Source organism: Micromys minutus (assembly GCF_963924665.1).
Source record: "Micromys minutus genome assembly, chromosome: 26".
NCBI lineage: Eukaryota > Metazoa > Chordata > Mammalia > Rodentia > Muridae > Micromys > Micromys minutus.
In genome coordinates, this window is record NC_137961.1 from 15,837,940 (window position 1) to 15,905,018 (window position 67,079).

The 67,079-nt window shown below is 45.1% G+C and overlaps 1 protein-coding gene across 4 annotated transcripts; it reads right to left on the bottom strand.

The window, feature by feature from the left end:
* Positions 1-11,884: 11,884 nt before the first annotated feature.
* NDUFAF6 (NADH:ubiquinone oxidoreductase complex assembly factor 6) lies at positions 11,885-29,591 on the bottom strand. Of its 4 annotated transcripts, none has more exons than XM_080938571.1 (9): positions 29,382-29,591; positions 27,081-27,180; positions 23,961-24,083; positions 22,164-22,220; positions 20,456-20,558; positions 19,428-19,561; positions 17,675-17,776; positions 14,467-14,523; positions 11,885-12,019 (listed from the first exon to the last, which is right to left on the bottom strand). In XM_080938571.1, exons 1-9 carry the CDS (start codon positions 29,576-29,578, stop codon positions 12,011-12,013), a joined length of 882 nt encoding a protein of 293 aa, XP_080794697.1. In that variant the 5' UTR covers positions 29,579-29,591; the 3' UTR covers positions 11,885-12,010. The 4 variants fall into 4 exon arrangements, with proteins under 4 accessions (XP_080794697.1, XP_080794696.1, XP_080794698.1 ...); XM_080938570.1 differs by having other exon boundaries at positions 11,885-12,032; XM_080938572.1 differs by having other exon boundaries at positions 11,885-12,032; positions 27,077-27,180; positions 29,382-29,512.
* Between the last annotated feature and the right edge of the window lie 37,488 nt (positions 29,592-67,079).

Consider the following 67,079-nt stretch of genomic DNA (forward strand, 5'->3'; position numbering starts at 1 on the left):
GCTAATGTCATGAAGCTCATATTATTCCCTTGGGAGACACAGAGACTAAATAGCAACCATGATAAATGAATCATGAGACACATGATATTTAAACAAAATAAAATGGGTAAAATATTGTGTATGTATATATTCTCAGTGGTCTATTCTGTTGTTGAGGCTAGAGTTGAGACTTCACTGAGACAGCACACTGAAGACTATGGCTGCCACTTTATATTTATTTGTGATGACTTATTCAGTGCTGGGCTTGCATACAGTTGGGGGTATAAGAATTATGTTTGGATAAACCTCAAAATAGTCCCAGGCTTTAACTTGCAAATACATATAAACGGTTTTAAATTTTTCGATTTCAAGTGGTGTGTGTGTGTGTGTGTTCTGCTGTCCTTGGAGGTCAGAAGAAGGTGTCAGATCCCTTGGCGCTGGCATTACGCCCAGTTGTGGGCCACCCGACATGAGTGCTGGGAACCAAACTGGGGTCCTTCGTAAGAACTTTATGTTCTCTTAATGGCTGTGCTGTCTCTTAAGCCCCCTCCAAGCAAGTTTAAGTATTAGTGATGTTTCATGATTGAATTGATTTTTTTTTTTTTTTGGCCTGTCTGTAGCTTCATGTTCTTAAAACATCCGTATCCCATGAAGTGTATCCAAGGCAGCCAAGGCAGATGATTGACTGGTTCTGTGTCTCCAGGAGGAGGTTTCCTTTAGTTTCAGAGGTGTATTTTGTGGGCCCAGATGTGACTCTGGACCGCTGGCATAGATTCATATGTTGGATACTCTACATTTTTTTTAAACCTTTGATTAAAATATAATCACAACATTTCTCCCTTCCCCTTTCTCCCTCCAAACCCTCCTGTATACCCCTCCTTGCTCTTTCAAATCCAGGGCCTCTTTCTTCATTAGTTGTTGTTACATGCATGTATGTTGTGATGGTTTGTATATGCTTGGCCCAGGGAGTGGCACTATTAGGAGATGTAACCTTTTGGAGTAGGTGTGTCACTGTGGGTGTGGGTTTTAAGACCCTCATTCTAGCTACCTAGAAGTGAGTTTTCTAGCTGCCTTTAGGACAAAAAATGGAACTTGGCTCCTATAACTCCACATCTGCCTAGATGCTGACTTGTTCCTGCCTTAATGATAATGGACTGAGCCTCTGAACCTATAAGCCAGCCCTAATAAAATGTTGTCTTTATCAAAGTTGCCTTGGGGCTGGAGAGATAGATGGCTCAGTGGTTAAGAGCACTGACTGCTTGCTCTTCTAGAGATCCTGAGTTCAAATCCCAGCAATCACATGGTGGCTCACAACCATCTGTAATGGAATCCAATGCCTTCTTCTGGTGTGTCTGGATACAGCAACAGTGTAAATAAATGTTTAAAAAAAAAAATAGGCAAGAGTTGCCTTGGTCATGGTGTTTGTTCACAGCAGCAAAACCCTGAGACATATGCTTAAGCATATACTTTCAGATTCTTAAATATAACCTGTTCAGTCTATATAACGTTACTTGTACATGTTTTCAAGGCTGATCATTTGGTGTTGGATAACCAACTGGTGTGCTCTTTCCTGGGGAAAACTATTTCTCTGACTATCAGCATTCCTTAGGTACCTGTAGTTTTTTGTATAGAGTTAAGGCCTCATAAACTCTTCTCTGTTCATTTTGGCATAACTGTTGGTTTATCCATGTTTAGTTCATGTTTAGGCAGCCCCGTTATTGAAACTTTATGGGTGTAGCTTCTGGCATTACTAGGAGAAACAATCTCACAGCAAAATGGTCCTCCAGCTCTTAAAATCTTCCTGCCCCATCTTCTGCAATGTTCTCTGAGCCTTATTCGTAGGAGTGTTTTGTAGATGTATCCAGTAGGATTGGGCTTCACCAGAGGCAGAAGGCATTGCTGAAGATACCATTGTTGTTAAAAGATGATGTCCCGGGTTTCGGCACCAATGTTAGGAGAATGATGAAGAGAGTTGGTGGGGGTAGGGGGAAAGATATGGCCCATGGGGGTGCGATGAAGCCTGGGGGCAAGGGAGATGCCTCTGAGGGGCCCATGTTGGGAATCCCTTCCCCCTGAGGGACCAGCCACATGACAGTATAGTACAGAATAGAGTTTATTCAGGTCATGGGGGAGTTAGGAGGGTAGTAGAGGCAGAGAGAGAGAGAGAGAGAGAGAGAGAGAGAGAGAGAGAGAGAGAGAGAGAGAGAGAGAAGAGAGGAATAGAGAAGTAGAGGAATAGAGGCCGGCCATGAGCACATGGGGGGGGGGAGGAAAGGGAGAGAGGAGGGGTAAGAGTGGGAGAGCAAGAGAGCAAAAGAGAGAGGAGAAGACAAGCAGCCCCTTTTATAGTATCAGGTAACTGGGGTGGGGCATACCTGGCTATTGTCAAGTAACTGAGGGGTGGGGTATACCTGGCTGTTGCTAGGTAACTGAGGGGTGGGGTTTACAGAATCCCAACAATCATACATTTCAGAAACAGGGCCCAGAGATCCCTGAGCTGGAAGCAACCTGAATTCCTTTTCTGATAACTAGCATTCATGGTACCAAAGGGCACCAAGCAAGCTTCCAAAGGAGGCAGGCAACCAACAGCCACACCCAGCTGTGATGTCTATGAACCACATCAATGACCAACATGGCACAGTAATCCTTCTGGTGCAGTAGTGGCATCCATATCTTGGTGGTAACCAACAGCTCACTAATTAGACTTAAGATCTGCTCAACAAGAGGAAAACCATGCCTGGTACTGGTGAACGGTCCAAAAACATTAGAAATAAAATTTTCTACTTCTCCGAGAAACAAACTGGACTCCTCAGAGGAAGCCACTGACGATGGGCCATTGATCAGTGATGACCATGACTTAGGAAGGATTACTTCCTTCTGCTCCTGGGACTCCTGACACCCGACCAAAGGAGATAACAAGGCTAAAACTGAGCTGGTTTCTGAAACTCTTTAAGGCCTCACCAAATATAGTGATACCAACATAGCAGCTAATCAAAATTGCAGTTAGTCATTGCTTTGCCCACTGCCAATCACATTAGAGGTGATCTCACCCTTCTGGAAAGTTCTCCTAGCACTGCATAAAGGGGACCATTTTGGTGAATGGTTGACCCCTGCATGCCAGTAATTTCTGTAGAATAAATGCTTTTTGCCTTTGCATACTATTTGAGTCTGGGGTCTTCCTTCAGCAATTCTTGGACCCTAATACTGGAAAATCTAGCTACCTACTCATTGGTAATGAAGTCCTGGTTGTTGAAGGAGAATCTACAGCCACTAATTTACTAAACAATCATAATCTCTAACAACAGTCTAAACACTCGTCCTGATACCTATATATCGGTGTAGTCTTCACCCCTAATTCAGGATCCTCCAGTTCTTAATGATTGACAGCTCACAAGTTACTAAACATAGTTGTGCCTCATTTTCACACTCATAAGATAGGATAATGGTAGTGCCCAATTCTAGGATAGTCATGAAGATTACCCATAGAATACTGAGAACAGAGGCTGGCACCTAGTAAGTGGGATAAGTAAATTTCTATTGTAAGTTATTTATATTACTGCTTTCATCAATTTCAGAAAAACACAGATCACTAGACTTTATCTAGTGTAATCTTTCTGGCATTAAAGTTTTAATAATTATGTTTCCCATCTTAGATGCTTTAATGATTTTAGGTTATTAAAACTAGTTTTTGGAGGCAATGGCTCGGAGGTTAAGAGTGTTTGCTGTTCTTGCAGAGGCCCCGAGTTCAGTTCCTAGCATGTGTGTGTTGGGTGGCTCACACTCAGTGGACTTCATAGTGAATGGATTTTGAGAGCTAGAAGATAGAATAAGAATTGTTTCACTGTGTTCCTTCCATGTGTCTACCTGCTGTGGCATGCTTTCTAGAATAGCATGCTCCCAAGCAGAATACCAGTGTGGTATTTAGTTTAGGTCTTTTGAGACTATATATAGTGCTCACTTGTGATTTGTTGTGTAGACCAGGCTGGCCCCAATCTTGTGGCTATTTTTCTGCCTCTGCTTCGCAAGAACTGGGATTCTACACTCTTGCCATATGGCTGGCTCTTGTTGGTGTTTTTTAAAGTAATTGCTTTGGGCTGGAGAAGTGGCTCAGCAATTAAGCTGAGCCTTTGCTTCTTGATCATGAAGGTCCGTCATGGGTTCAATTCCAGGTCATCTCCTGTGACTCCAGCTCCAAGAGATCACATGCCCTCTTCTGGCCTCCCTGGGCGTCCATGTGTATGTGTGAGTACCGAGTACACTTACAGACACACAAATAAAACATAACTATATCGGGTTTTTTTAAAGTAACTAACTGCTTTGGTTTATAGCTCGCTTACCCTATATACTGATGGCTCATCCCTTTACCACACTGTTCTGCCTTATAAATATTGACCAAGTCTTTTCTAATGCAGTCTTGAGTGAAGCATTTCAAATACTTAAGTGCTTCCTCACACCCCGGTGGCTTTCACTCTAGTCTTCTTATTTTTATTTGTTTGTTTGTTTTGTTTTGTTTTGTTTTTGAGTGGTTAGTTGGTCCTGGAGATTGAACCCGAGGCTTCATATAAGCCAGGCAACTGCTTCACTTCTGAGCAAGCTCCACAGCATTTAGCTATTAAAATTCAGGCAGAGCGTATCTCTGTCTCTCAGACAGGAAGTGAAAAGGAATTCAGTTACAAATTAGTATTTGTTCCATTTCTATTTTATTAACCACTCGAATTTGGAGTGTTGCCCATGGAAATGCCTTTGAATGGGACCCAAGTCATGTCACCAGCCCTTGTCACTGGACATCACCACAGTGTTTACAGAGCTGGAGAGAGATCTTGGGCTTAGGAAGTGGTCAGCATGCCACAGTCAAAAAACACATTCCCCCTTTTAAAACTTGGTCTAGAAAACAGGTAAATAATGGCTGCTAAGACAATAAAGCAATAAACATTCGGATGGAAGCAAACAGAAAACCAGCCCAATAGTGTCTGGGCTCTTTCTCCATAGCCTTGCCACGGTGGAGTATGAAAATGGCTGTGCTTTCTAACCCGCACACCCACCCAGGCTGCCTGCCCACAGTCAGAATCGAAGGAACGGGGGCTTTGTCCAAGGTCACACAGCCCCTGGATTTTATGCACGAATCTTAGTATCTTAGCTTAAGGCTCACAGAAGGTGAAATCCACGTGGTAAGAAAATTCATCTTAGCTAGATATGGTGGGACATACCTGAAACATTCACAATTTGGAGGTGAACCGGAGAACTGCAGTGAAAGGCCAGCCTTGCAGTATTCAACCAGACTACAGGAGACTCTATCAGAACCAACCAACCACAGAACCCCACAAACCCTCAGCTTTCCGGTACTTACTGCTCACTACACATTTATCTGGGAACTCTTGCAGACCCCCGTCCTTGTTTTCTGCGGTTGCTTTTGGAAACAGGGCTCTGTTATGTGACTTTACTGTTCTGGAACTCATTCTGTAGACCAGGCTGGCCTCAAACTCACAGAGACCTGCCTTGGCCTCTGGAGTACACAGCCACTCTTGTTTTTTATAGAGATTGGTCATTTTCTCTTGTGGTATTCCTGTGATGTTTTTCCTACTGCAAAAGAAAAAAAAAATCCCATTGAATGTATTTCCACTGAATAAAGCCCTATGGTTATTTCTTATCCAATTTTGAGACTTATATTTCATCAGCAGATACTTAGGCTCATAACTCTAAAAGGTAAAGACTTCTTCGATTTGTTGAAACACGGTCTATTTTAATACCAGTCTGGCTTTAAAAACTTGAGGTTCTCCTGCCCCAGTTTCCTGAATGCTGGTAATATGAGTGTGTGCCACCACACTTGACTCAAAGACTTTTTAAAAATACCACGACTCAGTTTTAAATAACCAGGGGCAGTGAGAAGATGGCTCAGCAGGAAAGAGCTTGCCACCGAGGGGACAGACGCCAGGTAGCAGGGTTGGGAGAACCAGAACACTAGTGGAGAAGTGAACTTCCCCCAAACCGGAAGTAAGCCAGCACTGTTGAGTTTCATCCTGAATGTAGAAGTCTAGACTGTAGACAGATGCAGCATACAACCTGAATTCCCCAAGAACCCTGGGCAACGCTCTCAGAAAGCAGCTCAGCCACAGTGGACGTCTGCCGTAGGACGGGGCCAGCGTGGGGCGGGGCCAGCGTGGGGCGGGGCCAAGCAGGCACAACAGGGTCTTTGTAAATTAAATAATAGAGAAAAGGTTACTACTTTGCTGTTTAATTCAACCCAGGTCTCTGGGTTTCCTTGTTTATCTTATATGACCCAGACTTAGGGTTGGAGAAGGCCACAAACCCAGAAACCTACTCATGGGCCAAGCAGAGCTGCACACACCTGCTGTCCGAGGACTCAGAGGTTGGAGGATTACAAATTTGAGGCCAACCTGGTCTGCACAGTGAGACCTTATTCTTTCTTTGTCCCCAAACGTTTTGTGTGCTAGGAGCATTGTTTTGGGTGTGGTCGTGGTGATGGGATTGCGACCTGTAAATGGTGGCGTTTACTAGAAAGTTTATTAGGTCGAGCAGCTCCAGCCCCACTGATGGATTGATGGAATTTCTCAAGTCGGCCTCCTTTCTCATCACAGATGAGTTCTCTGACTTGCGTTGCTGCTATCTGATGTCATCTCTGAGCTGTAACAAAGACATGGAGCCTTTGGCAGATACTGAAGTCATATACTTCGTACTCTGCAGTCACTAGAACTGTAAACCTTTTTTTCCTTATTAAGTACCCCATCTCAGTTATTGTGTTACAGCACCATGACCAAGAAAGAGGACCAATTAGAGGTGGGAAGATCTACTTCTAATCCAGATGTTTAATCTAAACCTAATCTGAAAGCCTATATAAAAACATGCAAGAAAGCTTTTGCTCCTTGCCTGCATGTTCTCTCCTAGTTAGCACATCCATTCTTCACTGGCATTACAGCCTACTTCTTCAGGACTCCAGTGTATACAGAAGGCCACCTGAGACATCCAACCTCATGGACTGAACAACTAGAACCAGCCATTATTGGATTAGCTGGACCACACAGGGAAACCTTGTCAAAACATAAACAAACAAATAAAATGAACCCCCAAAAACCAAAATCGTTTTTTATACCTTATTATTATCGTGTGTGTGTTTGTGTGTGTGTGTGTGTGTGTGTATGATGAGGTGGACTAGAATCATGGCACACACATGAAGGTCAGAGGATGGCTTTGGGAGTCAGTTCTCTCTCCTCACCTTAGGTTTGGGGGACAGGATTCTGGTCATCAGACTTGCATGGCAGGTACCTTCACAAGTGCTAAACACCTCACCCCCCCCCCAGACTATTTTCTTATATGACCTTTTCCACACTGAATTACTAGGCTACAGTGCAGACTAAAACATGTTAAAATGCAATAGAAAGCCAGTCTGTGGAAGCACATTCCTTTAATCCCAGCACTGGGTTAGCAGAGGCAGGTGGATCTCTGTGAGTTCAAAGCCAGCCTGGTCTACAGGGCAAGTTCTAGGACAGCCAGGACTACACAGAGAAAACCTAACTTGAAAACCAAAAAATACAGTTGAAAAAATTTAAAACTTTTGCCTATATTAGCATTTCTCCCTCCACCCATTTTTTAACGTTTTGTAATTATGTATCTATCTGTGACTAGGAATGCCGGAACCCTTGGGGCTAGAGTTACGGTGGTTCTGAGCTACCCTGCAGTCCTGGGAACCCAACTCTGGTCCTCTGCACAAGCAGTTCCTGTTCTTTATCCCTAGCCGCCCCCCTCCATCTTTTTTCCTCATCCTTGTTTGTTTTGCTATTTTTTTTTCCTAAGATGGGGTCTCACTATGTAGCTATCCTGAAATTCGCTATGTAGGTGAGGCTGGTTTCAAACTCAGAGATCAGCCAACCTCTGACTTCAGAGTGCTGGAATTAAAGATGTGTCCTACCACCCCTGGCTCTCCTCCACAGTTGTTCATTGGTTGGTTAGTTAGATTTGAGACATGGTGTCCTGCCTCTTGGTAGTGCTGGGATCACAGACATGTGACGCAGTGCCTAGCTGGATACCGTTTTTAATGTTACATGTATGCTGAGAAAAAAATTGTGAGGACTTAATACGTTTAATGGTGGTTATCTCTTACTTATGAAATGTTGGATTTAAAAAATAATTATCCTCAGGCTGGAGAGATGGCTCTGTGGTTAAGAGCACTGACTGCTCTTCCAGAGGTCCTGAGTTCAATTCCTAGCAACCACATGGTGGCTCACAACCATCTATAATGGGATCTGATGCCCTCTTCTGGTGTGTCTGAAGACAGCTACAGTGTACTCACATAAATATATCTTTAAATAAATTAATAACTATTCTCTACTGTGTTTATTTGGCCCCAATATTTGTGTAATGAGTACAAGTAAGCAGGCTGTGTAAAAACAACATATATTCAGTGTTTCAAAATAACATAGGAAAGCAGGATTCAGACGGGTTTATTTCCAGCTACACACAGCTTACAAGTGAGGGTTGGCAGTAGCATCCTTCTGCTAAGTAAGGAGAATGCAATGCATTTGGAAATTAGCATTGCATAGACTACTGTCCCAAAAACAAACACGGAATTTACGGAAACAGCTTCCTGAATCCTCAATGTGGAATTCCTAAGGAATCATGCCCTACCCAGAAAAGGGACTTCAAGGCTTATAAACCTCTCGAATGTTGGCCTGTGCTGAGACACACAGGGCATTATTATATAACTGAGCAGCTGGGAGAGGGATCCGGATTAAAAATAAAATAGAAAACAGAGCGAAGCCAGGCAGATGTGCTTAATGAGAAAAAGGTAACTCAAAGGCAAACAGTATTTGTGCGGGAGGGAAAAAATGTCAGCTTACAGGCTCATCAAATAACACGGCCGTTCTAGCTCTGAATCAAAAGGCATCGTTGTTTATCCAAGGAACGTTTACACCAAAAACACTGGAAACAATGTTCATGAGTACACATACAAAATACGTCTTAGAATTTAGCCAAACCCCTTACCGTGTCCTGACTGACTTGTCTTTCCTCTTAGCCTGCATCCTGATTGTATCCAACAATCTCGATTCTTGAATGTGTGTGTGTGGTACGTGTGGTCACAGGACAACTTGTAGGAGTCAGCCTGTCTTCCATCAGGGGTCCTAGGGTTGAACTCTAGTGGCTCTGCTTGAACTGTGAGTACATTTATCCAATGAGCATCTTGTTGACCCTGAATCAAAAGTGGTCTCTGCGATGTCATGTTCACCTGCTGAACTCACACTGTAATCACCTCTGCCCAACCCCCACCATCCTACTGCTGAAAGGGACCGTCATAAAATTCTTTACTTCATTTTATGTGTGTGATTCCCTTGCCTGCATGTGTGCATGTGCACCACGGTGCCTAGTTCCTTCAGAGGTAGGCACAGTTGTGAGCCACATGCTGGGAGCTGAACACAGGTCCCCTGTAAGGCGGCCCCAGGATTCTAACTTCTAAGAAATAATGCTTAGTATACAGGAATTTTCACCTAAGGAAAAACAGGTAAATGGTCGGTCTGTCCTCCTTCTGACCCATTTCAGTCAGTCCTAGTTCTGTGTGTCTTCTTGCTCAGTCTTGTTATGGAAACAAACAGGAAGCCAAAGGTTTGTTTTACTTTCAGTAACTGTCAGAGCAGTGTTTTCAAGTCTGAGGATCTTCCTGGTCAAGTCATCAATTGGGCTAGTGTCTTTAAAGAAATTAAATTTGTACCAACGAAACCAGCTCAAATCTAAGGTTTGCTGAAATGGGTAAAACAAACCCCAATTCTCTGATCTTAATTCAAAATGATTCACCAGGCCAGAGGATATGAACATTTGTATTCACAAACTTTCTTTTAGAAGTTGGCCCACCTTTATTTACTTTTATTTTTTATTATATATATTTATTTTGTTTGTTATATATAAGTACACTGTAGCTGTCTTCAGACACAGCAGAAGAGGTCATCAGATCTCATTACAGATGGTTGCTGGGATCTGAACTCAGGACCTCTGGAAGAGCAGTCAGTGCTCCTAACCACCGAGCCGTCTCTCCAGCCCTAATTTTGGATTTTTGAGACATGGTCTCATCTAGGCCAGCTGGCCTTAAACTCACTAGAGGATGAACCTGGTCCTCCTACCGCCACCTCCCAAGTACCAGGATTACAGGTGTTCTTTGTCTTTCCTTCCTCTGGACTAAGGGAGCTCACCACGTAGAAAATTAACAATACTTAAAGGGAACCCTCATTTTAGCCTTGAGGTAATTCAGCTCATCAAATCTGTAACTTCAAATAAGGTCCAGTGTCTGCTGAGCCGCTACGGACCCGGTGACCCAGCTGAGTGTCTCAGCTCTTTTTAAGACCCTTAGGCAGGAGTCGAAATCTTCAGCAGTTGATTTGCTGCAATTTTATCTCAAACACTGGCCACAGGCTAACAAAGACTTGGGAACTCTTCAACCCACGCTCCTGCAGCACCCCAACAAGTGAGTCCCGTCTCCATGTCTTGCCTCTGAGGACGAGCTAGAAGACTCCCTGGAGACAGCCAAGAGGATGCCCTCGCAGGACCAGAACCAGCCACACTTGCTGACACAGCACACTGGACACTCCCTCACCCACGCAGTGACCCCTGCTGCTGTCAGTCAGGAGGCTCTCCAGGCACTGGGAAGGCTAAGATGAGGCAAGCCGTGTAGCCCTGCCCTCGAAAAGTTCTGTTTGGATGTTATTTAGAAAACTATTATTTTAAACTGTTACTAATTAAAGTAGATACTAACTCATAGCTAAAACAAAGGCTAAAGTCACCTGCCAAGTACCCCGGAAAAGGAGGGAGCAATAAGAGCCCGGAAAAAGCAGGAAAAAGACCTGTGACAAACCTGGTCACAGGCTGTCTCACTCATAGTCCAGACCTGCTAGAGAGCAGCCATGTGGATACTTTTAATCCGGGCAACTAGTATTTTATAATCTAAGATTTAGCCACTTGCCTACTGAAACTTTGGAGGCAGAAGTAAGTGGAGCTCTGATCCGAGGCTAGCCTCGGCTACAGAGCAAGTTCCAGGACAGCCAAGGCTACACAGAGAAACACTCTCTCAGAAAAAAACAAAATAAGTAAATAAATAAAATTGAAAATGCACATTTCCTGCCAGGTGTGGTGGTTTGATCCCGTTCAGGAAGCAGAGGTTCTAGTAGTTCAGGGCCAGCCTAGTCTACCTGGCAAGTTCTAGGTGAGACAAAGCAAAATCCTGTTTCAAAAGAACAAAACACAAACACAATGCACAGCCTCTTGCTGGCTGCTCAATGCAATGCCGTTAGTCTGATTTATACCAGCACAGTTCTGCCGACTCGGGGGCAATGCCGGGGACTGTGGCGTGGCTCAGTGAGCTGGGGTTAGTAAGTAAGTGGAACTACCCAGAAATGAAGTTAAATATGGCTCCAACTGTGATGAGCAGCTGCTTAATCTTAAACTCGGGGTTTTCTCATCACTATGGATAGATTTTTGGTTAGCATTAGGGTTATACAGCCCTGAACAACCACTTCGAATTAAAGTTCATTTTCATGCCCTAAAATTATCCCCCCCCCCCCATGGCCCAGCAGCCCCTTTAGTACCCCAGTCCTACTGAAGCGCCACAGTTGTTCTGTGAGACTCGTGAGTGCCTTTCTCCTCAAGGAAAAAGTTTCCAGGTCTGGCTTAGTGGTTAAGAACTTACAGAAGTTCCTGTATCAACATCAGCTGGCTTACCACCTCCTGTGACTCCAGTTCTTGACAAAAATACACGGGGTGGGGGGGGCCCCCGCACGCACGCGCGCGCGCGCGCACGCACACACACACACACACACACACACACACACACCTTAGCTCTTACTGTTTCTAAAAAAGAACCCCCAGGCCACACTTTTTTTAAAACAAATAAACTAAAAGTAAATCTGTATCAGCAACATAAAATCACTTTAGTATCTTTTTCTCCATGATCGAATATACAAAGATAATGGAAGTAACCAATTCTTCTGCTGTAAAGACGGATGGAATATATCAAAGTCCACTCGCTGGATCTTCTTTAAATAATCTTCTAGAGAAACCTGGAAAAGAAGAACAGTGGTCACTAGATCATAAGATGATCCTATTTCCTAAGAAGAAAAAAGCACAGCTTGGCACAATGGTCACACCTGCAGTCCCCACACTCAGAAAGTTAGAGCAGATGAATCTCCACGAATTTGAGGCCAGCCTGTGCTAAATGGTGAAATGGAGACCCACCTGGGCTACATAGTAAGTAAGATCTTGTTCCAAAGAAAAAGTACAGGTATTAAAGCTATTTTAGTTTCCTGAGGCAACATTACAAAATGAGAAAAACATGTTTTCTTTCCCAGACAGGAGAATATTGGAGTCCCAGCTGGCTTAGAACTCATTATATAGACCAGGCTGGGCTTGAATTCACAGAGATCCTCCTGCCTTTGCTCCACTAAGCCAGGACTGAAGCTGTGTACCACCATATCCGGCCAAGTTGAAATTCCTTTAAAGACTGCAGCTGGAGCCACAGGCAGTTATGAGCTGCCTGACCTGGGTGCTGGGAACTGAACTCGGACACTCTAGAAGAGCTGTGGTGTTCTTACCCACTGCATTACTGTACCCCAAAACGAGAGCTTTCAAAGAGAGAAAACAAAGACAACTCCCCAGAAGCACACGGAACAGAATGTATATGTATGTATGTATATGTATATGTATATAATATATATATAATATATATATATTAAAGCCAGCGCTGTGAGCCCTGGACCTCTGTTGACCGTGTATATCATGTTTGCCCACGGCTTACACACTGGAGAACTGTGCTTCTGCTTCTGAGGCTCTAGAGCCTGAGTTTGATACCAAAGACCACAAAGTAACTGCCTGCTCTTCTTTTGTAATCGTCTTATTACGTATCAGCAGGAGCCCAGGCTGGCCTCATTTACACAATCACCTTCCCTCAGCTTCTGGAGCTGAGGGATTACAGTGTGTGCCACCACAAACAGAAAAACTAATTAAGGAAAGTGAGACATCTCCAAATGCAGTGTGGCATGAAGCCCAAGCTGCCTGTTCAGTTTGAAAGCTGTATGTATTTACGGAGCACCACAGAGCACCCGCAGTGGCAGGGAGGGCATCTGATCCCTTGCTGCCTGATGTGGGGGCTGGAAATTAAACTCAGGTCCTCTGCAAGAGCAGCAAATGCTCTCAACCTCTGAGCATCTCTCCAGCCCCTCAAGTTGACCTTTTAAAAAACTGTGTTTTGAAGTTTAAGAGTCTCTTTGTTCTTGCTAGAAAACAAGATTTTTGGACAAAAAGACTAATCACAGGTCCCTATAAAAGCCACCCTACCTATCACACAGGGAGTAAGAAAAGACGGACTTGCACAGTATTCTTTAATTTTGGGCGTCTGTTGTTTGGCTAACTGGTGTAATTTCCTCCTACCTCTACTGCCCAGGCACTGGCCTTCCTCACAACATGCAGGACCACACCAGCTCATGAAGGCTGGCTGGCTAGTCAGGCAACCAACCAAGCTACTTGCTCGCCCTTAAGAGCCATTCTCTAACACCAAAACTCGCTTAAGTTTGCATCTGCGCTCCATGATCCTGAGGTCCCCAAGCCCTTCTCGGACAACATCCACAGCGCCCTCCTGGGCCGTGTCAAACAAGAATGAATGAAGCCTTCGTCTTTCCCTCATTCTGGATGGATTTCATTGTGTGTTACACAGTGTGGAGTTCTTCACTCGAGTCAGTTCTCTTCTCCGTACACCCCGAGCTCCAGATCAACACGGCACAACAAACACCTTCGCTCCCTGGCACCTCCCTGACCCCACAGCTAAGGAATTTTGTGGAGTCCCTTTCCTACCTCTGCGAACCTTCTGGGGGCTGAACTCAGACTGACAGGATTATGTAAGAAACACCTTTATCTGCTGAGCTATCTCACACGATGGGAATTTGAGCCCTGGAAGCCACCTTTTTAAGAATATTTATTTTATGCATGAGTACAGTGTTGCTGTCTTCAGACACACCAGGAGAGGGCATCAGATCTCATTACAGATGGTTGTGAGCCACCGTGTGGTTACTGGGACTTGAACTCAGCACCTCTGGAAGAGCAGTGAGTGCTCTTAACCACTGAGCTATCTCTCCAGCCTGGAAGGCACTTTATAAACAATGTTTCCAGGTTATTTCAACACAGCCAGCTCAGCAATACCCTGTGAACTGACACTACATGGTCAGGTTACCATGGAGACACTCTGACAAGGTGGCTTCTGTAATTGTCATTTTACTGAATATAACTGAGGAACATGGAGGCTAGAGAGAGGCTCAGACAAGGTAGGCTGGCTGCAGAGATTGTGTCGACCACATCACAGGAAGCACGTGTGCCATCACAGACTAACCAAGTCACCACGAGGTAGGGAAAGAGAACCAAGAGAAGTACTCTGGGCCCGTGAGGGGACATGAGGAACGGCCCCAGTCTGCTCAGTCACCCAGCCTTCTCCACGGACGCACTCACCGTCTGAAGAAAAGCAGGAAATGCTTCCGCAGGAACGCTTCTGTGGAAGGACCTCGCCTTAAAGGGAGGAGGAAAGACACTGGTTGGAACGCTTCAGAAACAGTCTCCCTCTGAGGGTGAGCTCGAAGCAGCAGTGGCAGTATAAAGACTTGACAAAGGCCTCTCACAAAAGCAAGAAAACAGCTCATCTCTCCTGCCCGAGGCTAGCTCCAGAGTGTCTTAGATTTAGCAAACAACTGTCCTATCAAAGCTCCTTTCACTTCTGGCTTAGCTGTGGCACTTCCCAACTCCCTTCCTTACACACTTGACACTAACTGCAGCAAGTCAGGACCCACCACTTCCCAGCCTACGCCGTCTCCTGTTTAGATGCACAGGTGACCCTCTCTAGTGCGTCTGCCTCTGTCCGACTCATTCCCATCTCACTCCATCCCGATGGAATCCTATGATCAGGCGTCAGCTATTCTCCCTGCAATGCAAACGTCTTTGTATTTGTATCTCAGGCCTGACCCCCCCCCCCCCCCCCCCCCCGCTCTCGCTCCGAACCACCTGGTTCACTCCGGCTGGCGCCATCCTGCATTTGCCAGACCGACCGTTTCCCACCTCTGTCTGTAATAGAGACTGCACTGTCTGCTACACTAGGGACAGTACTTCCTGACTACACGCTGGTTTTGCACCGACAGCATCCTCAGATCGCTCCGCAGCCGTCCACGGTTCTCTGCACCATGGTCACCTTTCTCAGCCTCTCTGCAGCACATTTTCTCTCTGCTCTCAGGACGGGGCCTCCCTGTTCTTCCCTTTAGCTTCTTCCTATGAGGTCGCTGACTCCTAGCTGATGAACGGTGGCCTCCCGTCCTCATCCTGAGGTACTTACTCTCCTTGAGCTACAGCATCTAGACTTACAGCTTTAATAGTAACCTCGTACTCGGTGACTCCAACTCACTTCCAAAGTCACTATCCTGCACATTTCTCCAGCAGCCCACGTCCCTAACTGTCACCCACCTCAGATTGCATTATAACCAGGACAACGATGAGCACTAAGCAGACCACACACTGTCTTGCACTTCCTGGCACTAGTGAGCTCTGCGTGTGAACACGTTCTCCTTGCCATCTTGTCACAGTCAATTATCAAATGCCACTGTGGTTGCTGGCACACACACACACACCTTTCCCTTTTTGGAAATAAAGCTCACTTGTAGGAAGTCCTGGGTGTCATTAACAGAAGCACAGCCATGCCCAGCCCTCCCAGCAGCACCTCAGACCCACGGGAATGACAAAGCTTTCCCTGGTCTGTGTTCCAATATTGACACGGTGCAGATGTTTAAACCTCTGGCTAAGCCTTCCTCCTGGTGAGTCTCCAGGTGAGCCCTGACCACCTGATTCTCGCTCTTCTCTAAGTGTCTCTACTGTTTCTTTGGTGTCTGTCATTTCTTAGTTCCTGGGAAGCCCCAGTCAGGTGCTCAGGACTAAGCTGTGTGTGGCCAGATGTGATGAGACAGGGCCAGGCACGGTAGCAGGCACTGTCATCTCAGCATGCCAGCGTAGCCGCCAATGAAAGTTCCTAACACTAAATAGCAAATCCCTGTCTCAGAAAACCAAAGGCAAACCCCACCTCTGCAAGCTCTCCACTGCAGTGCTAATGTCACAGCTCTGCTTGCTGGTGACAGAAACTTACAGTGCACCTACTATGTGGCAGGCGCTACTACTAACTCTTTATATGCTAGCTCATTTATCAAAGAATACCGTGAGCTAGGAGGTGAGATGGTCTTGTCCATGTGGACCCTGAGGCCTGGCGGGTTCTAATCACAGTAAGGGCAGAATTAGATTACCCCAGGCTCTGGCTTCTGGAGCGTGCACACCGCCCTCCGTGTTCTTGTGCTTCTCAGAAGCCTCCAGAGCACCATGATGGTTCTTCAAGCCACTGCCCTAAACCTGGTTTTTAGGAGTGCATTTTATGCAACCAATAAACCAGTAGCTTTCAGTCCTGGCTACTTGCCTTAGAGACTGAATGCTAGTCAGCAGTGTCTTTCCTAGCACAGGGAAGACCCCGAGGCCAACCCCCAACACAACAAATATAAATTTTAAATTATTATTTTCTTTTAAAATTTTGTAGGTTTTTTTTTTTTTTAAGTTCTTTTGAGACAGGGTTTTTCTGGAGCTCTCTCTGTAGACCAGGGCAGCCTCAGAGATCCACCTGTCTTCAGGATTAAAGGCATGCACCTTTACGCCCAACCACAAGTAAATTAATAAAACACTTGGAAATTGTAATTCTCAGTTTAGGTTACTCTATCAGTCTCTAAGGAGAGAGGCTAGAACTGGGAAGAGGTAGCCAAATCTCTGAATCTGAGGCTAGCTACACAGTGAGTTCCAGACTATTCAGGACTATACCATGAAACCCTGTTTCAAAAAAAATTTGTTCTTTCACAGTTTCATACACACACACACACACACACACACACACACACACACACACGCACAACGTACTTAGGTCATAGTCTTCCTTCCCCCATTATCCTCTCTTATCCCCCTTCTCCCACCAAACCCCTGCTGAGGAAAAAACTCTTAAAGAACAAAAATGGACTCAGGTGAACATCAGTTTAGGAGCCATGGGAAACTCAAATGGGAAAATAAATTTCTCGGTGGAAAGGTCAAAGAGAGTTAAGAGTGAGAATCAAAAGACTGTTTGGTTTGGATCAGCTGGGACCCCTTCCCAGCTACTGTGTCACTGGGTGGTTAGGACACATCAGAACGGGAGGAACAAGGCCGGGTGACAGGCCCTCCCTCTGAGGTAACAAGAGCAGAGCATGCAGTCAACAGGACAGAACTAGAAGTCGGGAGCAGCCGCAAACCCAGCCAGCAGCAGCCCAGCCAGAACATAAATAAAGGAGCGACTGAGAATGCAGGAAGGAGAGACAGGCAGGCGTGGAAGGCAGACATGTTCTGTGGATGAGCGGAGGAGCCCACATGAGAAAGCTCAGGGTGTGTGTCCATCAGCTGAGGGAGGAAGGGGTTTGTCTAGAGTAGGAAAAGGTTTCAGCACTCCATGAGATAAACCCTGGGGGTCCAATGAGCAATGGAATAAAGACGGCCAAGGAAGGAATCCACAGCACACTACAGAACTGCTACAGTGTCCGTAAGTCCACAGCAGGCCACAGACACAGCCCTACCTAGTGGTGGGAACTGCCTAAGTGACTGGGCAAAGGCTACTCACATGCGTCAGGTGCAAGTGTGCCTGGCTGGCAATGTCATACACCACATCTCTCACATTTTTATCTTGGTTCCTCCTTAGAAAGTCCTCTTGTGAAACTCCATGCTGTGAAAATATGACGTTAGGAACCTATAAGCACATTCAGAATCAGTATGACTTTAAAAACAGACAGGTAGACAGCATATATAGGATAAAGGCTAATTTTTAAATAGTGTGTGTATTTGTGTGTGAGAGGCAATCTTCCTTGTCAACTTGACTGACTATATAACCAACTAAGAAATATACTTGTAGGTGGGTCTCTGAGGGTACTTCCTGGAAGGATTATCTGAGGGAGCAAAGATGTCTCCCAGATGTTTGAAGGAAACATTGTGCTGTTTTGCCTGTCACCTTTGCTCCTTGCTGGCATACACATCTGCCACTGTTGCTGATGAGTGCTACCATGCTTTGCTGACACTGGCAGCCAGAGCCGCTGACTTCAAATGTGCACTAAGACCTGCAGCTCTCCAGGAATCCCCCAGGCTCTCCAGTACCAGGCTGGGACGGATGAGGCAACCAGCCATGGGAGTGACCAGGTCCTCAGTTTCCCCAGTGCGCAGGCATGTACCGGACATGAGGCAAGCCAATGTCATAATCCCTTTAGGATATATATTTACTCTACTAGTTCAGTTTCTCTAACGACAACTTCTAAGTCCAGTGTGTGTGATGTAAGAGATGCAAAAGAAAGCATAACAGAAAAACATTAAAAGAAAACATGCTGCTCTCGCAGAGGACTATTCTCAGCAGGGAACAGACCAGGCTCCATTCCCAGCACCCACATCTGGTGTCTCAGAAACCCCTGCCCAGGGGACCTGAGACTCTCTCTGGCCTTCACTGACACCCATGTGCATATATACATTCACATCACATCAATAAAATAAATCTTTTTAAAAGTTTAAAAGGGCAGACAGTAAGAAACCTCACTCAAATCCCCACCATCACCTTTATAGTTTTTCAAGACAGGATCTCTGTGTAGACCTGACTGCCCCAGAACTTGCTCTATAGACCATGTTGGCCTCAATCCTGCCTGCTTCTGCCTCCCAAGTGCTGGAATTAAAGGCCTGCACCACCACTGCCTGGCTCTGATAAACATTCTTTTAAAGATTTATTGATTTATTTTATGTATGTGAGCACACTGTAGCTATCTTCAGACACACCAGAAGAGGGCATCAGATCCCATTACAGATGGTTGTGAGCCCCCATGTCATTGCTAGGATTTGAACTCAGGACCTCTGGAAGAATAGTCAGTGCTCTTAAGTGCTGAGCGGTCTCTCCAGCCCTATGATAATACATTTTAAAAATACATCTTCCAGCTGGGTGAGGCAGCTAATGCCTGTAATGCCCGAACTTAAGAGGTGGAGGCAGGAGGATCAGAAATTCAAGGTCATCCTCAGCTACAAAGAGATTCAAGAGTTCAAGTTCAGCTTGAGCAACCAGAGACCTGTCCTTCCCAAAACAAAATCAACCAAAAATTATTACGACCAATAAAATAAAATAGCAGACAGGCCTAGGTGAGGTTACTAGAACTACTTGAACGGATGGTACATGCTGGGCAGGCCTCTTATCACAGTAAGTACTCCTCCAGACACTACATGCTTGATACATAAGGTTCTCTCTAAATGATGTACACACCTTCCAAACGGTGATATAACAAACTAAACAAAACAAAGAGCAACCTCCTCCTGGTGTCCCCAGGGGAATCAGCTGGTAACAGCCTCACCTGCACACAGACATCCATGGGCAGGAACACCTTTCTCCTGCTACTGTGATAGGGTGTTGCTCTCAAGCATGTGACAATGCCTTGTGCCTTTCCAATATGGCTTGCAGCATGATCTGCATGAAGATCCTTCACGCCTAGAACCACAGAAACCAAACAGGGTTGCTCTACTGTCCTCAAAGCAGAACAAATCAAGACATATAATACAAGACATCATCTGAACCCAGGCAAAGTATTCATCCTGCTTGACGTCAGGAAACTGGATTTGTGACGGAAACTGGGTGTCAGGATCTTCCTGCTGGCAGACATCCGGAAAACTCCACTTGTTAATTCCAACTTTAGCACACCGAGAATTTAATCAGCCTTTGGGAAATGCCACAAGTATTTCATTTCTTCCTTCTGAGCACTTTCCTATAACCTTCCTGTTAGGGCGCATCAGAACAAGCCTGGGACATTCAACAGGGAAGGCACTGAAGGGTGACATCAAGACGGGTCACCCTCTTCAAATGAGATAGTACTGTCCTTGGCCCCAGTAATCTCCTCCTTACAGTAAGATACCACCAGCCTGAAGCAAGACACCAGGAAAGTGCTATTCTATTTCTGACAGAATTCCTGACAGGGAGGAACTGAAGGAGGTACTGTAGGAAAGGTAAAGCCATGGCACCACCAGCTTTTACCCAGAGTGCTCCCGGGAGGCACCTACTGCTTCTGAGAGCCCGAGCACGTGGATACACGCTGGCTAGCAGCCACACCCTCCGGTCCAGACTTAAGAGACAGGTGGGTGGATTCCATGAGTTCAGGAACACCCTGGTCTGCATATTGAGTTGTCTGGCATAAGACCGTGTTTCAAAAAAACTAAGTGTGTGCTTGTAGTCACAGCGCTTAGAGAGGCTGAAGCAGGAGGATTGCCTCTAGTTTGCGGCCAGTCTAGACCACACAATGAAACCCCGTCTCAAAGAGGACATGTTACTGCATGGACAACACAGAAATTAAAAGTGCAATCTGAGGTTGGAAGCGGACAAGCAGCTCACCCAGCACCTCCAGTGTCAGGTAGAGCAGGGAGCTCTGCGTGTTCTCAGCATAATTTTCAAGTTCCTGGATACTGCGGTACGCTTTGTCATCCAGATTTTTTTCCTGTAGTCAAAGAAAATGCAAATGAAGATTACTAAATTATTATTTTATAATACAAAGTCTTTAAGTATAATTTACTTTCATTTTATATTCATTGGTATTTTGCCTGCACAGGTGTCTGTGTGAGGGTCTCAGAGGCCTAGAACTGTAGTCACGGACAAATGTGAGCTGCCAAGTGGCTGGGAGGGAATCGAACCTGGGTCCTCGGTAAGAGCAGCCAGTGTTCTTAACCATGAGCCAATCTCTCCAGTCCAAAAAGTGCTTTTGGTTTTTTGCCTAAAATAAATAGGAATATCACTTAACAGATTTGTTCAGTGAATAATAAAGATTATATAGCTTGGCAGGTTGAAGAGAAAGCCCAGTGGTTAAGAACACATGCTGCTCTTCCAGAGGACTTGCTTGACTTCAGTTCCCAGCACTCATATGAGGTAGCTCACAAATACCTGTAACTCCAGCTCCAGGGGATCTGACACTCTCTTCTGGCTTCCAAGAAGCAACTATATACATATAGCACACACACACAATCTAAATAAATAAATATTTAAATAATTTAAGGGCTGGGAGATGGCACAGTGGTTAAGAGCAATGACTGCTCCTCCAGAGGTCCTGAGTTCAAATCCCAGCAACCATGTGGTGGCTCACAACCATCTGTAATGGGATCTGATGCCCTCTTCTGGTGTGTCTGAAGACAGCTACAGTGTACTCACATATATAATAAATATTTTTTAAAATAATTTTTAAAAAGACATATTTTAAATTATATAATTGATATATTTATTCTATATTATAATTACATATAATAGTGTGTGTGTGTGTGTGTGTGTATATATATATATATATATATATATATATATATATATATATATGGAGAGAGAGAGAACAAGGACTGGATGATGACTCGGGGTTAAGAGTACTACTTGCTAACTTTTAAAAGTTCTATATAAATGCCAGGCCAGACAGGGCTACATGAGACCCTGTCTCAAAAAGCAAAAATAATTGCCCCATCAAAGTCTTCTATCTTGGTGCTTATAAATCACCTCATGAAATAAGGCTCAGGAATATCATGAATGCACAAACCCCGCAGGCACAGGGCTGCACTTCCTCAGGGTCTAGCTGGTCATGCGTGTATCTTCTCTGCTGACGTGCTGTGGGCTTCTGCTGCTCAGTTCAGAGTTCCCGATATATCTCACACGTTCAGCCCCTCTCAGATACGTGACAGCAGGTTTCCCGTTCTCTCTGGGTTTCCAACCTTTTGCACTTTTAAGGAATTTTAACTTATCTCTTTTTCTTATTGTGCCATTCACATCATTACTACCACTGAGCCATGTGCCCAGCTCAGGCCATTTAAGATACAGACGTAGCAGGTGGTGACAGCACGCCTTTAATCCCAGTACTTCAGAAGCACAGGCAGCACATGCTTGGTGCTGAGGGAGAGAGGCAGAGGAAGAGACAAGCATGTGGGGATGGACGGTAGAAAAACACCTTTGTTCTCTAACTCTCCTTCCTCCAAAAGATTACTACGCACACACAACGTGTCCTCCATGAATAATTAACCTAAGGACTAGGAAGGGAAAGGATTTAATGAAGACTTGGACAACTCCAACTTACTCTTTCATCGATGATTCTCATGAGCCATCTTTTAGTTAGGTTATGTCTCTTGACAGCCTAAAAAAACAAGAGTGTTATACACTTAGAAGGTACTGGAAATGCCTTCTCTAGATATGAACAAAGTACAGTGCAAAGTAGGTAAGACACACTTGTTACACCTCATCAGCTAGGCATCGACGCTAAAAAGGCATCAGAAGACAAGCATTTATCCCAGACAAGCGTGCCAGGTCATTTCCTGTGACAAGACTTAACTCCCTACCCGTTCTTCCTGCTGCCCTGACACACACCACAGTCTACTTTCTCTCCTTTTCTCGCTCTGAATGTTAGGCTCTTTTTATTTTTTATATTAAAATATAATTACAGCTGGGGTGATGGCTCACGCCTTTGATCCCAGCACTTGGGAGGCAGAGGCAACAAAGCTGAGTTCAAAGCCAGTCTGGTCTACAGCGTGAGCTTCATAACAGCAAGGGCCACCCAGAGAAACCATGTTGGAAAAAACTAATAAATAAATAATATATCTCTCTTAGATAGATAGATACATAGATGACAGAAGGATGTATGTATGATAGACAGACAAGCCAACAAAAGTGGGTGTACAAGTGTCCTTCTAGAAGTGACACTTGCAGGATGCATTTCCTGTTAAACACTCCAGCCAAGAATCCATAACCTATATCTAATGACAAATTATTAGGCAAACCCAAAAGAGTGTCCAGAGAGGAAAAGACAAGTTAGGGTTGATTATACTTCTTAAGAAAGTGTCCACAGGGGCTGGACTGTAACTTCTAGTCCCCTGCCGTGCCTCCCAAGCATTGGGATTAGAGCGAGCATTAGTGAGCATTATACACTACACTCAGCTGAAAAATCCCCATTCTCAGGAAATTCCAAAATACTTTATGGAAATGATTTAACACAATGAGTTAGAAAAAAATTATTTGTGTAAATATATATGTATATATTTACATATATGCACATACATATATGTAAATATTTACATGTATGCACATACATACAGACACATGTGTGTACTTATGAACACATTAAGAGAGGGAAAAGGAGAGACAAAGTATAGAATACAAGAGAAGAGAGACACTCGGTAATGACTAATCAGACTGAGGCTACAGCTCAAGCGTTGTTCTAGTTTGCGTTCTGGTGCTGTGATAATAAAATACTCTGAAAGAAACTAAAGGTTTAGTTGGCTACACTTCCAGATCGCAGTAATTCCACCAATAAGGCAGGTCAAGGCAGTAACACAAGCTGGAACTTGAAGCAGAAACCAGAGGAATAGTGCCTGTTGGTTTGCTCACTGGCTTCTGCTCAGCTGGCTTTCTTATACAGCGCAGGAGCACCTGCCTAGGGATGGGACTGCCCACATTGAGCTGGCCCTCTTAAATCATCAATCAAGACAATGTTCCAGACACACCCACAGCCCAGTCTGAAGGAGGAAACTCAGTTGAGTTTGCAAGGATTAAACTCAAGCTCAGGGCTTGATTGGGAAGCCCTGACTCATTTTCTTTGCTTTCCTAAAGCTGCACTTGCCCTGCCAAGGTGGACTGTACCCCTGGGAACGTAAGCCAAAATGAACCCCCCCTTCCTTAAGTTGCTTTTGCTGCAGCAAGGCATGTTACTAATATGCCTGAGAAAACAGCTCAGAACACTAAAGGAGCCCAGGAATATTCAGGGCAGACCGCACTACCATCAGCACTCCCTGAGTCACATCCAACAAGTAGGCACAAATAAAACCGTTCTATATTAAAAGTGTATACACATATATGTTTATAAATCATTTTGTCCTCTTGCCTTCCAGAGTTCAATGGCCACAGGCTGGTGTGGAGGGTTGTCACAGTACATGTCCTCCACAGCTTTTTTCCAGAACTGCATGCGCATCAGTCCAATTGTTTTCTCAGAGACTGAGTCCTTAACCTGTAAACAGAGTTTAAAACCTTTAGGTTAGAGACATAGCTCAATGGTACAGTGCATGCCTGTCCATGTATGGAAACCCCACTGTTTGAAAACCAACTTATTATGGGGGGCCCTCTGGGTTAATCCAACCTTCCTAGACCATTACTATGGTGGTCAATACGTGACTTCATTTTTCAGAGCCAACACCAAGTATAAGCTGACTGAATGCACATTTCCCTTGATGCTACTAACCAATATCTTTTATTGGCATAATATATAATATAGCTTGAGGCCAACCTGGGCTACGTAGTAAGGTCCAGGCTAGCCTGGCTACAGAGTAAGACCATGTCTAAGTTAACTGTGGAGGTCAGAGGAGAGCTCCGGAGTCAGCTCACTCCTTCCAGCCATATTTTGGTCCAGGGATTGGCAGGTTGTGAAGTGAGTGCATCTCACTGCTTTATCGGTTGTTTCTTGAGGCTGGAGCGATCCTTCAGCAGCTGAGAACTGGCTGCTCCTCCTGCACATCCCCCACCACAGCCCCCACCCCTGGCAATTCCCAGCACCCAGATGGTGGCTCACAGCCATCTGTAAATGCAGTTCCAGGAGAGCCAGTATCTTCTTGTGGCCTGCACAGGCACCAGCTGCACACATGGTACACAGACGTACACACAGGCAAACACTTATACACAAAACATAATAAAATGAACGCTAACAATAACAGCTGTGTTATTGAGCTGGGCAGTAGCACTACCTGTAACCTCAGCACGTGACAGGTGAACACCAGAGGACCAAGGCCCTCAGCTGTGTAACAAGTTTAAAGCCCATCTGGGTTACATGAGAGCCCATCTCAAACAAAACAAACAAGCAAACACGCAAACAAGCCACGCTCTTCAGGCCGCTCTGTCTCCAAACCTGCTTCATTTCCCGTGAGGACCTCTGCAGTATTTGGACTGCTGCGATTCTTGCTTATGTCAAGTGTGAGTATTCTTCATTCACGTGGTCAGAAGCATTTTTTGTAACAGACACACACAGCTAAGTACACTCAGCTGCAGGTGAGACACAAAACCAGGCCTTAACTGCTCCTGTACTGTGGATCCCAAATCTGCATCTTGCCTTTTTTTGGAGACTAACTTCAATTATTCAGCATCAACTGTAGGAGGGTAATCAGCCATATGTTTCCCCATCAGAACTGGTGAGTCAGCAGGCTGCAAGGATGACTCAGCAGTTAAGAGCACTTAGTGCCTGCAGAGGTGTTTGATTCTAAACACCAATGTGGTGGCTCACAATCATTTGTGAGCCCAGTCCCAGTAGCTCTAACACCCTCTACTGACCCCCATGGGCACCAGGCACACATTTAGTGTATATACATACATACAGGCAAAACACTCATATACACAAACTTTTTAAATAGATCTTTTTTTAAAAAATGATAAGCCAAGAAAGACTTTCCTACTCATAGTGACGATTGCACAGGCTTGGCATAGTACGTACCATTTACTCTCAGCACTTGGGGGGCAGAGGCAAGTGGATCTCTGTGAGTTGTAGGGTAGCCTGGTCTACACCGTGAGTTCTAAGAAAGCCAGGGATATACATAGTGCGACCCTGTATCAAAAACCAAAACAACAAACAAGAATGTAGGGGTAGTGCTGACACTACAGTCCTGCTCCCCAATTGGTTGTTAATCTGTCAGTAAAGAAGCCATGGGCCAGTTGATAGGTGGAAGGGATGGGCGGGCCTTCCAGTCCCTGAAGGCAAGCAGACAGATGCAAAGGAAGAGAGGAGAGTTCAAAATGCTTCTGGTGAAAAGTTGACCAGCCATAGGCTGCTCCTACGTGTGGGTGGTCCAGGGTGTTTAGCAGGGGCTAGATGTAGCTGTGCAAAAGTTTAGGGCAGGTAGGAGGTGCAGAGCTAAAAGTATTGGTAAGGGCACACTAGCCACAGGATTTTAATAATGCCCTGCAATTATGCCAAGAAAGCAAGTTGAAAATGAACTGTGTGTGTGTGTGTGTGTGTGTGTGTGTGTGTGTCTTTTATCTGTGGATTCACAGGAAGCTGGGTGAGAGCTGATAGCACGGCCTGTAACTGGAGCTTTGGTGGGGTAGCAAAGCAACACACAACACAAGAATGATTATACCAGTGCAGGTGCCTCAGTGTCCCTGAGGAATTGCCAGCTTTGAGACTTCCCAGTGTCCCTGAGGAACTGCCAGCTTTGAGACTTCCAGGCAGGAGAAAAAGGTTTAGCTAAGGAAGAGGACGAACTCACTGGGAGACAGAAGGTGGCAGTCAAGGCCACGGTGAGCTACCAGGAGGTGCAGACTGCTTGGCACTAGCAGAGGCAACAGCCTAGCCTACACAGAAACTGAGCTCACTCGTGTGTTTATAATGCACTGTGGTTTCCACGCATGTGCCATTCTATTCAAGACCCCATGCTTCCCTGGTCCTCACTTCCAGTATCCGACCTATCTGCTGCTGTCCGGAGAAGACCAAGCATTGGCTAAAATTCCTCCATTTCCACCCCCATTTCAAACCTGTCCCGTATCTTCCTGTGTTCTGCCCACTCAAAGAAAAAGAAGGCTCTGCCCTTCCTCTGTAATTCTGAGACAAAAGCAGTCAGGGTCTGCCAGGATCTCTTATACTCTATAGTCCACTCAACTGCACATTAAGTCTTCAACTTTTCCCAGTTGTCTGTATAACACACAAGGTGTGAAACTGGTGAAAGCAATAAAGCTTCATTAGTTCACTCAATTAACGGACAATGCCAAACACAAATCTGAAACTCACTCAGAAAAACTTAAAAATCCAGAATACCATTTCCAGAAATATTAAATCATCAACTAGTTTTATTTCTTGATACTAACCAAGCCCGAGTAGTATCTTTTTCAAGCTAGCATGAGAAAGAAACCACTAGCAGTGACTTTAAGTACGCCTAACATGGAGTATTCTATTTCTCTACTGTTCAGTATTAAACACACCCCACAACCATCTTGTCATAATATTTTAAGGTATTTTAATACCAGCCTGAGCCAGTTCCACATTGAAGGCCCGCAGTGCAGAAGCAGACCTTTGGCACTCTGCAGGGAACAGTAAGGAACACAAGTAACTTTCATAATCCTGTTTCCTACAACAAACAGAAACAAAAAAAAAGAAAGAAAAGGTAGTTAGTCTTCACTTTCCAAGCAGCACACAAAATACCGACAAAGCCAACTAGAAACAATGAAGTTTTGGATCACGTTCATGAGTTATATAACTATTTCTCTATCAAAAAAATACCTGCTTCTCATCCCAAGCACATTAAAAAAGGAAATCTTCATTATTTTGTTTTTATTTACAAAGCACTATAATCGCTTCAGAACATTTTGCTTTTAGTAAGAATTGAAATGAGTTACAAAAGAAGAAAGCAAAGCGGGGTATGGTGATGCGTGCTATAATCCTAGCAGTTCAGAACTGAAGGTGGGAACATCAGGAGTTCAGGCTAGCCTGGACGTGAAACTGTCTCAAAGTAACAATGAAGACAGGCAGATATAAAGAAAATAATCTAAGTACGTTTTTATTACATATACATTGAAAGATGCAGAAATAAGATCTACAAGCAAGCAGAATGACGGATGCCTTTAATCCCTGCACTAAGGAGGCAGAGGCAGACTACAGAGTGAGTTCTAGGACAGCTACACTGTTACACAAACAAGCAATGAGTGTATGTACTTCTGCATGTGCTAAAAGAGCCTAGAAAAGCAAATAGTCCTCACACCCCCAGCATCAACAAGTACTACAGCTACCTGAAAACGAACATTGGTTCCTAAGTCCTCCAGGCATTTTTTGAAAGAATGATGTTCCAAGCTGGGGCCAGAGAAAATATAAAAAAAGCTAACGACATCTTGAACATAAAGCAAAGATTCAAAGAATGGAAAGACTCATTGTCAAAGGAATACCAGGAACAAGACTCGAAAGAACGTCTTCAGAAATCTGAGTATCCAGAGAATGGGTGTGGCGTATACTTGGGAGGCCACAACAAGAGACCTCAAGTTTACAACTTCACGATCTCAAGGGCAGCTCTAGAAAACACTGGAGGTGTCTAGGACTATAATGGCTGTCATACAGCTCGGTGGGGCACAGCTTGTCCGAGCATCACCAGGCTCTGAGTTCGGCCTCCAGGACCATGAGGAGCACAGCAACCAAGCATGGCAGGGTGACAGCCAAAACTTGTACACTCGGTACTTGCTCGGAGTGGGAGGAACCCAAAACACTTGGCAAACACGGGAGCAACTGCATTTCTCAGATTTACTTCCCTAGTCAAATCCAAGGTGATTTTAGTTACTTTAGTAACACTTAGAAGCCCTTGAGAACAGGCGTTTTAAAACCAGATCCTGAGGCTGGAGAGATGGCTGACTATCAAGAGCTCTAGCTGTTCTTCCAGGGGGGCCTTGTATGATTTCCCACATTGGAATCACACTGGCTTGTAACAGTTCCAGGGAATTTGATCAGTGGCACTAGGCAGGTACAGTTCATACATGCAGGCAAAACACTCATACATGTGAAATAGAAAAAACCCACATAATAAAAATTGTATTTATTTTTATGTGTATGAATGTTTTGCCTACAACTCGTCTATGCACGGCATGCCTACCTAGTGCCCAAGAAGGCCAGAAGGCATTTAGATCTCGTGTGGGTGCAGGGAATCAAACCTGGGTCCTCCAGAGCAGTCTGTGCTCTTAACCACTAACCCATCTCTCCAGCTCCTAAACGCTCTCTTAAAATCCCTTGATGCAAATCACAACTTGTAAGGAGTGTTAAAAATACATTGCTTTGGACTTTATTTTTGTAAACAATTTTTTAGTTTTGAGGTTGCTTTGTAGTCAAACCGGAACCTCCGGCCAGTACCTCCTAAGAGGATGAGTCAAAGGCGAGTGTGCCAGGTCTTGTGAGATGTATTTAGCCAAAGCGCGCTAGGCAAGCATCCTACCAACGGGCCTAAAACTCCGCAGCCCCCATGGACTACTTTTAATAGTGCAGAGCACACAGCCCAACGTCAGTTAACGGTGTTAAAAGTCACTATCTGTCCATGAATAAAAAGTGCTGTGCATGCAAAGGTTGTAGGATCCCTTAAAATTAGGGTTCAGGCAGAGTGATGTGTTGAGCTGAGGAAGAAATCCCGCCAAGATTCCATTACCACGTGAACAGGCCTGAGGCCTCCTCCGAGCACCCGCACGGAGCCCAGCGGAACGCGGGGCCGGGAGGACGCAGCCCCAGGCTCGGGGTTCAGCACTCCGCGTTCCACAGGCTCAGGAATCTCGGGGATGTCCCCGGCGCGCGGCCGCTCACCTCAGCAGCTCCAGGCAGTAGAGGTGGGAACCGGGGATGTCTGGCCCGCTGGCCGCCGCCACGCTACGCCAGACTGCCGAGGGCCCCGGCAGCCGCCGCACACGTCCCCACGCATCCCGAGGCGGCCGGCGACGGAACAGGCTGGCCAAACCGAATGGCCTTGGGCCGTGGACTGAACCCAGCATGGAGGTCGCCATGACACCCGCTTCCCATGCCCTTCGACCCTGATGCCACGCCCCCGGCAAGCGGCCACGCCCCCCGCAGAGCTCCACCACTCCGCAGAGGAAGGATGCCGCCACTCAGAGCAGAGCCAGGTGTCGCTGTGGCCTTGCACATTGGTGATCTGGCTGCCCTCTCCAGCGTCCACCCTCAGACTCCAGAACGCCAAAAGGGATGGGTGCCTGCTTTTCAAAGAAGCGGCTGACATTACATCCCGCTACCCCAGAGACCCCCTCTACAAGGGCCCTGTTGACACTTGGAACCGCACGCCATACCTGAATGCCCACTATTCACCCACACACATTCCAGAGACTTCCCAGCGTGGCCCTGAATGGATACCACACCTTCAACAGGAAAACAAAGATGCTCTGAGAGATGCAACAGGTTATGCCTCCATTATCAACCACAAAGGATAGAGGGGGAGGAGAGGGTGGAGAAAGAAGGAAAAGAGAGAGAGAGAATTTAATTTCTTCCCTTTTGTTTTTTCTTTCTTTTTAAATAGTTGGTAATAATATATCATTTGCCTTTGTTGTCTCTCACAACACTCTAAAAGCCCAAGAGGGCAGGACTCCTTTGTTTTGTTACCTGGTGGAGAAAGAAGGAAAAGAGAGAGAGAGAATTTAATTTCTTCCCTTTTGTTTTTTCTTTCTTTTTAAATAGTTGGTAATAATATATCATTTGCCTTTGTTGTCTCTCACAACACTCTAAAAGCCCAAGAGGGCAGGACTCCTTTGTTTTGTTACCTGCTTTAACCCCATTGATAGTCCCTTGACCATTGTAAAAGCTGACTTGCCTCTGTCATCTGTAACGCCAGTACTAAGGAGGCTGAGACGGCAAGTGTCAAGTGTTCAAAGCCAGTCCACTCTACACAGTGAGGTCGGAAACAAGGCAAAAAGAAAAAGTTGTGAACCTGAGAAAGAAAAGTAGCCTCTCAGCTAGGAATCAAGCCAAAGCCTTTTTGCCTGTGGAGAATTTAGAATTGCAGTAGGGGCTGGAGAGATGGGTCAGTGGTTAAATGGTAAGATAGTACTGGATGAGATGGAGAAGCTCGGAAGACAAAAAAAGAGGCCCACAGGGGCAGGAGACAAAAGGCGGTAGCAGCAGGAGGCAACTATGTTGAAATACATTATGTACATACCATATTGAAACCCATTATATATTTAATTAATATGTGCTAATTTAAATATTTAAATGCAATAGTTTAAAATACAATAAAACTGACATTATACTACAAATGATACGTTGTTACACAACTATTATTAATTGAATATTCTGCAAGCATAGTGGCACCCAAATACCAGCATCTGAGAGGATCGAAAATATAAAGAACTCAAAAGATAGCTGGAGAGATGGCTCAGTGGTTAAGAACAACTGTTTGGGCTCCAATGAAGGAGAGAAAAAGAGGATGTAGACTTAGTTCAGTGGGGAAGTGGGGGTGATTTCCAAGGAGGTGGGGGAGAGGAAACCACAACCAGAGTATGTTGTATGAAAAACCATTTTCAATTAAAAAAAAAAAAAAAAAAAAAAAGAGCACTTGTTGCCTTCTCAGAGGACCCTAGCTAGGTCAGCTTTCAGCATGCACATCAGGTGGTTCACAGCCACCTGTAATTCCAGCTCCAAGGGGTGTGTAGTGACCTTTTGTGAATTCTGGGATTTTAGTTTCTTTGAAAAACAAATATTAGAAAAATGTACTTTTGTTTACATCCCAGATGTAAGGATGTGGAGCTGCTTCATACTGTCCACAGCAGCTGACTATGATTTGCCTCCTGCTCTAGCAGAGGCGTGATTTTGCCAGCTGTAGATAGTTTCTGTGATTGTGTGACATTTGGAATTCTGGAAACCTTTCATAGGTTATACATGTTAGGTCTCACAGAGGCAAAGTGGGGGGGGGGGTTGGAGACAGTTCTTTGTTGTAGTAAGTATTTAATCTCAATCAAGGTTTCTACCTCACCTTAGATCATTCGGTTCCCAGATAAAAGACACAAAACTTCTGTTTATAGTAAGCCTTTGAAGCACTTGAGCTTGGCAGATATCTACCTTCTGTGCTATTATGTCTTCTTTTCTGTCAATAATCCCAGTGTTATTGGCCATGTTCTGCCTAGACCACTCTTAGTAGGCCTGGCCAGCCCTCATGGCGAGTTTTCCTGATCCCTTTCCCCACAGCATCTTCTCCACCTTCTCTGTCTCCTCTTCATGGACTGTGCCTCAGACCTCAACTGAAACCCCTCCTACCTCTCTTCAGAGGTAGGAGGCCCAGCTACAGGCCAAAGGCATCTTTATTCAACCAGTAGTTCTAAACTATGGAGCAAGGTTACACATCTTCACTTGGTGTATGTGAGGACCTCCTTGTTCCTGAGGCCAACCAGACTTGGGGGCCAGCATTTACCATCACAATACATAGCACAACCTCAACAGGTGTTGGTGATTTAGGGAGGTTGGTTGTGGTTTGTTAGTAGCTGAGGTCAAAGAAGAAACATAGGGAAAAAATTAGATTCAGGGCTCTCTCTCTCTCTCTCTCTCTCTCTCTCTCTCTCTCTCTCTCTCTCTCTCCCTCCCTCCCTCCCTTCCATCCCTTCCTCTCCTTCCCTCCCTCTCTCCCTCTTCTATCCTTTACCTCTTACCTAGTGTTAGGAGGAGAAAGTGTGTGTGGGGGGGGCGGTGATAAAGGGTGGGAAAAAGAAGAATCCTCAAAGTAGCAAAGTCCAGCAACAGAGGAGGCCCAACCCCTGTGGCTTTCACTGGTACCCACACATGCACATAGTTAAAAAACATTGTTTTGTAAATATTTATTTACTTTATGTGAGTACACTGTCACTATCTCCAGACACACCAGAAGAGGACATCAGATCCTATTACAGATGGTTGTGAGCCACCACTCTAGCCTGTTTAAAAAAAAAAAAAAAACTTTTTAATTTAAAAAATTTTTAAAAAGAATTCTAAGTCATCCTCAACTACAGTGAGTTTGGGGCCTGGGTAGGATGCCTGTATAAAAAAAGAAAAAGAAGGGGAAAAAAGAGGAACTGAGAATACATGAAACCATGTTCTTCGTCAAATTCTCTGACTTCAAAACATGCCTTTGAACACTGAGTACACTTTTGTTCAGACTATAATCAAAACAAAGTTCACTGCCTGTACCAAGAACTGTTAATGACCACAGAAGCACTTTTTATTAAGTTGGCCTTAAGTCAAATTGGTTTCCCACCATGGCAGATTTAGTTTATTACTCTGTGGCAGTGACTGTAATTGACTTGGATTGTGTACAAAACATAATGGCACATTTCCCCAAACTTTAGCCCAATCTTCATTGCCGTTTGGTTGATTAACAACTACATTGTAAAGAGTTGTGCCTTGTTCCGCCTCTGAGTCTTCCATAGCCTTGGTTAAAGCTTGTCATTCCTCATGCCAAGAATCGGGCTAACTTGTCACAAGAGCCCCATTCTGTGTTCATTTCTAAGTATTTTGTGTCTATGAGTGCATATATTTGCATGGATGCCTGCTTGACAGAAGAGGGCATCAGATTCCATTACAGATGGTTGTGAGCCACCATGTGGGTGCTGGGATTGGAAGAGCAGTCAGTGCTCTTAACCACTGAGACGTCTCTCTAGTTCTGCTTTAGTTTTGTTGTTGCTTTTTTAAATGTCAACAGAAGTTTTCTCATAGTTTTCAGATCAATATACTAGCATTTTTTAAAAAAATTCTGATATTGGGTTCCTCATCAAAGAATCCCCTTTCTACCAAAACAAATAAAAATTATCAGTGTGTGTGTGTGTGTGTGTGTGTGTGTGTGTGTGTGTGTGTGTCTCCTTCCACCATGTAGATAGTGTAAATAGAGTTCATGTTTTTAAGGCTTGGTAACCACACTAAACCATCTCGACAATGCCTACCCCTTTTAAAGATCTATTTCTTTTTTGTGATTATATTTTTTTCATGATTATATGATTATATGTCGTGTGCGTGGAGGGCTTCCCACAGGCCAGAAAAGAGCATCAAATCGGGGGGAGCTGGAGGTAGTCAGCCACTCAACGTGGGTGCAGCAAACAGAACACATCCAATAGAGAGGCAGCAAGTGCTCTCAACCGCTGAGCCATCCTTCCAGCTTCATTTTGTTTACATGTTGTTGTTCTTATTCATATATAAAGCCCAACAGAGTGGATTTCTCCACTGAGGAAGCTGTGGTGGTTCTGGGGATGTAGGGGATCAGGAGTTCAAGGTCATTCTCAGCTGTCCATGGAATGAGAGGCCTGCATCAGCTATGTAAGAGCCTGCCTCAACCCCCCTCCCTACCCTACCCCCACCACCAAAGAAAAACACGGGCAAATGCATAAAACATGTCATACCACAACCTGTAATTCAAACAATCACTGTCCATATTTTGATATTTCCCCCTTTTTTAATGCATAGACTGGTTTGGTTTTATATTTTGCCCGTCCAGTGTTAGTTGATTAGTCTTAATGTCATCACGTACATTTTTGCACTGTTTTGTTCCTGTCAAGATATTTATCAAGCATCTACTATGTGCTTACACTGGCTCAACAGCTAGGATGCCAGGATTACATACATGCTCTGTGTCCTCCTCCCATCTACTAAGACAGAGGCTAACCATGAAGCCCGGACCTCAGTGTGTAGACCAGGCTGACCGCAGACTCACAGCTATCTTTGAGTTGCTTCTGCCTCCCAGGTAACCCTTTCTAATTAGCCTCAGTTGTTGCTGTGCCTGGAAACAGAACTTTTTTCATCTGTTAAAAACCAATACAAGGGCTGGAGAGATGGCTCAGTGGTTAAGAGCACTGACTGCTTATATATAAAATAGATAAATAAATCTTAAAAAAACAAAAAAATACAAATACTAATAAAACAAAACCCTAAGCAAGTGAAAATTGTCACACATAAATAATTATAAAACATGGTAACTGCTACTGTGTTAAGAATACATATGTAATCTACTCAAACAGGATAGTCAATGAAAGTGGCCTGAACAAGATTAACTCTCAAACAGCAGGAGTTTGGTGTCAGCAATTTTAGGGTTGCTCACAAGGGTTGTACCCCAAGGTCATCAAAGTCCTGCAGCCTAGAAAATGAGACCACCCTTCTTGGTTTAAACAGAAAATGCCCTCCACAGGTTCCTGTGTTCTACATTGCTCTTGAGCTATCTATGTTTTGAAAAAGTCTGGCATCTTAAACAGTAGGGACTTGGCTGGAGAAGTAGCTCACCATGGGCCAGACTTCCAAAGTTATACTTACTTTTGGTTGGGGCTGCACTCTCAGCTTTCTGGTCCATGCCAAGTAAGATGCCACAGTGAGGCGTCACACTGAGACACCATCACTGCATGTTCCTGCTGCCAAGCCTTTCCACCACAATGAACAGTTCTGTCTGAAACCATGAACCTTAGGTTGTCTACAGTGGGTATTTTGCCAGCCCCAGCCTCTACTATGTGGCTATGGCTAGCACCTTGCTGACACTACTCAGTTTAAATGTTTATTTATTTATGTTTGTTTCTTAAGGTTTGGTCTTACTACATAGCTCCTTTGGGCTTGATACTCCCTGTGTTGCCTAGGCAACCCTCAAACACTACAATGATAAGCATGCACCATGCCTGGCTTGGTGGCTACCAGTTCCTGTGAGTTCTCACTCCATACATGTCTGTGTGGAGCCAGGGGTGGGGGATGGGGAAATGGGGATAATAGGGGGTAGTGGGGGTGGGGGAGGGCACTGAGCTAGGTCCACTCACCCTGGGTGTTTCTCTACCACTACCACACAGTCCGAGAGCTGCCCTCTCCCAGCTGTCTCTCTCATCCAGCCAGGAACTTTGCTTTCATATTCCCCACAGCCTGGTAAAATCATGACCCAACAATCAATAATTTATCAATCAGATTTATATGTTAAATTCTCAATCCACAATACATCCCCACAATAAGCTTACATCGACAAAGATATAAACTCCCCACCTACATAAGACAAATTGACCTATAGAAACCCTTTCAAGATACTCATATCTACCTATCACCAATTTAGACCACCAGAATCTAGATCCTCCTTCTCCAGCGCCATCTTGATTCCTCTCCTTCCTCTTCTCTCCCACTGTACAAAACCTTTGTCCCCACACCTCTCTACCATCCAATCATGTATTGCCTTCACCTAACTAGTGCCAGCACTCACCTGCATATAGACATCAACCTACACACCACCACACCCATCCTCATTCACACACACACACACACACACACACACACACACACACACTTTAACTTAAGGAACTGGGAGATAGAGTGTATTTTCTTGAGCTTAGGAACTTGAAGTTTTAAGGGCTGCTTGAGGATATTTTGGCACATGCTTTCTGGACAATATTTACACCCCTGTTCTAGCACACCTTCTTTCTTTGTAGGGATGTCCTTTCAGTGGGTACACAGTGTTCCTGTCTCTGCCTCTTCTGTGGTGATTGCTTCCTGGGTATGAATGCAGCTGGGCTTGTGTCCCTAGTCAGCTTGGTGCTTCAGAGTAACATCTGTGGCACTGGAGGAGCAGAGGCGTGGCAGGGGACACATTGCAATCTGATAAGTGCAGACCCACAGGATGTTCCTGAAGCTGACTGCTGCTAACTCACAACCACCTTCTGATCCACGGAGTCATCAAAGAAGCAGCACCTGGCTCTGGAGCAAGCTTGCATCAGCCAGTTTGGAGCTAATTAGGAAAAGAACAGCCAGTGAGGTCTGTGCTGTTGCTGGTGTGGTGACTAGGCAAAAACAGTGCCCACTGAAGCTTTTAGTCTGCCTTTCGCTCTCTGAACAGGTTCAGAGGGCACAGTCATTTCAGAACAGCAAGGTGGTATCAGAATGCCTACTAAAGAGAAAGAAGTGGAGAATATTTGTTAGGAAAACGATGATGAAAGTGAGGGGGCATATGGCCCATGGATGTGCGGTGAGGCCTGGGGACGAGGGAGATGCTTCTGGGGAGCCCATGTTGGGAACCCCTTCCTCCTGAGGAACCAGCCACACGACAATATAGTACAGAATAGTTTATTCAGGTCATGGGGGAGTTAAGAGGGTAGTAGAGGCAGAGAGAGGAATAGAGAAGTAGAGGAGTAGAGGAGTAGAGGCGGGCCATGAGCACATGGGGGGGGGGGAAGAAGAGGCAAGGGTGGGAAAACAAGAGGGCAAAAGAGAGCAAGAGAGAGAGGAGGAGGCAAGAAGCCCCTTTTATAGTGTCAGGTAACTAGGGTGGAGCATATCTGGCTGTTGCCAGGTAACTGAATCCCAGCCATATTGTCTTAGGTCGGTGAGATAGGCCAGCACATGCAAGGTGTTTGCTGCCAAGACTGACCAGAGTTCTAACCGTGGCACCGGAATGGCGAAGAAGATGACCTCTGACAGTTGTCCTCTGAGCTCCACTAGGGCACTGTGGCATTTACACACACACACATATACACACACATAAATAGATAAAGGTAGTAAAAATGTTTCAAAGATCATTGTCTGGCTAGAGAGATGGCTCAGATTGCTCTTTCAAAGGTCCTGAGTTCAAGTCCCAGCAACCACATGGTGGCTCACGATCATTTGTAATGGAATCTGATGCCCTCTTCTGGTGTGTCTGAAGACAGCGACAGTGTACTCACATACACAAAATAAATAAAATCTTTAAAAAGAAAATCATTGTCCCTCTCCCATCCCCCACCCCCAATACGATCAGTCTGATTGATGTCCGTATATAACCGCCTTCTCCTAATGACTCAGAAATTCCTCCAACTTTCTGCCCAAGGGCACTCACTGAGTTGTTTTTCTGAGAGCGAGGGTAACTCCTGTGTAACTACTCCACACACAGGCGCCCTCTGGATTTTTCTGGCAAGCAGCAGCTCTGCACCAAGACAGGGAGAGGATCGTTGCGAGTTGGAAATGTAATCTGTGGTCTTGGAATGGCTTCTGGGGCAAAGCTAGTGCTATTTCTTGGGCAATCAGCAGTCTGGGAGTTTCAAAATTCTTCTTTAGCTGATCTTCAGTGCTGTTTCGTAACCAGAGGTCACACCTGTTTATCACCAAGGATGTTATATCTGGCCAACAAAATATTGTGGTATTTCACTGTTCCCTCTTCCTGGAACATCCTACGTGTTGTCTTCAAGACTTTTTATCAGTGATCCAAATCCCATTCCTTTGGCCGACCACCTGGGGGCGCTTTGAATCCCGAAGGAGCTACGTGGAGACAGTCCTGGTGAACAAAGAGTGTTCATTACTCCCTTGTTTATAAACACTGATGAAGGGCTTGTCTGAATCATGTCAAAGGAGAAGAAAGGAGAGAGGAGAGGAGAGGGGGAAAGAGGAAGGAAGAGAAGAAAGGAGGGAGAGGAGGGAGGGAGAAAATAAAACCAAAGCAGGACAATTCCACCACAAATGGTGTGACCCAAGGCCTAGCTGAAAGAGCTGAGGTTACAGTCTGCCTTCCTGAGGTTTGTGGGTACAGGAAGAGAGCCTGAGTTTGTCCTGGTCACCCTGCCCTTTACCACCTCACAAACTTCTATTGATCCTCTTACCCTATTCAAATGCCTCATCCTTTCTGTCTTTTTCTGGGCCATAGCCATGACCTAGAAAAATGAGTCAGGCCTTCACTGGAGATCATAAACATTACGTATGCTTTTGGTCACTTTACCCATTTTTACTGTCATCTGTTTACACGGCCCTCTTCCCAACTGCCAAAGGTAGACTGGCTCGTTCTTCCTTTTACTGCTAGGACGTGGCCAAATGCCCAGCACTGTACTGTTTTCAAAGACGAGTCTTTTTTGGCACTGGAAACAAGGCACCTGCCTGTACGGTTCTGCACTGCCGCACATTATGTCTGGCTGAGGGAGCAAACTGGGTTGCTGGGTTGGTGTAGGTTGTCCCTACCCAGAGGAAGGGGGGACTTTCTCATCACCTGGCATGGACTTGCAGGGTTACAACTTTCCTGAAGAAAAGAGGATTACTCAATCTATACCATGACGCCAACTAGCCTCGCAACCCAACAACTGACTGAGAAATCAGACCTGAAGGCTTCAAGAACGGCAGGCTACAAAGAAAATAAACACCGTTCAAGGCATCATGTCTCCTAGGACACGGGCCCACCTGGAGCAGCGCCTGGACGTGCACACTTGTACTCCCAGCACTAGGGAGGTGGAGGAAGGAGGAACACCAGGTTAAAAGTTGGCCTCAGTGACACCACAACGTTGAAGACCCTCTGTGCTACATGAGACCAGCTCTCAGAAAAACAAAGTTTCCAGGACTCACTAGTCACACCCATAGCTATCTGATTCAAGAGAACTTACTGTCAATTAGGAGCAAGAGAAACTCGGTGCATAGTGTTTTTCCTATCATACTTTCATACTCACCCATAATTGCCACTTTTAAAAGTGTAGAATTATACAATTATACTCAAGAGTTAGTCATCTAATGATTCGACAAATTTTGAGCCTTTAGCACTGGTTACGTGTTTACTGTGAACCAGGCACCTACAAACAGTAATGAAATCTGGTATTTAACACTTGTTTAGTGCAAGTACTTACAGTTTTCTCTCTTTTCCTCTTTTCCTTTCTTTTTTGAGACAGGGGGATATGTAACCCAGCGTGCTTTTACTTACCACATAGCAGAGGGTGGCCTTACCTTTCTCTTCCTCCACCTCCCAAGTGTTGGGGATTTTAGGCATTCACCACTATATCTGATCTTTAAGTTTTTAATTTTGATTTATAACGTTAATTTGTGTGTGTGTGTGTGTGTGTGTGTATGTATACAAGTGCACACAGCTATCGGTCCTATGAAAGTCAGAAGACAACAGGTAGAGAGAGGTTCCTTCTCTCAGTCTACCCTGTGCAGCCTGGGGATTTGAACCTAAAGCATCAGGTCTAGAGGCAAGCACCTTCATCCACTGAGCCATCTTGTCTGTCTCTTTTCTAGAGAGAGTCTGCTATGCTAACAGAAAAATGCAACTGTATCTTTTTCTGTTTTGTGCTCTGGAGAGGTGGTCACTAAATGTTTCATAGACATAAAATGGTATCTTGAAGACAGAAGATTATGCCACGAGGTTATGCTGGATGGTTTCTGCATCAATTTGTTTTCCGTTTTTTATTGGTTATTTTATTTCTGCGTCAATTTCTTTCTAATCCGAACAGAGAATCTAACATTTTTAAAGTGTGTGTATATGCATATATAATGTTTGTATAAATTTGTATATATTACATATGTTATATTGTTACTTTAAAAGTTGATTCTAGCCAGGTGGCGGTGATGCACACATTTAATCCTAGTACTTGGGAGGCTCAGGCAGGTGGATCTCTGTGAGTCTGAGGCCAGCCAGGTCTACAGAGCGAATTGAAGGACAGCCAGGGATTCGGAGAAACCCTATCTTGAAAAACTGGGGGGAAAATCCTATATTTTGGTTTATATTGCATACATACATACATACATACATGCATACATACTTATGTACATACACACACATATATACATATATACATATATAAATATGTATATATACATATATATAAAGATGACACCAGGCTATTCCTGTGATAATGTTACTCCAGTGTGGAAAAAGGACAGAGGCACAGCTGTGCAGCAGAGATGTGACCATTTTATCTGTATTACAGGCCCTAGGATGATGGATGCCTAGGTTAAGAATCCTTCCTGTGAGCATCTCTCAACACCTAGTACTCCTAGGATTTATCCCGTCATTTCTTTGTCTTCTTGTCCCCTTTCATCTAATCCCACCCCCTTTTTTTTTTTTTACCACCTTTGCTGTCTGCTATACCAAGATAAGTTCAATAACTTCTTTGTTTATAAAGCAGGGTCTCCCTCGACCCAGGCCAGCCATACTTCTGATTCTCCCTCCTCCTCCACCTTGGGAGTAGTGGGATTACAGGCACGTGCCAGCAGCCCCAGTGCAATTCATTTTTCATTTACCTCGGTGTCTAGGGCGAACAGCCTTCTTCCTTGATACACCATGTGTCGCCAGACTCCTGCTTTATAATATAGAACTCCCTGAGTTCCTTACAGAAAACGTAGCCAGTAATGCACAAATGAATTCAGAAATAGAAGGGGGAAAAGAACCCTTCGCCTTTATGTTTCATGGATTTTTTTAAAAAAATTTGAAACAATTGATGGAAAGGCCGCTCAGTGGTTGAGAGCACTGGTTGCTCTTGGGACCCCAGGTCTTATTCCCATTGATCGACACGGTGACTCACAGCTTGTAGTTTTAGCTGCAGGGGATCTGATGCCCTCTTGTGGCCTAAGTAGACATCAGTGATGAGCATGGTGCCCGTATACACACACACACACACACACACACACACACACACAGGCAAAACTCACACACATGTAAAAAGAAACACTTAGAGGGTTTTTTTTTTAGGTTCTAGAACAAACATGTCAAAAAAAAAATCCTCACATGACATTCTCTACCATGCTTGACTGTGTACAAACTCCCACTTTAAAAAATGGTTTTGAGGTGAGATCACACATACCTCAAAGTGGCCTCAAACTCTCGATACAGTCAAGGATAACCTTGAACTCCTGATATCTCTGAATCTACCTCCCAAGAGCTTGGATCATGGGCTTTTATTATCATACCAAGCTTCAAGTTTCCAACTTTTAAATGGTGGGTTTCTAAATCAGCTTCGTGGTAGAGAAACAGAGACAGACAGAGAGACAAAGACAGAGACAGAGAGAGAGAGAGAGAGAGAGAGACAGAGAGAGAGATAGAGAGAGACAGACAGACAGAGAGAGAGAGAGAGAGAGAGACAGAGAGAGAGAGAGACAGAGAGAGAGACAGAGAGCTGCCTGAGAGTACCCTCGGTAAAGGCGCTTGCTGCTAAGTCTGACTACACAAACTTGATCCCTTGAGTTCAATCTGGAAATAAGCCCCAGAAATCCCAGGATGGAAGGAGAGAACCAACTCGAAAAGTTGTCCTTTGACCTCCAACTCACGCGTGCGTGCACACGCGCGCGCACACACAGTGCTTCGTATAAAGAAGGTATGCCATTAATAGCTCTAATGAAGAGAAACAGTAAAAGAGGCTCCTCTGTTTCAAAATACTAACATCGAAAACTTAGTCTTGCAGAAGTCAACTATTTGAGAAGAAAAGCGGTGGGCCGCTGAGACGTTCGTCGAGTAAACACACTTTCTTCAAAAGCCTGATGACCTATGTTTAGATCCCTAGACCCCCGTGTCAAAAACCCAAGAGTGGTGGTAGTTCACATCTATAATCCCAGCAAGCCTACTATGACATAGAAGACGAAAGCAGGAAAACCTCTGGGAAACGTGATCAGCTAGCACGGAGTACGCTCTGCAGCAGCAGAAGCAAGAAAGGCTCTGCCTCAGAGATGGAAGGAGAGAACCGACCCCTGAAAGTCGCCCTCTGGCTCATACTGTGGCACATGCACGCACGCGCATGCGCGCGGGATAAAAAGGGAAAGGCTTCTTGGATATTTTGTGTGGATATTTGGCGTGTGAAACTCACTGGAGTGGGCGCTGTGGCTCACACGTGTCATGCTTGGTCGGTTGGTTTGTCTAGGCATGTGAGAGGAAATGGCAGGTGTTAGATGTGTCTTGCTCCGGCTTTAACTGAAATGTAACTTACCAGACTGAATTTCGTCTTTCATCTCATGCCCTCACTGGAGGAGCTCGGTAGGACTCTTTGCTGGCCTACAGTCAGCCAAAACGCTGGTAGTAAGCTGAAAGATAAGGTTTGTGTGTAGCACGTACAAGGGAAAAAGAACTAAGCTCCTTTACTTACATGTAAAAGGAGAATTTAAAAACAAAGATTTATTTTGACTTATTTATATGCATGGTTGTGGATATCTATATATGTGTGTAGTGAATGTCTCATGTATGTATGTATGTATGTATGTATGTATGTATGTATGTATGTCACGGATAACAGAATAGTTGGATCTGGTAGACTGGTAGTTTTGAGCTACCTTATGTAGGTTCGGAAACTGAACTCAAGACCTCTGGAAGACCAGCAAGCATGCTTAATCACTAAGCCACCTCTCCAGTCCTAGAAGGCTCCCTCCCCAGGAGTTGTTTGTTTTGTTTTGTTTAAAAAATAACGAACTACTAAAAGAATCAAAAGAAAAGCCCAAGTCATAGAGACACAAGTGTATGGTTTTGAGAGTAGCTGGAGAAAAGTAAACAAAAAATAATAGTAACATTGTAATTTTGCCCATCTATCTGGTTGAAGATCGATGGCTTCCAGGGTGGAGAGGAATAGTCAGAAATTTAGCCTTGACCTAAAAATCCCATGTTTGGGAATCTAATCTGTTAAAAAAAAAAAAAACAACCCACATAACACCTAAACTTTAGATTTTCATAGGAAAGGCATAAAAGAACACACTTGGTTTCAAACAAACATACACATGCTTTTTATAAAAAAAAGTTTGAACTTATAATTTCCTGCTCTCTATAGAATTAATTATTAATTACACATCGCATGAGCCGAAAGTGTCACCAGAGCAGAGCTTACGAGTCATCTTCGATGATACCAAGTTCGGGTTTTTGTGTCACCCAGGATTGAGGAGGGCACAGAGAAGCAGTATTGGAAGTGTAGTTACTGCAAATAAACACACAGAAGGTGAATTCCAGGATGGTAGTGGGCTCAAGCAAGCACATGACTCAAGCACCCTCCTGTTTAGGGAGTGGGGGTGGGAAGGGATTTTAACTACAAAACAGAAATGAGGTTTTCTTGATTGTTCCTTAACTGGTATAGATGCCTAGTACACTTCAGCTTATACACTGTCATACTTACTTATGTGCACTATATACTTGTGTGCACTATCCCAAGCTCCTCTGGTATAAGCCTATGAAAGAGATGCAGTCCATTGGCCCTCAAGTGGTTTGCAATGCCCCCAGGTCGCCAAATTCTCTTACCTAGAGTGCGTGTGTGTCTCCAGGAGAATCTTCTGCTGGGCTCTCTTTCTCAGCTGTGGTTAGATTTTTGTTTGTTTGTTTATTGGAGAGGGGTTGCAAAATCCAATTGGCAATCAAGGGTAGTTTTAAGGGGCAGGGTTTGAGAATGCTGGATCCTGGAATTAACCTTCCTATGACTCATAGCAGGCAAGTCTGACCCTGCTCTCCTGCCTCAGGAGTGTAGTTAAGTAACAGAGCACTTACCTAACACACTCATGGTCCCGACTCTGATTCCCAGCACCATAAAAATGAATGAACAAATAAATGCATGGACATATTCAACTCCTCGTCGAATAGAGGTAGGCTGGAGGGACCTGATTGGCTAAAATTCTACGTTAAAATTTAAAGTCATGGGATGGCTCAGGAGTTAAAAGCACTTGTTGCTCTTGCAGAGGACCCAAGTTTGTTTCCCATAACCATGTGGCAGCTCACATCCATTTGTAACTCCAGTTCCGAGGGGTCTGATGCTCTCTTCTGCTTTCCACAACATTACACACACAGTGTGCTCAGTCAATCATACATGCCTATAAGGACAAAATAAATATGTCTTTAAAAAAAAAAAAAAAAACTAGGAAAAAAACCTTAGGCCCTGAATTTTAAATGAAGACAGGTACAAAATACAGAATTATAAGACCTAGTCCACCAGGTGCTGCACAGGCAAGACCCTGGTTCAAATAAAATAAAATTTGGCAGGGTGGTGTATAATTATTCACCAACATTTGAAGGCTTAGGCAGGGGGATGCTTTTAGTTTCAGGTCAGAGTGTGGCTACATAGTAAGATACTGTCCCAGGAAACCAGAGACAGACAGACAGAGACAGGGAGACAAAGACAGAAAGACAAAACTAAAGAGACAGAGACAAACAGGATCCAGAGCTTCCTTCAATGCTACTTACACCCTAAACCAGCATAACCTCAGACCTACACAAAACTTTAACCCCAGGTGTTAAGTTTAGAAAGTGAAAGTTCAGTGCAGCCCAATGGCTCACACCTCCAACCCCAAGGTAACCAGAGTCGTTAGGTTTAAAACCAGGGTTCTGTAGCTCTGAGAAGCTAGGCTTGAAGTATCCTCAGTACTTCAATTAGAAAGACGAGTCAAAATGAAAAGTGGAGAGAAAATGCGCTCACTACAGCCACAGCGGGAAGAGACAAAAGGACCTTAGGTCTGACTTCAAGTACTAACAAAAGCTATAGGTTTAAACAGAGGGCAAGGGGTGTGCATAACTAAGCAGCCCTGCCTAAGGTGTGGCCCCAGCCATCCCAGTGCCAGGCCCAGGCCCGGGAGAGCAGTGGAGACATCTTGATTGCTTAAGGGCATAAGGTGGTTCTCCCAAGATCTCAACTTCTGTTGCAGGGTGTGCCCCCCCCCCTCCAGGATCATTACCCTGAGCTGCTTTGTTCTGGGAAATTCTGCAGTTCTGGGAATCTAACGTGCCTAGAAGAAAGATTAAGGAGAACAATTTATCTCTGTGCTTTCAACCAAAGAAAAGGAAGCCTGTGGGGGGAGGGGGGAGGCAGAGATGGCAGGCTTTCAGTGATACCGCAGGTCCGAATGAGGAGGTGGGAATAGTTTTTTAGCAAAAGTGGTTTCTAAGTACGTGGGAGGCTGAGGGAAGGGGATTACTGTAAATTCAAGGCCAGTCTGGGCTACAAAGTGAGTTTCAAGCCAACCTAGATTAGTGTAAGACCTTGCTTGAACAAATAAAAGGGAGTCTGGTACAGAGATGTTCATATTCATACTCCTAGCACTTGAGGGGTAGGTTAGGCAGATCAGGAGTTCAGGCTGCAAAGCAACTTCAAAGGCAGCCTAGGCTACATCAAGTCATGTCTCTGGGTAAAGACATTTTAAAACGTGAACAGTTAAAAGGGGCACACAGATAGAAAGGTATACGCCCAAAAAAAATCTGATTTTCTCCCCATAAAGCTGACAGAACTGAGAGTAATAAAAGAGGGAGCCACACTTGAGAGAATGTCACCAACAGACTGGATTAATGATTGGAATGGGAGGGGCCAGGAAACTTTGGGCAGTGCTAGCCCTGAGCAGGAGGTCCTGGGTTGTACAGACAATCTGGGCAGGCCACAGGGAGCAAGCCAGTAAGCAGAGTTCCTTCATGGCCTCTGCATCAGGTCCTGCCTTGAGGTTCCTGTCTGAGTCCCCCAGTGACGGACTGGAAACTAGAGCCAAGTGTAGCATCAAGAACGTCTGCTTCCAGTTCTCTAGAACAGGAGGATCCTGGAACTCACTGGCTTACCAGCTGAGCTTCGCCGCGCCTGGCCCAAGGTAGCTCAGCAATTAAGAGCACTTCCTGCAGGAGACCCAGGTTCAGTTCCCAGAACCCACATGGTGGTTCACAATCCTTTATAACTCCAGTTCCAGGAGATCTGACACTTTCTTCTGACCTCCTCAGGCACAGGGCACACACACTTGTGTAGGCAAAATAATGATACACATAAAATAAATCTTTTTTTAAAAAAAGCCAGATGTGGTGGGCCAGGCCTTTAATCTCACCACTGGGAAGGCAATGACAGATATATCTGAGTTTCTTTCCATATAGCTAGGTTAATAACTAACTAATTAATTAATTAATTAATGACACCCTGTCTCTAAAATAAAATAAAGGAAGAAAGCAACCTCTTTGTCTTAAGCTAGAATCATGAGTCAAAACGTACATCTGTACTTTGTGATTCAAAATAATGAATACTGGCTTATTATATAAACTTTCAAGTATAGTCAGAAGAAACTGACATTCAAATGAGTATACTTTAGCTTGCATGTGCCCCTAACCTCAATCCCCAACACCCTTTCACCTCCCCCCAAGAGACAAATAAACCCACCATACACAGAGTACCCCTTTTTGGTAGAGAGGTTCAGAGCCTGAACTCAGGGCCTTGAATACTAAGTTGCCTCTAGCCTCCTATATGCATCTCATATGGGCCCACGTTCGTCAGTTCCCTTTATTATCTAACTACTTCTCTGTCCTCTTCTGTGATCTCTGCTGAAATTACATCTGCTTTGGCTCTTCTACTTAACCTTCATTAGCCCACTTTCTGGCTCTGCTGGCAAGGGCAGGTGAGGTCATAGAGAGGTTTCTAGTCTCTTAGGATGACCCCAGCTCCCGAGCCTTTCTCTGTTGCTGATTTGATGACCCTTTGCAGCAGTGACCCAGGATCTCCTAGGATATGAGGGCTCATGACCCAAGTTCAACCTTATTTGTTTTCAACAATGGCACAAACCAGAACCAGCAAATTACCTCTGCAAGAGGCTGGTTTCAAGTACAAATTGTGCGCAGATGCTTGAGGACCCGTCCTGTACCACTGAACCAAGGAGGAGGTAGGTCCAAACCAAAGGCAACCATTTGAATGAATGGTCTTTTCTGACGTGTGAGTATGCACACGTGCTGTGCATTTGGATTTACAAGCATGATGATCAGACAGCTCTGCATCTATACATCTACAAATAGATCCATATAGAGGTCATTGCAGCCATATTAGGGTAGTTGAGTTTGGACATAAGGGGAAAGAGGACTGCGGGGCAGCTAGAGGCTGCCACACCCCCACAGCAGGGCAGCATGTAATGTTTCAAACAAGACCACTCCAAATCCTCTGGGGCTAACAGGATGGTACTCCTTCTCCTCTGCTTCATTATTGTGGCTGTTGTCCTGAAAACTGGCAGCTCCATCACTGTGCTGCCACAACACGCAAGAACTTGTGGAAGGACAGGGCTGGGAGCAAACCTAATGGGGGCTGATCTCCACGTACTTCAGGAGTCTCTACCTTTTCTCCAGTTAGCTCTCGAATAATCTTCGTTCCAGTGTCTCTAAGACACAATAGTCCCAGGCTAAGTGACTGCTTTCTCCTCTCCCTCTCTCCCTCCTCCCAACTCCTGACTTTCTGGCCTCTAAATTGTTTCTCTGACTGTAACGAGAGCCTGGAAATCTGAGAGCGGTTGTAGCTCATAGGATACTTGGAAGCAGGAGTACAGCCCTGGGTTCGGTCCCCCAGCAAACAGAATACACTGGGTACAGTTTCAATCCTACCCCTCCAAGACCTCTCCAGGTTTCTTCACTGATAACAATAGAATAACTGAATGACTGTTCTCCAGGTTAAATAGGGGACAGTCTGCATGGACATTAACCAATAACAGTAATCACGGCTTCCATTATTAGTCTGCCCTGTTCCTGAAAGTGGTTTGTCTTGTGCAGAAGCATTCCTAGTTATCTCTGCAAATCCAGTAGAGTGTTAGTAATCTGGGCCTTAAGTCCAGGAACTAACCCTCTTGTCAGTAATTGACCTTGGGTGGATTAAGGGAGGTTCCTGGTAAACAGAAACCCACCCTTGGCTTCTGATTACCCAGCCAAAGTCCTGTTTAGGACATTATCACCAGCAGTGCTGGGGTTTGTTTTGCTAGGGGGCTGTTTAGACCTATCGGACTTAACATTAACTAGCTGAAATGCATGTGAATACAATACAGAGGTACAATGTGAAATGGATAGGAAGTAGTCCTCCTTAGGACATTTAAGGATAGAGAAGTCAAGTTGGTGGCTCACACTTGTAATCTCAGAAGTCTGGAGGCCAAGGCAGAACTGTTGTGGGTCTAACACTAGAGAAAAATACCTCTCCAACTCCCCCTCTTGCCAAAATAGTAACAACAATAATAATAATGGAAAAGCTACACTTAGGGGCTTGACATGTAATCCCAGAACACAAGAGAATAAGACAGGGTGAACATGTCAAAATCTTAAGGCCAGCCTCGGCTATGGAGTGAGACCCTGTCTCAGCCTCTCAAGGAGGAGGTGCCTTAGTTAGGGCTGTGGAGAAACACCATGACCACAGAAACTTTTTTTTTTTAAAAAAATTTTATTGTTTCTTTGTGAATTTCCCATCATGCACCCCAACCCCACTCATCTCTCTCTTTCCCCTTGTATCTCCCTCCACCCTTGTGGTCTCCCTCCCAGCAAAGAAAAATATCTCGCTGTGGAAGTTGTATTGTGTCATACTGATCCACAGTATTCCCTTTGATCCTCATGTCCTTGCAAATGTTCATTGTGATGACTCTTTTGTCTGGAAGTAGGCCCCTGGCTCCTGCTACTCTATCAGTACTGGATTTCACTGGGATTCCTCTCACATACCCTGTTGTTGGCCTGTGTCATGGAGATCCTGTAGTTTGGGATGTGCAGGACCTACCCCTTCATGCATTCCAGGAGTTCACTGATGGGGTACATGTTGGGGTGGGCCAATTCAAAGCCCTAGATCTGGGCCTGAGAGGTATCTGAATTGATCAACCCACTGACTCACTGGCACCCCACCCCACCCCAGCAACCAGGGCCAGCTCTACCTAGTGCTACAGCCATTGAGTGACAGCCAGATTTCCTGCTCTCATGACCCAGGGCCAGGTATCCTGCCAGCTCATATATGCCCGACAGCAGGGTAAGCTCTATTGTACCCTCCAGATGAGGTGCGGGGTCTGCTCTCCTGAGTGCTACTGCTGGTGAGGGGAAGGGCCAGCTCTCCTGCTCTCGTGACCCCAGGGTCAGGTCTTTGGCCTGCTGCAGGTGACATGGGGTGAGGGGAAAGAAGAGTATTTCTTCCTCATCCATGCAACATGGAGATGCACATGTAACATGCACAAAGGAGATGAGGGGGAAGGACCAGCTCTCCCATTCTCATACCCTGGGGCTGGTTCACCCGAAACTCCTGTAATGTGCGGAGGCTCACTCTTGAGAGTACTGCAGCTGGTTAGGGAGAGGGTCACTTGTCCTGCTCTCCCACCATGTCCAGGGCCACAAACTCAAACATGGTCCCCAGTGGAGTACAGGTCAGGACTTCACTGTGGTCCCAAGTGGCATCACTGGCTACTCACATGAGGCTGTTCCTCGATACCTTCCAGTCTCCAGTTCTGCCTCTTTATTGTGCCCACATCCCTCTGTTTCTTACTTCACTTCATGGCTCCTCTTTGTGGCACCTGGAATCTCTGATTGTGTTGGGGGGGGCGAGTGTCTCAGGAGTGCTATGCCCCATTTGTTTATTATGGCACTGGGTAGAGGTCATTCAGAGGTTTAGTCCTTCCTTGTCATCGCAGTGGGGAGCCCAGCAGCATGCAGCCAAGCCTGGTGCTGCTGGAGTAGTTGAAAGTTCTACAGCCAGATTCTCATACAGCAGGAAGAGAGAGAGACACTGGGCTTGGCTTGAGCTTCTGAAACCTCAAAGTCCACTCCCAGTGACACACTTCCTAACAGTGCCTCTCCCCGAGGGCCTATGGTGGTCATTTTCATCAAACCACCACAGATGGAGACACCAAAGAGGAACAGGTTTGGGTCTGAATTGACCCCCAATTCCTGGGTTAATTTAGTCTAATGGTCTCATAGTATCAGGACGTACAGTAAGGTAAGGTGGGCTTCTATCCCTGGCCCTGCCTCAAGCAGGCAGAGGTTTTCTTTCCCCCTCCTCTAACTTTTTAATATTTGTTTGAATATTTGAGAGGCACACAGTCTCACAGACCATGATTCACATATGGGGGTCAGGGGACAACTTGTGCGATTTGGTTACAGCCTTCCTTCATGTGGAGTCTGGAAACGGGACTCAGATCACCAGATCTTGACGGTCAGTGTTCTTACCTGCCGAGTCTGAGCCGAGTGCATAGATCTGAGGGGTTCTGTTCTTTGTGGTTGCTGACTATGGTAACAGAGCATAAGCATCAGTGTGCAAGGGAGGCCGGATGTTGGTGCCTTTCTCTATTGCTCTCTGCCTTCGTCCGAGACAGGATTTCTCAGTGAACTTGGAGTTTGCCTGTTCTCTGGCGAGGATGGCTGCAATTAAGTCCCAGTGATCCTCCTGTTTGCACCCTGTTCCCCAGTGTTGGGGTTCCGTGCGGTTATACACTGGGGTGTCTGTTGTTATACCTGGTTTTTACATAGGTGCTAGGGACCCAAACTTAGGTCCTCATACTTGCATGGCACCTACTGAGCCTTCATGACAACAGGAGATGTACTTCAATAGAAGAATGGTCTACACTGGCTCAGGCCTCTAAACAAGTATGAGGGAGACTGAGGCACAAGGATTACTGTGAGTTTGAGGTCAGGTTGGGCTATATAGGTATTCCAGACTAGCCTGGGCTATAGATAGAGACCCATCTTAGAGGAAGGGAGGGAAAGAAGAAGGGAAGGGAGGGAGGGAGAGAGAGAAAGAGAGAGGGAGGGAGAGAGAATGAATAACAACAAATAATATTTTTCTCAAACACAGGATCTCATTATATAGTCCTGGCTTAGAACTTTAATGTAGAATAGGCTCCCCTTGGGCTTACAGAGATCTACCTGCCTCTACCTTCCAAGTGCTAGGATTGAAGGCTTGAGCAGTCATGCCCAGCTAAATAACAAATAACTTTCAAGAGTAATGTTGAAATGTCGAGAGACTCGGAAAATTGCAACAGTTGGATGCCACAACCATGTCTGGGACCAAAGTCTCCTGGGAACCCGTGGCTAGAATGTTGCAATGACCAGTCTCACAGGGAGTTGACTAGGAAACACACTTCCTGTCTCCTCCTTTGCCCTGCCCCCCCTCTGCTGAAACTTAACCCGAAGCCAGCCAAGAAGCCATGTTTCACAGGGGTCAGGCTCCCTGTGCAGAACCATGAGGAATGGCAGAGAAATGGAGTCACTGCCTTCAGCCTGTGCATCTCACTCACAAACATGTGGGGGATGTGTTGTCTACTGCAAAAGCTGACAGTTTGAAAGAGGGCAGCAGGAAAAACCAGTAAAAAAAAAAAAAAAAAAAAAGTGAGATACCAGTGAGCCCAAGACAAACAGACAAAGTCCACACATTTTATGATGGGTACTTTTACCATGTTAAAAAAAAGTAGAACTAGGCACTTAAAAAAAAAATTAAGAGAGCTGGGTGTTGTAGCTCACACCTGTACTGTGGAGGTGGAGCCACAAGTTCAAAGTCATCCCTGGCTTGAGAGTGAACTTGAGGCCCACGGGTTGCAATGACTACAGTCTCACAATGAGTGTGTCTATTGGATGAAGTAGGGGGAAGGAGGAAGAAGAGGAAGGAGGAGAAAGAAAGAGGAGGAGAAGAAGGAAAGAAAGAGCCCGGGTATAGAAGTGTGGTAGCCAAGGAGGTTTGCTGAAGGGGACAGCATTCAGAATTTTATTCTTTCCATAATTTATTCTTTTTTTATTCGCATTACATTCCAATCGCAACACTCCCTCCTTCCAGCCCCACCCGTACAAGTCCCTACCCCCCCCATTACCTCCTCTCTTTCTCCTCAGAGAAGGGGTAGCCTGCCCTTGGGTACCACCCTGCCCTAGGACATCTAGTCCCAACAGGACTAAGTACCTCCTCTCCCCGAGACCCAGCTAGGCAGTCCACGTAGGGGAAGGGAATTCAGTAGAAGGCAACAGAGTCAGAGACAGCTCCTGCTCCAATTGTTAGGGGACCCACATAAAGACCAAGTTGTACGTCTGCTACAAATGTATGGGGAGACCTAGATCTAGCTCCTGCAAAGCATTCAGAGTATTAAGGAGAGTTAATAATGATCACAGGAAGAACGGGCCACTGGCAAGCAGCGGCAAGAATTCAAGAACATCGGAGGAGTACAAGGAGATGGGACAAAGTCTGGCTGCAAAGAGGACAAGGCTCTGAGAGACCAGAGGAAGAAATGGCTAGGGCTTTCTCTGTAAAAGAGGTTTGGGTTTAAATAGGAAGGACTGGGGAGGGGTAAGAGGTGAGCAGTCCAGGTCCAAGTAAGGGCTCTTTGATCATTGTCTCAGTTTGGGTTCTGAGGTCCCCAGAAGCCTTAATTCCAGTCTCTGCTAGAGGGAATCACCGTGGCCCTGGGAAGGTGCAGCTCTACCTTCCAGAGAGGACTGTGCTTATCTGGGAATGCAATGTCCCGGAAGGCCCTGCAGTTCCAGGAATCCAAAGTGAATGCAGGTTGAGAACAGTGACTTATCTCTGTGCCTTGAAGGTGGATAAGGTCACTGGGTAGAAGGACATTTTGAATGCAGAGTCAAACAAGAGTTTGAGGCAGACACAAAATGCAGGCTTTTGTCTGGCTTTCAGTTCCCTTAGGGGCCAAGCAAGGACTCACAGCTTCTTAGCAAGGGCGCTTTTCAAGTGCCTGTCATGCAGAAAGCTAAACAGGTCTAATGTTGATGAGGAAGAAGGAGGTACAGTTACGGGTAGGGAAAGCACAAGGCAGGGCATCAGAGGACAGGGTTAGTCAGAGAAAGCAAAACTAACGTATCCAAAGCAAAAGGGAGAAGTGGGAGGTGAGCCACCTTTGAGGTCGAAGGGCAATGGGAGGAGAGATAAACACAAAACAATGGTGAGTTGTGGAGGGGCTGAAGACCCCTTCAGGTAGAATACTTTGCATGTTTTATGTAACATGTGGATCTGAAGCATGGCTTTCTTGCTAAGCAACTGAAGTCCAGAAAGAAAGACTGGAGAGGTAGCTCAGTTGGTACTTAAGTTCAATTTCCAGAACCTCACATAAGGTAAGCCAGGTATGATGGCGAAAACTTAACGTCTCAGTGCTGAAGGAGAGGGACGGGGTCTCCCTTGCCTGATTGACAGCCCCAGTGCACTGAGAGACCCATTCCCCCCCCCCCAAAACCGAGATAGACTGTGAGGTTATTGTAGACTGTCAGGCCTCTGGCCTATGCACACAGTACACCTGTATTACCTGTATGTACACACACACACACACACACACACACACACACGAGGTGGGGAGGGAGAGAGGGAGAGAGAGAGCACAAGCACAAACAAGAGCTTGCCCTGGTTAGCAGCCATTCCAAAAGCTTAGGGTCCCAGGGGAAGGAGGACAAACTAGACCAGAAGTCGCAGTGCTAATATTGTGCCGTTACCACGGATTACTTCCTAGGGGATGCCCTTTCTAAGACCCACACCGCCCCCTTACCACTGTTCTTTATTTCTGTTTACTTAGGCAGGGTTTCTTGTGTCTACCTGCCATCACTGTTCAGGACCACACGAGGGAAAACAGCCTTTGTTGGGTCTGATGAAAGCCAACAGCTGTCCATGGATAATTTCTACTCGGCGACTTTTAAGCACTGTCATGTGAAGGAAGTTCAGGGATAAAGCAACGAGAAGAGTAGGAGCCACCTTCTCTGAGTCCCCAGATCCCCTGAAGCCTGTTATTCCCACCCCTCCTGGACTTGAGAGTGACAAAGCCAACCCCACACTTCTCATGAAAGCTGCCACGAACCGGAACTGGTCTGCCTACTTGCCCTGAAGAGTTCGGATGAGTTCATGTTTTGTACCCTCTAATCCAAGTCTATAGATAGGCCTGTGGGAGACTAAGTCCCAGTACCCAGCATAAGCACTCAGCCATGTTCAAGGACTGCTGGGATCATTCTAAGTCATTCTAAATCCAACGTGAGATTGATTTACTGGAAAACTTTTACTGAGCCTAAATGGTTAAACTCAACTGTCCACATGAGATCTAGGAACGGTGTGGGAGATGGGCCTCTGAGTGCACCTACGTGTGGTTCGTGTGTGTCTTCCTTCTGTTTGCTGTGATGAAATAACATGACCAAGAGCATCTCTGGGAGAAGAGGGTTTATCTCGATTACTTTTCCATGTCACTGTTTGCCATTGCAGGATGTCAGGACAGGAACTCAAGCAAGGCAGACTGGAGTGGTCATAAAGGGATGCTGCTTACTGGCTTGGTTCCTCTGCCTTGCTCAGCCTGTTTTCTTATAGAACCCAGGACCACCACCCCAGGAATGGCACCACCCACAATGTCCTGGGCCCTCCCCCTCGATCACTGATACAGAAAATGCCCACAGGCCTGTCTATATTCCATCTTATAGAGGCACTTTCCCAGTTAAGTCTCCTTTCTTTCGGATGACTCTAGCTTGTGTCAAGTTGACATAAAGCTAGTCATCACTTTGGTGTGTGTGTGCACGTGTGTGTGCTTGTGTTAGTACTAACAGAGTTCTTCATTCTAGGTATGTATTCTACCACTGAGCCACACTCCCTGCTTCTCATTTATATGGTGTTTTTGGTTTTGGCCTTTCCCCTACCTGATGACGGTCAGATGCAGGCTAAAGTCTGCAGGAAGAAGAAGCTCAGGAAGTTAATGGGTATAAACTAAACCCCGTTACACGGAAGAAAGAGGGAAACTCATAGTATCTCCTGAAGTGAGACAGAACATGTCTAATACATGATTTCAGTCTTTTGGCTTAAAAAGAAAAGGAACAATAGAGAAGAAATTATGTCCTTCATGAAAAAAGTCGCAGAACAGCATTTTTTTTAAAAAAAGGTGTTTATTTATTTTAAAATGCACAACAGGATTTTTTTTTTTTTTTTTTTTGAGACAGGATCTCACTATGTAGCCTGAAAATCATACAGACGACACTGGTCTCTAGCTCGGAGAGATCTGCCTGCCTCATGAGCCCTGAGATTAAAGACATGCCTGCTCATGTCTGCACACATAGAACAAACTTAGAAACATTTTTTTAAAGATGTATTTATTAATTATATGTAAGTACACTGTAGCTGTCTTCAGACACACTGGAAGAGGGCATCAGATTCCATTACTGATGGTTGTGAGCTACCATGTGGTTGCTGGGATTTGAACTCAGAACTCTGGAAGAGCAGTTGGTGCTCTTAACCACTGAGCCATCTCTCCAACCCTAGAAACATTTTATAAACAATCTGGGAAGTAAATATACTAGAAATATAAAGCACTTCATGGTCTAGCCATGTGGCTCAGTTCGTAGAATGTTCATCCACCGTGCACAAAGCCCCAAGTTCAATCCCGAGCACTGCAGCATTGGGCCTGGTGACACATGCCTTTAATTTCAGCACTTAGAGGGTGGAGACAGATGGATCAGAAGTTCAAGGTCAATACTGGTTATTTAGTGAGTGCGAGGCCAGCCTGGAAATCTCAAAAAATGAAATAAAACCACACACAATAATTCACTGACTACAATTTGAGAACTGTCAAAGTAATTGATCCTTGGTTCAATTATTTCCCCAGGTAAATTGGGGCAGGTCAATCTGACCTGGGTGTGCATTCTGCACCGGATGGGTGAAGCACTCCTCGCCAACCGGCACCTGAAGGGACTCTGGCCAGCTTGAGAAAGGTGAGCTTGGCTCTGGCAGGCTTGCCCTTCTCCCCAGTTCCCTCTGTCTTGTTAAAAAACTGTTAGATTACATCCCTAAAGCTACCCACCAAGATCTATTCCCATATTTGGCCATTTCCTCCTCCTGAGACTGACAACCAAGGCCCAGCTACCAAAGTATGGAAGTCCAGCAAGCAAAAGCCTTCTTTTGCTCCCTAACTACCGTGCCCAATTAAAATGAAATACCTCATCTGACACAGGTTTTCCCCCATCATCTTTATAAACTGTCTTTTGCTTACGTGCCACAGCTGTCTCCTCTCTATCTAGAGGCAGTCCTTTATCCTCTAGAACAAATACCCCTTCCCCTTTTCCCTTGTCCTCGATCTCTCCTCCAAAGGTCTAGGCATGTAGCCAGACTCTTTACACAGATGCCCTAGAACTATAGGTTGAATAATAAACAGCAAATATCTCAAATCTCATCCCTGAAGGTATAACTTTATCCCAGTTCCTTACACTGCTTCCTCTTCAGCCCACCTCAGAGGTTTAAAGGCCAGTCTTGGGCAGATATGTTGAAGCAGAAGTTTATACCAACATCCATGTCTAATCTTTGGACAACCTTGGGGGAAACAGGCGAAAGCATCCAGGCAGATAGGCCAAGCGGCAATGCACTGCTGAGCGTCCTGAGTCACCCGGAAACTTTCTGTTGCAGGAAGGTAAGCACAGGCCAGCTGCTTGGCTCCTAAGTCTGGTGGCACCTGAAATGGAGCATTACCATGAGGAGGCACTCAGGGGTCAGGGCCTGGCATTCAGTTCTGTTGGTCACAGGCTTGACAAGGCTAGCTCTCCAAAGATAGGATGGCCAAGTTCCAGGAAACTGAGTCACACGACAGCAACAAAGTGTTCCAAAGAATCGGGAATTTGAAAGTTGTCCTCTGATCCCAATGAAACAAGGACAGAAATTTTATGCGCAGAAAGCTGATTGGCTTTTTTTCCTCCTTTTTCCTTTGTTTTGAGAAAGTCTCATTACATAATCCAGACTGACCTGAAACTCACCATCCAGCCTACAATTGAACATCTTCCTGCCTTTAATCCCAGCATGTGTGAAGCAGAGGCAGGTATATCTCTTGGAGTTCAAAGCCAGCCTGGTCTACATCGTGAGGTCTAGGACAGTAGGAGCTACGTCATAGAGAGATCCTGTCTAACAACACTTATGGAAGGAAGGAAGGAAGGAAGGAAGGAAGGAAGGAAGGAAGGAAGGAAGGACAGAGGAAATCTTCCTGCTGCAGGCTCCTCAGTGCAAATAGTACAGGCACAAACTATCACTTCCATCTTGAATTACGAATATCCAAATAAGCCTACTGCCTCTTGGTAGCATATTTCTGTGGTGATCAGAGTACAACCTGCAGGAGTTAATTGTCTCTTTCAACCATGTGAGCTCTGCGGATCAAACTCCACTCATCAGGCTTGAGAGCCAACACCCTCACCCACTGAACCACCTCACTGGCCTGGGTATCAGTCTTCAGACAAAATATAGCCCAGAGTTTTCCAACATGCAGAGAGTGCCTATTAGTGGTTTTCAAAACCAACTTAGTGAGTCACGACTAACATTTAGGAAACAAGTAAACGGAACTGGGCAGGAAAACACCCGAGTACATGTAGTAGGGGTACTGTTTGATTTTCTTTCCACTTTACTTACATGTGCATACACGCGTGCAAACTAGCACACACACGCTATGTGGTTATGTGAAGTGTTTAGCTGTGAGCTGTGGTCAAAGGCTCGAAAACTACTGATCTTATCTAATTAATGCTCTTCTCCCCTCCCCAACATTTCTCTCCAACTATAATGAGACCCTTTCAGCTCCTGAAAACATTACAGTGTGTCTAACTATAGGAAGTTGACACTTATGGCCCGCTCAATGCAAATGATTTTGCTCTCTCTGACTACCTGGAGGCTGATGGCTTGCCCAGCTGCTCAGCACTGTGCCTCTGATGACACGTTGAGTCAATCTAGACTCCCAAGCATGCACATCCGTTTCGCTTCCCTCCTGGTTTAATTGCAGCATTATGTACCTGAAATGAATATGGCTTAAAGTGGTGTTTTGCGTGTCAAGTTGACAAGGGGTAGAATGTTCTAGTTAGCTTTAACTGTCAACTACAAGTGTCTGCTTCTGGGGAGGTGGAACTGTGTCGTCTTCACCTTGCTGTCTCCAGAATCTCCCATGATGCTTCCAGTTCACAGCGGGTAACCGATAAATAAGTATATGGTGGGCATTTTATATAGTGAGATAAAAATGGTATCCTTACATGGTGAAAAAGAGGAGTGTGGTATATACCAGACATTATGCATTTATCGGTGAGTGTGTGTGGGTGCACTTAATTACAAGGAACGTCTTTGAAGAATACAATACCCACCAAACCTAACCTGGGAAGTAAAAGCAGGGGCGGGGGTGTACTGGCTGGGTTTGTGTCCACTTGACACAAGCTGGAGTTATCACAGAGAAAGGAGCCTCAGTTGAGGAAATGCCTCCATGAGATCCAGCTGTAAGGCATTTTCTCAACTAGTGATCAAGGATGGGAGGGCCCAGCACATTGTGGGTGGTGCCATCCCTGGGCTGGTAGACCTGGGTTCTATAAGAAAGCAGACTGAGCAAGCCAGGGGAAGCAAGCCAGTAAGCAACATCTCTCCATGGCCTCTGCATCAGCTCCTGCTTCCTGACTTGCTTGGGTTCCAGTCCTGACTTCCTTTGGTGATGAACAGCGATGTGGAAGTGTAAGCTGAATAAACCCTTTCCTCCCCAACTTGCTTCTTGTCAAGATGTTTGTGCAGGAATAGAAACCCTGACTAAATCAGGGGGTCAAGAGTTCAAGGTCATCCATAGCTAAATACAAGTCAGTCTGAGGCAAGCTTAAGCTATAGGAGACTCCACCTCAAAGGAACAAAAAAAATAAACATGAAGAAAAACATGAAAACTGGTGACAATGGTGTCCACCTGTAACTAGGGGAAGAAAAAAAGGTCTAGTGTTTCACTGGGTACTTCTTGGTTTTTGTGTTGTATTCAAAGGTTATCTCTCTCTAAAATTAAATTAATAACTATTCCACCAAAATGTTTTATAAGGAATGTATACTTTTTTTAAGAGATAAGAATTATGGCCTCCAAAAATCCCATAGTCCAAAAAGGCATTTTAGGCATTTATTGACTGGTTAAAAAGAGCGCCTTTATTGTCTATAATGATTGTCTATCCTTTCCCTGACTGACAGCACCTCAGGGTGCACTGGCACATAATTCCAGTCCCAGACACTGAGAACCTGAGGCAGGAGGATTACTAATGACATTGAGGCCAACCTATTTTACATAGTAAAATCTCATCTCAAAAAAAAAAAAAAAAAAAAAAAAGCAGAGCCAATATTCAAAGCCACTCTGGGCACATTAAGATAAAAAACAAACAAAATAAAAACAAAACAGAACAACAAACAAACTAAATCAAACAAATTAAAAAGCCATGTAAGAGAGGTCACAGAGGTTATATGGCTGCATGCTTAGGAGCATGTTCTGCTCCTCCAGAGGGCCTGAGTTCAATTCCTAGCACCTACATCAGGTGTCTTATAACCCCCTAGAATTCCACCTTCAGGGCCTCCGTGGGTACCTGCACTCAAATGCACAGACCCATACACATTATTAAAAAAAATAAGAATAACAGGCTGGAGAGTTGGCTCAGCAACTAAGAGCACTTCTTGGTCTTACAGAGGACCAGGGTTCAACTCCCAGCACCCACATGGTGGCTCACAGACATCCGTAACTCCAGGTATGGGCGATCTAATGACCTCTTCTGACCTCTGATGACCTGATGACCTCTGCAGGCACCAGGCACAAATGTAGCACAGACATACGAACACGCAAGTAAAACATTCATACTCATGAAATAAGAGAAATAAATCTCCAAAAATTAATAATAAAAATCAAAACTGGGTTTTATAAAATCAAGCAAACAGCAGTGTTGCTTTTGAAGCCATGCCTGGTGGTGTAAAACTATAACCTTTGCTACTGTTGAGGCAACAGAAGACTCTGGAGACCAAGTCCTGCCTGGGTTGCTGGATAAGTTTAAGGGTGGCTTAGGCAACTTGGCTAAATTCAAAAAGGACAAAAAGAAAAACAATAAATATACAAAAGAAGATAAGAAGTACAGCTCAGCATAGAATGCTTGCTCAGCATGCACGAGCCCCGTGTCCAAGCCCCAGTACCATCTTTCCCTTACTGGGTTTAATCCAGGTATAAGAGGGTGAACAATATTTCATTTCCTATTAAATAAGCTCCCCACCCCGCCCCCGTCATAGGTAAACCACAGATTCTCAGGCAAGCCTTGCCAGCCACTGTGAGTCTGCTTAATCAAAGTCCAGGGTAGCAAAGGACCATCTTGGCTAATTTTGCAACTGATGATAACAGAATTCTTCTGCCAGACCTCTGGTTGGGCACTGTAAACTCCTCACCTCATCAAAACTGCCTTTTTATTAAGCCTAATATTCAGAATGAAAAGAGATGCTGATTACAGAACTGAGTTCCTATGGCAACAGTAAAGTAAATGCCACTGTGTCTGTAGCCCTGTGGATCTTTTTAATGAGACAGCTCACTGTCTTCTACGTGCTGGAACAGGAATGACGGTAGAGATCTTCAAACTTTTAAAACCCAGATAAACCATCTTTGTTAGTCACAAAAATGACTCTGGGTCAAAGTATGCTAATGGCTAATTTACAAGTATCATCCTGATGCTTCTAGTGTATAGGTTGGTAATTCATTTCCAGCAGCCTCAGCAGCGCCTGCCCATGACCATAGGAGCCAGCCACACGTGAATGCACAGGGTTGCACCCTCCTGCTTCCGTGCCCCTGTCTCTCTGTTCCGAATGGAGAATTCACTCCAAACAGGGAGCCTTGTGGTCTGTCCTTTCTGTTCATTTTCTTTGAGATGTGTAGCTGTCCCTCTGAGATTATAGTTGTTCATTTAAGACTGTAGCTGTCCCTTTAAGGTTGTATTTTGAGTTTTTTAAAGTATCTTATGCAAAAGGGAGACAGTTGGATCCTATGGTGATATTAGCTTTTATTCATTATCCGAACTTTGTGTCAAAATAAGACTCTGGGGCCAGCAAGTGGCTCGGCAGGTAAAGGCACTTGTCACCCAGCCTAATTACTTGAGTTCAATCCTCGGACCTACATGGTGAAGAAAGTGAATTCCCTCAGGGTGTCCTCTAACCTCTACATATGTTGCAATCACACACACACACACACACACACACACACACACACAAGCACACACACAAAGTATAAATAAATATGATACAATTTTTAAAGATTCTGGAATTTTCAAAATGTATACTATATTTAGGCTTTTCTGCTTCTACTAAAAAGAAAAAGGTTTTGAGTTTTGACAAGAATAAAATAGAACTGTGGATGTGGGTGAGTTGGTATTGTGGTCACCTAGAGTGTGTGAAGCCCTGTGCTTAATTCTCAGCACCACAGGAAGTGGTAAGGGCCTGTGATCTCAGCACTTAGACAACGGAGGATGGAAAAGCAAGAATTCAGGTCATTTTCAGCTACATACAAAGTTCAAGGTCAGTCTGAAGTTCATTAAACCGTGTCTCAGAAATGAGTAATAGAACGGGGTGGGGGTAGCCTCGGCTTTTTACTTTCCAACGGTGACTGAAGTCTGAGTCCCACTGTTGCTAACTGGCTAGTGGACGGTTGCATGCAGTGGTAATAAGCAAACAGCCGTGGATTCCTTCCAGCTAACTGTCTGCTCAGGGCGTGGGCCCGCTAGTTTCTGTCAATTTGACACAAAGCAGAGTCACTTGGGAAGTGAAAAATGTCAACTGAGAAAATGCCCCCACCAGACTGGTGAGACTTGGGGGCAATGGTGTTACGTGTGTCGTTCAAAAAGTAATTCCGCAGACTAGGAGTTCGTGGGCCTGGAGGGAGCTCTTTATTATCCTCCGTCTTGGTTAGGGTTTCTATTGCTGTGAAAAACATGACAGCAGACAACTTGGGGAGCAAGTTCCACATGACAGTCAGCACCGCAGAGACTCAGGGCAGGAACACTGATGTAGAGCCCCGGCAGGAGCCAGAGAGGAACAATATTTATGCTCCTCGCAGCTCGCTGATAGCACCCGTGACCGCCAGCCCAGGAGTGCCCCCTACATCGGAATGTTGACAGTATGTTAACTAAAAGAATACAGTGGATCAAAATTAAGCCAAGCCAGCCCAGCTATGGAACACCAAGAGTGGGAAGAATCGTCTTCCTCCAGAAGAGCATACCGATTTGCTATCCAAAACCAACCTATCAGCCTGGCTGATAGGATATAACAAACATGCAAACATTATACAAACTGAGCAGGTTATATTTAGGTTATATTTAGGAATGTGTATGTATGTACATATATGCATACATGTAAGAATAGTTGTTTTAGAAAAGCAAGCAAGGAGGGAGAAGGAGAAATGTTGTAATTATAATCTTAATCATAAAAAAACCAAGCCAAGCAAAACAGTAATGCCAGATCCATAAATCCCAATACAGCGGCCTAATAAACACACACAAAAGCCATGATAATATAGCTCCCTTTGAAGGTTTTCGTCCCACAGCAACGGCATCTGGTGAGAGTGGGTTAGATAAAATCAGAGAACTCAAAACAACGATTGTATTGTTCAAGGACACAGAGCAGCAGGAAATGAGGATGTTGTCCTACTTTGCTTCCTTGCGGTGATAAAACACCCACCAAAAGCACGCTGGGAAGGAGAGGGTTAACTTCTGCTTTCATTTCCTGGTATCAGTTCATCACTGAGGAAACTAGGGTAGAACTCAATGCAGAAAATAAAGCCATATCTACGAAGGGATGCTACTCACTAGCTTTCTCAGCCTGCTTTCTCTCACAACTGAGTTCCACCTGTTGTGGGGCTGCACAGCCCAAAGTAGACATTAATCATTAATCAAGAAAAGTAATCCAGAAAATGCTCCCACAGACCTGCCTTCGGGTCAATCTGGTGAGGGCAGTTCCTCAAGTTGAGAATCCCTCTTCCCGGGTAACTCTGGTAAGTTAAGTCGACAAAAACTAGCCAGCACAGAAATCAAGGGAAGATAAGAAAGAGGAATTCAACAAAGATATAGAAATACTGCAGACAAACAAATCCGAAATGCTGGCACTAAAAAACATATTAGGTCGAATCAAAACTGCAGAATGTCCCAGCAGCAGAATGGACCAGAGAGAAGTTTACCTGAGCTGAGACAAGGTAAAGGGGCTGGAAAATTAATCAAGGTCTTAGTCGTAAAAGGTACCACTCTGAATTCAAGGACATAGGGATATGATGTAAATACCAGATTTACAATATGCTTCTAAAAGCATAGAAAACATAAGAATCATAATAAAGAAAATTCCTAGTGTTAGGAAAAGAGCTGCCAATACAGATCCAGGAGGCATGAGGCACCAGCCTTTATCCCAACACTGGGAGGCAGTTAAACGGATCTCTGTGAGTTTGAGGTCAGGTAGGTCTACAAAAGAGTTTTAGGCAGCCAGGACTACACAGCGAGACTGTCTCACAAAACAGGACACCAAACAAACAAGACCAGAGAAGAACCTTCCCACTTGTAACACAATTAAATAACACATAAACAAAACAAAGAAACTTTATCAAAAACAGCCAGAGAGAAACTTCAAGCCAGAAAGGCAGGTCCATCGGAATAACAGATTACTCAAACTTTATAAGCCAGAGGGCTTGGAATGATGTATTTCAAGTTCTGAAAGATAATGACTGCCAACCCAGAATAGTATTCCAAGCAAAGCTATCTGTCATAATTAAAGGAAAACTAAGTACTCTCCAGGATAAAAATAGATGAAAGGAATTTATGACTATGAAGGCAGCTGTATAGAAGATACTTGAAGGATTCCTACAGACTGGAGAGAAAAACAAATCACTCACAAGGGAGGCCAGAGGAAAGAATAAGCCATGCTACAATAATACTGGGGTGGGAGGAGAACCCCCTGATGACGGAGCACTATAAAATCAACAAGGTGGCCAGAGTCAACACACAGCTTTATCTTAGAATTTCTTTTCGTTGTTGTTGGTGGTGTTTGAGATAGGGTTTCTCTGGGTAGCCCTCCCTGGCCTGGTACTAGCTCTGTAGACCAAGCTACCCTTGAACTCACAGAGAGATCTGGTCTGCCTCTGCCTCCTAAGTGCTGGGATTAAAGTGTGCGCCACCACCTCCCAACAACTTTCTGTAGTAATTCTGAACACTAAAGGGTGTCAATTTTCCAATCAGAGGACACAGACTAGTAAACCAGATTTTAAAAAGCAGGAATTTGTTGCCTCACCACAAAAGACAGACACTACCTAATGGAGAAACGATGGGAAAAAGAATTCCATCGATGATGGTGACGTCACCCACAGGCAACAGGGACCTGCACATGTGTTGCCATGGCAGTTGCCATACACCCCAGAGTCCACTTCCCACCTCTACCTGTGAGTGATTACCTCACAGCCTAAATAAAAGGCAGACCCTTCCTGACCTTCACCCCTCCTTCTCTCTCTTTAACCTCTTTGCCTCTGTCACCCCTTTGTCCTCCTTCCCAATTAACATCTTTCATGGGGAACTGTACTGGCCTGGCATGGTCTGTCCACACACAAGTCACGATTCTATCACAACGTTGGTGCTGAAACCTGGGAACCGTAGCCACCATTCCAGGACCTCAAGCCACAGCCCCAGGAGCCCACCGCCACCCAGCTGCAGACCACCACCTGCCGCCTGCAGGACATACAGACTTCTACCACGTGAGCTGCTGCCACCACGGTCCACCGCGTGGGCTAGCTTCTGCCACTCCGGTTAATTAGTTGGACAGGCCCCCCACGTACCATACAGTTTCACCTTCCCTGCTATCAGATTGCTAAAATTCTCGCCCAAACACAAACATCGGCGGATTGGCGAGTTTGGAAGCAGGAGAGAACACATGTAGACAAGACTCATCAGACAGACGGAACATATCCAACTGGATCTGAGGCAGACCTGGCCAAGACCCTCCATGGAATTATAATTCCGCAAGCTAATGACTCGCCAAGGCTTCATTGCAATACACTAATCTGGAGCCTGAAAATCCAGAAGGTAGACCCCCCGAACGTCCAGAACCCCTCTGTCGCTAAACATCATTCTCCTGTTGTCATCCAGTCACTGGACTCTGCCTTAAACTCCAGAAGATGTCAAGACCGCCCACCTTGTCCCCAGTCCCAGAAAATGAGACTCCACTGGATTAGACATGGGCTTCTCATCCTCCCCCTGCTGTTCGTTTCCATCCAGGGGAGCCCTGGAGATTCCAGGTTGAAGAAACTCCCACTGGTAACAGTCTTTCCAGACAGGGCCAGAAAACTGCTCCACAGCCGGATGCCAGGAACCGACCCCAAGCGCTGCCATCCTGCATCTGTTATCCCATCTCAGTGTTACGATCTCTTTGCTTGCCTTCTCTTTGACCAGACAAAAGATGGTTGTAAAAAAAATAGCCAGACAAATATGGGGGCTCCCCATATTGGTGTTGTCAGATACATATGCTAGGATCACGGACCAATCACTTCTTCTATCAACAACACAAGACGCTCTTTTTCTACATACAAGACCCATGGGATCCCAGGCGGGAGACAGTACGAGACAGGAGTCACTGCAGTGGTGCTTCAGAACCAACATGGGCTAGATGTCCTGACAGTTAAAGAAGACGGTCTTTTCCTGTTCCTCCAGGAACGCTGCTTCTATGTCAACCAACCCAGGACAGTGAGAAATAGCACCCAGGAGCTATAATCAGACAAACAGAATTTCAAGGAACCTGAAGCCTCCAATTCCTGGATTTTCAAAAACCCTTTTTGGAAGTGGACACCCCCTTTCATAACGCCTTTCCTAGTCACCTTCCTGGAGATATTATTTGCTCTCTGTTTTCTGCCTCATTACTCTTGTTTCTACGTTCCTTCAATGACAAATATAAAAAAAAAATTCGGACCAAACTATTAATCAGTTCCTGTTACAGAATTACCAGCTGCTGTCCACAGAGGAGCCACTGTCTACGGAGGAGCCTGATGTGAATGTTTACCAAGTGGACCCCAATGGCGAAAGTCAGCTACACCCTGAGATTCATGACACCCCTAGACAGGAGGAAATAGACATGCGGTTTAAGAGACACGACATTCCTTTCACCATTGGCTTCCCTTCTCCCCCTTTTTTCTTCTCTTTATGATAAGAAAAATGGAGGTGTGTTGGCATTAAGAACCGGCCTTCCAGTCAGGAACCGGCTTTACGGTTGCAGATCACCCCTAAATCAAGCAATGCTGGTGGCATCACCCACAGGCAACAAGGACCCATGCATCTGTTGCCATGGCAATCACCATACATTCCCAGAGTCCACTTTCCTCCTCTACCTGCAGGCTGTTATGTCACAACCTAAATAAAACTCAGACCCTTTCTGACCTCTGCTCCTTCTCTCTTTAACCCCTTTGTCTCCATCGTCCCCCTTGTCCTCCCGCCATCAAACCTCTCTCATGTGGAACTGTACTGGTCTGGTATGGTCTGTTTGGACATGCTCAGCGATTCTACTGCACACTCGGTCCTGCCCATCAGTGTTGCACGGTGGGACATCGCTCCACCCTTGGCTCTGAACACACACTACCTTGCACCAAGCTTGTCTTTCCACCACTCAAAGCCGGTCAGCACCACCACACGCACGCACCTCGGCTTGGATTCTTTTGTGTAGTCGGAATGGCGGTGCACGTACAGGTCTTCTGGTCTTACACAGGCATAACGGTTTAATTACAAAACCCAGACTTTCCATGTTCTCCACCATCATTCCTCAGCATATATTTAATCAGCACATGTCTGGACTGTGCTGTGTTAGAATATTGATCTTAAAACCCGTTGCTTGACTTGAATGACATGAATCTTACTTTAAAAAAAAATGTTTGATGAATTTTAGTTTGGGGATTTAGGCCAGAATTTCCAAAACAGCTCTAAACATACTTCTGCCTTTTTGTGGTATGAAATTACATGATACAGTGTTCTCACCGTGTTCTTAGCATCAACAATTTTAAAATCGAAACATTAGTTACCTCTGTGAAACATCAAAGATGTTCTATGTCCTGAGGTATCAAGCATTCAGCCACAATCATCTTCTTTCTGGAAAAATAAACAAGTACACCCATAAAAAAAATTTCAAGAAAATGAACTCCAGAAACAAAGAGGTGTCACTGTCCAAATATCTGACGCAAAAGACTTCAACCCAATGTTAGAAAGGAAAGATAAAGATGATCACTTCATATTGATTACGCTAACAACCAATCAAGAGGACACTATGACTCTAAACCTGCATACTCTGAACACAGGTACACTTGGTTTCATAAAACAAATACTACTAAAGGTCAAGTCACAGATTAACCCCAGCTCAGTGGGAATGAGGACAACAA

Excerpts from the sequence above, each read along its gene's own strand:
- NDUFAF6 (XM_080938570.1), bottom strand. The coding sequence starts at position 29,578 with ATGGCGACCTCCATGCTGGGTTCAGTCCACGGCCCAAGGCCATTCGGT. Across the intron at positions 20,559-22,163 it reads TGAGAATCATCGATGAAAGA|GAAAAAAATCTGGATGACAA; the intron begins GTAAGTTGGAGT and ends CTTTGACTACAG. Across the intron at positions 19,562-20,455 it reads CCTGACACTGGAGGTGCTGG|GCGTGAAGGATCTTCATGCA; the intron begins GTGAGCTGCTTG and ends CTGTGGTTCTAG.